This window comes from Dendrobates tinctorius, unplaced genomic scaffold, assembly GCF_039654945.1.
Source record: "Dendrobates tinctorius isolate UK_male_01 unplaced genomic scaffold, ASM3965494v1 ptg000091l, whole genome shotgun sequence".
Classification (NCBI taxonomy): Eukaryota; Metazoa; Chordata; class Amphibia; order Anura; family Dendrobatidae; genus Dendrobates; species Dendrobates tinctorius.
This window is the reverse complement of record NW_027361759.1, coordinates 6,157,727-6,229,815: the sequence shown is the minus strand read 5'-3', so window position 1 is coordinate 6,229,815 and position 72,089 is coordinate 6,157,727. Positions and strand designations below refer to the sequence as shown.

General features: G+C 47.2%; 1 protein-coding gene across 4 annotated transcripts; it reads right to left on the bottom strand.

Annotated features, from left to right (window-relative positions):
* Positions 1-12,853: 12,853 nt before the first annotated feature.
* On the bottom strand, positions 12,854-67,288 carry CEP97 (centrosomal protein 97). 4 transcript variants are annotated; one of them, XM_073586233.1, is made up of 11 exons: positions 67,269-67,288; positions 60,726-60,868; positions 58,880-59,038; positions 47,814-47,915; positions 47,604-47,717; positions 43,053-43,219; positions 42,450-42,614; positions 33,089-33,219; positions 30,642-31,323; positions 17,413-17,488; positions 12,854-16,017 (listed from the first exon to the last, which is right to left on the bottom strand). In XM_073586233.1, exons 2-11 carry the CDS (start codon positions 60,819-60,821, stop codon positions 15,382-15,384), a joined length of 2,328 nt encoding a protein of 775 aa, XP_073442334.1. In that variant the 5' UTR covers positions 60,822-60,868; positions 67,269-67,288; the 3' UTR covers positions 12,854-15,381. The 4 variants fall into 4 exon arrangements, with proteins under 4 accessions (XP_073442334.1, XP_073442332.1, XP_073442331.1 ...); XM_073586231.1 differs by lacking the exon at positions 67,269-67,288 and adding an exon at positions 64,157-64,298; XM_073586230.1 differs by lacking the exon at positions 67,269-67,288 and adding an exon at positions 64,040-64,196.
* Positions 67,289-72,089: the final 4,801 nt, after the last annotated feature.

The window sequence follows — 72,089 nt, the reverse complement described above, 5'->3', positions numbered from 1 at the left end:
TTCGTAAGAAGCATTTCAAGGTCCTGGAGTGGCCTAGCCAGTCTCCAGATCTCAACCCTATAGAAAACCTTTGGAGGGAGTTGAAAGTCCGTGTTGCCAAGCGAAAAGCCAAAAACATCACTGCTCTAGAGGAGATCTGCATGGAGGAATGGGCCAACATACCAACAACAGTGTGTGGCAACCTTGTGAAGACTTACAGAAAACGTTTGACCTCTGTCATTGCCAACAAAGGATATATCACAAAGTATTGAGATGAAATTTTGTTTCTGACCAAATACTTATTTTCCACCATAATATGCAAATAAAATGAAAAAAAAACAGACAATGTGATTTTCTGGATTTTTTTTTCTCAGTTTGTCTCCCATAGTTGAGGTCTACCTATGATGTAAATTACAGACGCCTCTCATCTTTTTAAGTGGTGGAACTTGCACTATTGCTGACTGACTAAATACTTTTTTTCCCCACTGTATGATGCACAAAATACTTCATAAGTAACATTTTCCACATGTCTACTTTACATCAGTGCAATTTTGGAACCAAAATTTTTTTTGTTAGGAAGTTATAAGTATAAGGGTTAAAAGTTGACCAGCGATTTCTCATTTTTACACCACCATTTTTTTTTTTTAGGGACCACATCACATTTGAAGTCACTTTCAGGGTCTATATGGTAGAAAATACCCAATAGTGACACCATTCTAAAAACTGCACCTCTGAAAGTACTCAAAACCACATTTAAGAACTTTATTAACCCTTCAGGTGCTTCACAAATTTTTGGAATGGTTAAAAAAACAAAAACATTTAACTTTGTTTCACAAAAATTTACTTCAGATCCATTTTTTTTTTATTTTACCAAGGGTAAAAGGAAAAATTGGGCCAGAAAAGTTGATGTGCAATTTGAGTACGCTGATACCCCTATGTGGGGGTAAACCACTGTTTGGGCGCACAGCAGATTTTGGAAGGGAAGGAGCGCCCTTTCACTTTTTCAACGCAAAATTGGCTGGAATTAAAATCGGACACCATGTCGCGTTTGGAGAGCCCCTGATGTGCCTAAACAATGCAAACCCCCACAAGTGACACCATTATGGAAACTAGACCCCCTAAGGAACTTATCTAGATGTGTGGTGGGCACTTTGAACCCCCAAGTGCTTCACAGAAGTTTATAACATAGAGCCATAAAAAAAAAAATCTTTTCACTCCCAATTTTTTATTTTCCCAAGGGTAACAGGAGAAATTGGACAAGAGTTGTGCAATTTGTCCTGAGTACAATGATACCCCATATGTGGGGGTAAACCACTGTTTGGGCACATGGCAGAGCTCGGATGGGAAGGATCACCGTTTTACTTTTTCAACGCAAAATTGGCTAGAATTAAGATAGGACGCCATGTCGCATTCGGAGAGCCCCTGATGTGCCTAAACAGTGAAAACCCCCCACAGGTGACACCATTATGGAAACTAGACCCCCTTAAGGAACTTATCTAGATGTGTGGTGAGCACTATGAGCCCCCAAGTGCTTCACAGACGTTTATAACGTAGATCCGTAAAAATAAAAAATATTTTTTCCACAAAAATTAACTTTTCCCCCCTATTTTTTATTTTCCCAAGGGTAACAGAAGAAATTGGACCCCAAGAGTTATTGTGCAATTTGTCCTGAGTACACTGATATTCCATGTATGGGGGTAAACTACTGTTTGGTCACACATGGCAGAGCTCAGAAGGGAAGGAGCTCAAGATTTTACTGTTATGGTTTGCAGGTGAGATGACCCACTGGGAGAGCCCATGAGGTGCCAAAACAGCAGATCCCCCTCCATAAGTGACCCCATTTTACGAACTATACCTCAATGAATTCATCTAGGGGTGCAGTGATCATATTCACACCATGGGTGTGTCACAGAATTTTATACCATTGGACAGCCATGCGGAGAGACTCGGGAGGAACAGAGGGCTATTTGCCTCTTCAAGTGAATGGATCTGTGCACGTCAGTGTTTTTCCAATGACCGTGTGTCAACAACAAAGTTTGTTGTTCCCATTATTAAACAGTGGGTCATCTATACTGTTATTGCGTATGCAGTGTTTGGTAGGGCTGCCAAAAATTTGGATGCACCCCAATACCCTTTGACGAGACGTACAGGAGGGCCTCATGAAAAAATGTTCCCATTATTAGGAAGTGGGTCTCCCATACTGTTTGCCTATGCAGTGAGTGGCAGGGCTGCCCAAAATTTGGACGCACCCCAATATCCCTTTGAAGAGATGTACAGGAGGGCCTCCTGAAAACAAATGTTCCCATTATTAAGAAGTGAGTCTCCCATACTGTTTGCCTATGCAGTGAATGCAAGGGCTGACAAAAATTTGGACGCACCCCAATACCCCTTTGACGAGACGTTCAGGAGGGTATTATGAAAAAATGTTCCCATTATTAGGAAGTGGGCCTCCCATAGTGTTTGCCTATGCAGTGAATGCAAGGGCTGCCAAAAATTTGGAGGCACTCCAATGCCCCTTTGAAGAGAAGTAGAGGAGGGCCTCATAAAAAATGTTACCATTAAAAAGGAGCGGGTCTCCTATACTTGTAATGCCCATGCTCTAAGTATATGGGCTGACAAACATTTACCCCTGGGGGGTATACATGAACATACTGTATAACAGTTTTATTTTTTGTTTACGGGCATCATAAACACCCTTTAAAAAAATGTGGGTGTTGCATCACGGACCACAGTCACCCTGGTGATATGGTGGTGGAAGATGAGGAGAAGGAGGCGGACAACAGAAAATAGCCAAAATCAGGACGCGTATACCCATGTGTGGGTGTGAAGAGGTGTATGGGGATAGACTTCCCAAAAAAAAAGACACTGGATTTGAGTTTGTTACGCTGCTATCGTTCGGTGGTGTTGAGAAGTCAGGCCCAATCCAGCCCTTGTTCATTTTTATAAGAGTCAGCCTGTCAGCATTTTCAGTTGACAGGCGGATGCGCTTATCAGTTATAATTCCACCAGCGGCACTAAAAATCCACTCTGACAAAACACTAGCGGCAGGCCAGGGCCTCCAAGGCGTAGAGAGCCATTTCATGCCACGTGTCCAGCTTTGATACCCAATAATTAAAAGGTACAGAAGATTCACAGAAGATGTTGGTACGGTCAGCAAGGTGTACTCCCTCAGCATCTTCCCAAACTGCACTCTTTGTGAGTACCCAGCGCCTCAGGGCCTGTGTGATGGGAGGGTCTGAGAAAACTCTCCCAGAACTTTGCCAGTGTTCCCTGTTATGAATGGGAAACCGAGGAGGAAAAAAAGACAACAAGCCAAGTCTCAGAAAACCAGAGAAGTTGGTAACTATGCAGATTGCAGATCCCTGAACTTATCCGCACAACTAGCAGCAGTCATGGAGCGTTCCTACGTTGGTCCTAGATGCCTCATCACAACCGGAGAACTACATAAGCCTAAAGCAGGAAAAGAGGAAAACTAACTACCCCAGAGCAGACCCCAAAGGAAAGACAGCCCCCCACATGTATTGACGGTAAAACAAGATGAAAATACAAACAAAGGCAGGAAAATAGGCTGAGCAAACGATGGGGCCCGGCTAACTAAAAAGGACAGAAAAGGAAAGACACTGTCTGCAATCTGCCAAAAAAACCATACAAAAATATTGTCCAACACTTCTGATAGCAAAATTAACCCTGAAGTCACTAGACTTCTAAACCTATATCAGCACTCTGAAATATTCTGAGACAGAGCAAAAAAGAGGCCAATCTAATAAGGGACAAAAAGCAGATTGGCAAATACTGATTAATAGGAGTGGAATTTCAGCATAGCCCCAGCAGGTGCATGCTGATTACACAAAAAACTGAATTGACCAACAAGCGCAAGTGTGAACATTAGCAAAAAACAAACTTAACTTGAGAAGACTGGAAGAGAGCTGAAGTCCAGGACCTGAGAAGCAGACTGAATCACCAGCACCCAGATAGGGCGTCGGCTGTCTTATATCCAGTCTGATACTCCAGAGATCCAATCGTTATCTTCCTCATCAGGTGGCAGATCACTACCACTTAAACCAACCGCACTACCTCCTGTCACGACCAGAGGGAGAACGGAAGGGGAACTCTCAACTGGTGGAGCAGAAAATGAGTTCATGACAGTAACCCCCCCTTGAGGAGGGGTCACCGAACCCTCATCCATGCCACCAGGCCGATCAGGATGGGCCCGGTGAAAAGCACGAACCAATTTATTGGCATGAATATCAGAGGCAGAGACCCAAGAATTATCCTCCTGGCCATAACCCTTCCATTTGACCAAATACTAGAGTCTCCATCTAACCAAGCGAGAATCCAATATTTTCTCTACTTCATATTCCACATTGCCTTTAACCAATACAGGATCAGGAGGTGCCGCCACAAGAACTACTGGCTCAACAAACCTCTTCAACAGTGACTTGTGAAATACGTTATGGATTTTGAACGTAACTGGAAGAGCCAATCGAAAAGAAACAGGATTAAGAATCTCCAAAATCTTATAAGGTCCAATAAATCTTGGCTTAAATTTTGGAGATGCAACCTTCATAGGAATATTCTTAGACGACAGCCAAACCATATCACCCACTTTAAACCGGGGACCAATGGTCCTACGCCAGTTGGAAAAACGCTGGGCCTTTTCCTGAGAGAGTGACAACTTATCCACCACTTGGTCCCATATCTGCTGCATTCTCACAACCACAGTGTCCACACCTGGGCAGGACGAAGATTCCACTTGCCCTAAAGAGAATCGAGGATGAAACCCAAAATTACAGAAAAAGGGTGACATCAGAGTGGCAGAACTAGCTCTATTGTTCAGCGCAAATTCGGCCAAGGGCAAAAATGAGACCCAATCATCTTGATCAGCAGATATAAAACATCTTAAATAAGACTCCAGGGTCTGGTTTGTTCTCTCAGTCTGCCCATTGTTCTGGGGATGAAACGCGGAGGAGGATAACTGAATTCCCAGATTGGAACAAAAGGCTTTCCAGAATCTGGAAACAAACTGGACCCCTCTATCGGACACAATGATCTCAGGAATCCCGTGTAACCGAACCACCTGTTGTAAAAACAAGGGCACCAACTCAGCGGAAGATGGCAACTTTGGGAGTGGTACAAGATGGTCCATCTTCGAAAATCTATCACAAATCACCCAGATAAGTCATTCTCTGAGAGACAGGAAGATCAGAAATAAAATCCATTGAGATATGGGTCCATGGCCTCTTGGGCACCGGCAGGGGCATCAGCAACCCAGTAGAACAAGAACAGGGTTTAGACCGAGAACAAGTCCCACTGGACTGTACAAAATTCCTGACATCACGAGATAAGGCAGGCCACCAAAACGACCGACTCACCAAATCCCTGGTACCAAAAATACCCGGATGACCAGCCAATGCGGAGCAATGGACTTCAGACATCTCTCTCTCCACTGGTCAGGAACATACAATCTTCCCACAGGGCAACGCTCAGGTTTATCCTCCTGAAATTCCTCCAGGGCGGGTCTCAAATCGGGAGAAATGGCAGAAAGAACTACCCCCTCACCTAGGATAGTAGTAGGCTCGGTCACATTAAGAGAATCAGCAAAGAAACTCCTAGAAAGGGCATCTGCCTTAACATTCTTAGTGCCCGGAAGAAAAGAGACCACAAAATTAAAATGTGTGAAAAACAAGGCCCATCTAGCCTGTCTAGGATTCAAGCGTTTGGCCGACTCCAGATAAATCAGATTCTTGTGATCGGTGATGACCACAAATTGATGTCTAGCTCCCTCCAACCAATGTCTCCACTCCTCAAATGCCCATTTCATGGCCAACAATTCCCGATTCCCCACGTCATAGTTGCGTTCAGATGGGGAAAACTTTTGAGAAAAGAAGGCACAGGGATTCATCTTAGAAGTCACAGGATCTTTTTGGGACAACACAGCTCCTGCACCAATCTCAGAAGCGTCCACCTCCACTTGAAATGGAAGTAAGACGTCAGGTTGCCGTAAAACTGGAGCTGAAGTAAATCTCCGCTTAAGCTCCTGAAATGCTGAGACAGCCTCAGGAGACCAATTCAGCACATCAGCTCCCTTCTTGGTCAGATCAGTCAGTGGTTTGACAATACTAGAAAAATTACCTATAAATTTACGATAGAAATTAGAAACAGCCAAAAACTTCTGGAGAGCCTTCAAAGAAGTAGGCTGAACCCAATCATAAATGGCCTGTACCTTGGCCGGGTCCATTTCAATAGTCGATGGAGACAAGATAAATCCCAAAAATGAAATCCTCTGTACACCAAAGAGACACTTCGATCCCTTAACAAACAGGGAATTCTCCCTCAAAATCCGGAACACAGTCCGGACATGTTCCACATGGGAATCCCAATCACAAGAAAAGATCAAAATATCATCCAGATAGATGATCAAAAACTTATCCACAAAGTCTCAGAAAATATAATTCATAAAGGATTGGAAGACAGAAGGGGCATTAGAGAGCCCAAAAGGCATCACCAGGTATTCAAAATGTCCCTCCGGAGTATTAAACGCAATCTTCCAATCATCCCCGTGCTTGATGCGAATAAGATTTTACGCTCCCCTGAGGTCAAGCTTAGTATACCAGCAGGCACTCTTAACTCTGGAGAATAAATCAGACATCAGAGGTAACGGGTACTGATATTTAACCGTCATCTTGTTAAGGGAACGATAATCAATACACGGTCTTAATGAACCATCTTTCTTGGCCACAAAAAAAACCACCTAACGGTGACGAGGATGGTCTAATATGACCCTTCTCCAACGACTCCTAATATAGGATCGCATAGCATCATGTTCGGGTACAGATAAGTTGAAAAGCCGACCCTTGGGAAATTTACACGCAGGCATCAACTCAATTGCACAGTCATAACTCCTATGAGGAGGCAAAGACGCAGACTTACTCTCACTAAAAACATCAGAGAAATCGGCCAGATAATCAGGAAAATCATGAGACTGAGGGGAGGTGGAGAAAACAGGAGCGTCCCTAAGAACACACTGACAACCCCAACTCACCACAGACACAGATTTCCAATCCAAAACTGGGTTATGAGTTTGCAACCAGGGGAACCCCAGAACAATAGTATCATGAAAATTATGCAGCACCAAAAGTTTACAATTTTCTTGGTGGTCTGGGGCAACTCGCATTATCACCTGGGTCCAAAACTGAGGTTTATTCTCCGCCAAAGGAGTGGCATCAATACCCCTCAAAGGAATGGGCGTCTGCAGAGGCGTCATGGACAAACCACAACGTTTAGCAAAGTCCAAATCCATCAGATTCAGAGCTGCTCCTGAATCCACAAAAGCCTTAGTGGAAAATGTGGACAAGGAGCAGATCAGAGTAATTGCCAAAAGGAACTTAGGTTGTATACTGCCCACAGCAAATGTGTGTGCAAAACGTTTCTCTCCTTTAGGGCAGACAGAAATAGTATGAGAGGCGTCTCCACAGAAAAAACACAGCTTATTACGCTTTCTAAACTCCCGACGTTGCGCCCTAGACAAAACCCCATCACATTGCAGAGGTTCAGACATTTGTTCAAAAGGTGGTAGCTCCTCCTGTGTAGTTTTACGTTCACGTAAACGCTGATCAACTTGAATGGCTAATGACAGAGCCATCCAGACCAGAGGGAACAAGAAATCCCACCATAACATCTTTTACGGTCTCTGCTCTAGAATCACTGCGTTGAGAAACATGTGATGGCGTCTCCGAAGTGTTGGATGTTGATCTCCATGAGTTCATTCATCCTCATTTTTCACAGTCGTTTACTAGGCATTGCTCCTACTAGCCAGATTCCTACTCCACACTGATGAGGGGCAATACCCCGAAACAGCTGTCTGTGGATGGATACCATGTTTTGGCATAGGTGGTTTCCTTCTTTGGAGACTGCCCTTCCCGTGGTTGTTCCTTCCCGGGGAAAGACCTGGCTAGTCATTGCTTGCGTTGAGAAACATGTGATGGTGTCTCTGCGGCTTGTGTTTTGCATGTTTTTGCATATTTCCCATAAGGGATGGGGGCATTGCTCTAGAATCACTGCGTTGAGAAACGTGATGGTGTCTCCGCAGTGTTGGATGTTGATCTCCATGAGTTCATTCATTCTCATTTTTCACGGTACATAGGAATGGACATGATGTCAGACATAAGGTCTTATGTGTGGAGTCTGTACTGAATACCGACGGCTTTGTTGATGCTGGTAGTCAACAACTGCCCTCTTCTGCTCACAAATCCTTTCCAACATCTGCAGTGTAGAGTACCAACACGTGGGGACATCACACACCAGTCTGTTGTGAATTCACTTTCTGGCCTACCTCTGGTTGCTAGTGAAGGTAGTAGAGCTGGTTGTATTGACAGAGTGGTCGCGAGTTCTCTTTCCAGGCTCCCTCTGGTGGTTACAGGAGGTAATGGAGCTGATCTAATTAACAGAGGCCTGCCACCTGATAATGATGAGGACGATTGGACATCTGGAGTTTTTGACTGGATTTAAGACAGCCGACTCCCTCTATCCCTGCTGGTGATTCTTTCCTGCCTCCTGAGGTCTTAGTTTCCAGTTCAGTCCCTGCATGCTCAAGCTAAGTGTTCTTTGCTATTGTTCACATTTGATTTGGTTTTGTCTATTCAGTTTTGTGTGGTCAGCCAGCCCCGGCTGGGGCTGTGCTGAATTTCCATCCTTATGTTGCTGCTTGTGCCAGTTTGTTTTTGTCCCTTATTGGATTGGCCTCTTTTTGCTCTGCTTTCAGAATATGCCAGAGTGCTGTTATAGTGGGCGAAGTCTAGTGACTTCAGTATTTAGCAACCAGAATCCCATAAATACAAGATGGTGAGGAGACAAGGGACAACCCAGCTCCAACACCTTAAGCGCCAGCTCAAAACAGATATTGAAACGGAGAGAAAAAAAGAGCACGCAGTCAATCAATTATAGAAAAATACACTCCCTCTCCCTCCCCGGTAAGTTTTTATACGGGTCTTTATCTACAGCTTTAGGGTCAATTAACATTGGGCACATTGCTATCTCTATCATTATTTGGCACTTGCTTTATTATATTTTGTGACCGCTGCTGCAGTGATTCACCCTTTAGGTGCTAGTGTTGCACCTTGTTAGGATTAAGATATGTTTCCCAGTATTGATGCTTGCCTGGTTCTCCATCTGGGGGAGTGTGAGAGGGTGTTCCATGGGATTTATTGTCCACATTTATTCATGAACATTTCTTTGTTACCTGCTTTTTTGTAATTCAGTAATAAATAAAAAAATTTTTTTGTATTTTTCTATAATTGATTGACTGCGTGCTCTTTTTTTCTCTCCGTTTCAATGACTTCAGTATTTGTCTATCAGACGTGTTGGACATTTTTTGCAGGGTTTTTTGTGTGATTGCAGACTGTCTCCTTTCCTGTCCTGTCTAGTTAGTGTGGGCCCCATCGTTTGCTCAGCCTATTTTCCTGCCTGCGTTTGTTTTCATCTTGTCTCACAGACAATATATGTTTGGGGGCTATCTATTCCTTTGGGGGTCTGCTCTGGGGCAGTTATTTCCCCTTTCTTGCTTTGGTCTTATTTAGTTCTCCGGCTGTGTCGAGGCATCTAAAATCATCGTGGGTACGCTCCACGGCTACTGCTAGTTGTGTGGATAGGATCAGGGGTCTGCAATCTGCTTAGTTACCAACCTCTCTGGTTTTCTGTGGCTTAGCTTGGTCTTGTTTTCCTCCTCGGTGACCCAATCATAACAGAATCACCAGCCTAAACCGCAGATTCTAGGATACTCAAAAGCAGGAGTCAGAATTTTTTTATATATATATTTTTTTCTCTGGGGCTGTAAGAGGATTTTTTCTTTAATGGAGATTAAGCAATTGTCTGATCATGTTGAGCAGCTCGCTGCTGAAGTGCGGGGAATTTCTGCCCATCTCGCTCAATCACCTGCTGTTGAACCAAAAATCCCTATTCCTGATGGGTTTTCTGGGGATCGGTATAAATTTTTGAAATTCAAGAATAATTGTAAACTATTTCTTACCTTGAAGCCTAACTCATCCGGGAGCTCTGTGCAGTAGGTAAAAAATTATCATCTGCTTGCTGCGCGGTGATCCCCAGGATTGGGCTTTTTCTCTGACACCTGAAAATCCTATTCTGACTAATGTGGATGCATTTTTTCCAGGCCTTGGGGTTGTTGTATGATGAACCTAATGCCGTTGATCAAGCTGAGAGAACCCTGTTGGGATTAAACCAGGGTCAGGATTCTAGAGTTATACTGTCAAAAATTCCGAAAGTGGGCGGTCCTTACTACATGGAATGACGGTGCCTTAGCAGCTCTCTTTCGGAAGGTTTTATCAGAAACCGTAAGAGATGTTGTGGTGGGATTTCCTGTTCCCTCTGGTCTTGATGATTCTATGTCATTAGCCATACAAGTTGATCGGCGTTTACGTGAACGTAAAACTACACGAGAGGCGTTGCCGCCTTTTGAACAAACGTCTGAACCCATGCAATGTGATAGGGTTTGTCTAGGGCGCAATGTCAGGAGTTTAGAAGGCGTAATAAGCTGTGTTTTTTCTGTGGAGATGCCTCTCATACTATTTCTGTCTGCCCTAAACGAGAGAAACGTTTTGCGCATACATTTGATGTGGGCAGTGTACAACCTAAGTTCCTTTTGGCAATTACTCTGATCTGCTCCTTATCCACATTTTCCGCTAAGGCTTTTGTAGATTCAGGAGCAGCTTTGAATCTGATGGATTTGGACTTTGCTAAACGTTGTGGTTTTCCCATGATACCCCTGCAGACTCCTATCCCTTTGAGGGGTATTGATGCTACTCCATTGGCGGAGAATAAACCCCAGTTTTGGACCCAGGTGATAATGCGGGTCGCCCCGGACCACCAAGAAAATTGTACATTTTTGGTGCTGCACAATTTGCATGATACTATTGTTCTGGGTTTTCCCTGGTTGCAAACTCATAACCCTGTTTTGGATTGGAAATCTGTGTCTGTGGTGAGTTGGGGTTGTCAGTGTGTCCTTAGTGACACTCCCGTTTTCTCCACCTCTCCCCAGTCTCATGATATTCCTGATTATTTGGCTGATTTTTCTGATGTATTTAGTGAGAGTAAGTCTGCGTCTTTGCCTCCTCATAGGAGTTATGACTGTGCAATTGAGTTAATGCCCGGATGTAAATTTCCCAAGGGTCGGCTTTTCAACTTATCTGTACCCGAACATGATGCTATGCGATCTTATATCAAGGAGTCGTTGGAGAAGGGTCATATTAGACCATCCTCTTCACCCTTAGGTGCTGGGGGGGTTTTTTGTGACCAAGAAAGATGGTTCATTAAGGCCTTGTATTGACTATTGTTCCCTTAACAAAATCACGGTTAAATATCAGTACCCGTTACCCCTGATTTCTGATTTATTTTCCAGAGTTAAAAGTGCCTGCTGGTTTACTTAAGGGGGGTGTATAATCTTATTCGCATCAAGCACGTGGATGAATGGAAGACGGCGTTTAATACGGAGGGACATTTTGAGTACCTGGTGATGCCTTTTGGGCTCACTAATGCCCCTTCTGTCTTACAATCCTTTATGAATGATATTTTCCGGGACTTTGTGGATAAGTTTTTGATCATCTATCTGGATGACATTTTGATCTTTTCCAGTGATTGGGATTCTCATGTGGAACATGTCCGGACTGTGTTCCGGATTTTGAGGGAAAATTCCCTGTATGTTAAGGGATCGAAATGCCTCTTTGGTGTACAGAGGATTTCATTTTTGGAATTTTGTCTCCGTCGGCTATTGAAATGGACCCGGCCAAGGTACAGGCCATTTATGATTGGGTTCAGCCCACTTCTTTGAAGGCTCTCCAGAAGTTTTTGGGTTTTGCTAATTTCTTTTGTAAATTTATAGGTAATTTTTCTGGTATTGTCAAATCACTGACTGATCTGACCAAGAAGGGCGCTGATATGGTGAATTGGTCTTCAGAGGCAGTCTTGGCATTTCAGGAGCTTAAGCGGAGATTCACTTCTGCTCCGGTTCTACGGCAACGTGATGTCTCACTTCCATTTCAGGTGGAGGTAGATGCTTCTGAGATTGGTGCAGGAGCTGTTTTGTCCCCAGAAGATCCAGAGACTTCTAAAATGAATCCCTGTGCCTTCTTTTCTCGAAAATTCTCCCCATCTGAACGTAACTGGTGTCAATAAAATAACTTTGCTAACACACTGCAACAAAATTTAAAGGGAGGGCAGAAATGGCAGAATTTTGAGCGCACTTTTTATTTCTGATCCGTGTGAAGGACAAACCAGTTAGAACTAGCTATCCTGTAAAAAAATTATTCCTGGCCCCCGATACCTGGGGCTATGTCTACAAATATCTGTAAGAGCAGCAGCGGTAGACAGAACTGGAATGGACCCTCTTGCTATATGCACTGCAGTCTGCCACATACACTGCCTGCCTGGCACTGATATCTATGCAGCTGGTTTAGTCCTCAGAAGGACTGTTAGTTGAGATGGATATGTGTATTATATACGGTACACCCACACTAAGTAAGAACCAAGCAAATCTCTCCCTAGCTCTGCAGCAACTCTCCCTACACTGCTTGATTCCGGAGCAGACTATGACGAGCATGGCTGTGCCAGGTCTGATATAGACTTGATGACACTCTAATGCCACAACCAACATGGCTGCGGCATTACAGTGTGTGGCAGACAATCCTTGCATGTTCATTGGCTCTCTAAAGAGCACCAAACATGCAGAACGGGGACTGAGCTCCCCCGGAAATACTCGGCGAGCTCCGAGCAGTGGCGACCATGCTCGCTCACCACTAGAGATCATGTTATCATATATGAATTTCAAACAGAGAGGGGAAAAAATGAATAAAAGATGAGAAAATGGTCATATTATAAAAATAACCTTTAATTCTTCGCCTGTTGTCAGAAGCTTTATTCACCGCTCAAATTGAAAAACAAAATTTGCACGCAAAAAAAAATACACAATATATGATAAAATAAGGGGTTAAGTAATTCATGCACTCAATTCACACTTGTTCATACAAAATATATTTTTTTTTTTATAACCGAATGCATTAATTATTCTGCAAGCGTTCCTTTCCCAACAATATATATTCTAAGTAGCCCATTCCCTATTTAGGTTCTATTCACACGTGGCTTCCTTTTTAAAGGACAATTCCACATAATCATTGACTTTATGGTGCACAATTCTAATGTGCAAAGGTGATGGAAACCTTAACTGAACCCCAAAGTCGCTCGTAATACAAGCGTGAGCAGAGCCTAAAATTTACCAGGAATATAAAGTCTCATATTTCTGCGTGGTATGATTGGGGATCAATGAGTTGTACATTTAGGTTTGAATGCAGTGTAGACCAGTGGTAAAGGTGCCCATACACACAAGATAGAGGCTGACTGATGGCTTGTTCCACTGACAGCCGGCCCTGCCAACTCCCCAATATACATGAATGCTCAGATGATAGAAGGGATAGAAGATAAAGCTGCTGTCAGTCAGCTGTGGCAGCGGCTAATCTACCCTGAATGCATAAGGATCTGCCAGATGCTTCTGCAAGGGAACTGGAGGAAGATCCCATATACATGAGATGGGCAAGTGATCCCATCAAAATCAGAGGGTGCAGACAATTTTACCTGCCGGCATAATGGTCCTACCATAATGAGAATTAAATGTATAGGATGTTAAACACCTTATTGGAATAAAAGATATCGGCACCCTTACCAGTATAGTAGCAGTTGGGAACAGTCATTGGACCGGTCAGCTTCCCTTAAATCTAATGTGTATGAGGCATTTAGGAACGTCTACATCCTAGCTTCATGTCCTGACAACAAGCATGCTGGGTGATACAGCTTTACCACTAGTGTACACTATCGTAAGCCCATAAACAAATACACATACAAAATAACATGGAGAAAGACAACCAAGAGATCACTCAGAAATACATTAATATAAATATGTGCTATAAAATAAGCATAGAAATCATTATACATGTACAATGTGACACTGATCGCTATGGCACAGGCATAGACAGGCAAGATCTCAAGCAATGGGGACAAACTACAGCAGGTTGTGGTGGTCCATACACCCAAATTGTGCCTTCATGTATTTTACCTATGTAATGTAATAAAAGCTCTGGGCAAATGAAGGCAGATATTAAGTTGGACTGATTCCTGAAATCACCGCTGTGTTCACCAGGTTCATGTTGGCTACAAGGAGAAGTACTCGATGTCAATGAGACAAGTCAGCGTTTCCGACAGAACAACATTGCCAATATAACAAGGGTGGAAGCCGTCTAATTCATGGAAGGCGGCTCAGGTGACCATGAGGAGGGCATCCAACCAGCTGCCATATAATCAGGGCAATCACTGCACCAGGCCAGCTGCAGGGTAACCCAAGAATTTAACTGAAGATATATCATGGTAAAGAAAACCTATAAGACAGCTAGTGGGAGCTGCAGAAAAATAAGTCCTGTGCGATTTTCAGACTCTTACCTCTCCATGTGTTCAGATATCAACTGCTGAAGACAGAACTCCAAACTAATGACAATGTGGCAAGGCAGGCTATCAAAGGAGTCTTATTAATGCCCTAACGAGGCTCAATGCATACCTCCAAACCAACAGCTCTTGTTCTGGAGGACTCGGGCGCCCTTTATATTACATGGACCACCATTCATCTACATGGCCAGCAGGTAATACTTGTACCAGGGTGGCCCTTGCCTTTTGCTGTGGCCAGGTCATTCAGATGGTCATTGGTGATCATTTTGGGTGCTAGAAGGATTGTTCCCCTGTAGCTCCAGCTGTACCTCTATTTTAGAGGCTTTTGACTGGTTTCCAGCATGACTGTGTTTCTGGTTGGCACAGTACATGGAAACAAGCGCTTATTCACTCTGAAGGTTTACATTTCCATTCTGTGTCAATTAAAAAGGTTTCTGCTACAGTCACATCTGTTGGCCAAAAAGCAACTTTAAGAGAAATTAACGGCAATGGTAATTTGCATCTATTACTGCTACGATATGTGGAATAGGTATTGAGAAACATGACAGAAGACTAGCAACAAAAGACAAATCCGTTCTGATGTAGAAACAGGACGTAGCCCTATCTGGAGCCGGTAATAATACGGTCTGTACCTTCAATGGTGCTACACAGTCCATGCACCAACAAAATGTACACTGGAAAGCAACTGTACTGCATGGGACAAATCAGACAACTTACTGTGACCTTTTCTACTCTGAGACCTAAAGCCTTGACACGTATGATGAATATTTAATGTAGGAGTGCCCCAGTTGTATTTCCGCCTCCATCTCATGGAATGGAACATTTACAGAAAGGCCCATAGTGATAGTTATTTAATCCTACTACAATACATAGTCAGTGCCGAGGACGCGGCAGGCCAGCCTCTCCTTACTGCATTACTTCTGGTGCCTCAGTGCAAGTGTCCTGTGATGTCGTCAAGCTTTGTGCATCATCAGAGGTCTCACAAACGTCTTCATGTGCTTCCAGCCCTTCCGTCTTCCCATTCTCACAATCATGACTGAAGCTGCTGGAGAGGAGCTGAGAATTTACGGAGCTGTTGCTCATTTCAGGCCTACTTTCTTCGGTCACATCACTTGTATTGTCCTCCGTTTGCTCAAGTTGTTGCACTTTTTCCAGATATTGCTGCAGGAGACTGCTATCTTGGTCCATACTGGAGTCATCCTTGCTACTGTCACTGTGATCTTGAGGTTTGGTCGCCTGAACCCCTATGAGATCAGATAATGGCGGTTGACAGTGTTTCACAGTCTCCATGGATTGCTCAGAAGATACGCTTCCCTCCATGGAGCTCTTTTCAGAACTGCTCATTTCCTGATGAGAAGTCTGTATTATAGAGTGGAAACCCGAGTCTGGGATGTCAGGGCTTGTTTTCCTACTTGTGGTTTCAGGGGCAGATTCCGCTGAAAATGACTGCTTTCCCAACCCCTCAGGAGGATGGACGTCAGACTCTGGAATACCATCTATCTGACCACTTACTTTGTTTTGCCATTCTTGAATAGACCGGACCTGAGAAGACACAAAATTCCCAGATACATGGTAAGTTTGTGCTTCTCTACAGTGAACTTACCAATGAAAATAATTACTCAAACACAAGGAAATCACACAACACGGCAACATTTCACAGGAAATTATTAAATCTGACTCCGAAATGTAAGACACGGTACAAGCACACCACAATTATTAGTGTCCTTGTAAGCTGCGTCCTATCTCCTGCCTGCCATTACTACTGTACTCCTGCTGTGATCCACTGTGTGCTGGAAATGACTCAAAAATAGAACCTCTAATTAATGGTTTAAATATTCCAGAAGATGAATATAATTAATCTCTATAGCAGAACAAATTGTAAATTGACTTGCAAACAGATTTATCTACAGACTACGCTGACGTGTAAAAGCAGCATAGTATGGCGACTCCCTGATGAGGCAGCAGTGAAACGCGAGTTGGAGTGGTCTGAGGAGGCTGTGGCTTGCCCTCCATGCTTAGTATCTGATATACAGTACTACCTCATTATTTTGGACTTTTCTATTTGGCACTGTGCAATAAACATTGATTTATAGCTGGATCTATTATATTTGTCCTCTTTGGTCACTAGACCTTTACATGTATTTTCGCTTATCATTTATCAATATTAGTTATTTTTATACTTAATTTCTTGATATTACTTAATTATTTGCATTAATTTATTTACTTGCACATTCACTCTGACATTTGTTATTTATAATACTGTATATGATCCAGCTTTGTGATTTGCCATCATGACATGCCCCTCCTCTCGCCTTTTTATACATTTTGAATCAGGTCTTTTGTTTCATGTTTTTTTTTCGCTCTATTGTTCGCATATAATTAAGTCAATAAAGTCATTTATTTATCAATTTTGCCTCCTTTTTAAATACAGTGTCTTAGGTTATATACGCTGTGATATTTTTGGGCTGTAATTATACCTTTTGAACGTTCATGCATAACGTGCAATATATCATGTTCAGATTCTAATGACATATGACCCCTACAAAGGTTCTTTTCCTTCCAAGCAATTGTACATAGATTGTGTAGGATCCTTGGAGAACGGCAGCTCTACTACACTTAGGCCGGGATCACACATGAGAGGAATATGGCCGAGTCTCGTACGTTAATACCCGGCACTGCCTCCGGCACTCAGAGCGGAGCATGCGGCTGCATAGCAATACATGTAGCCGCACGCTCCACTCCTGAGTGCCAGCGGCAGTGCCGGGTATTAATATGCGAGACTCGGCCTTAATCCTCACATGTGTGATCCCGGCCTTATTGAGAGCCACACTATTTTCTCTGGCTGTTCGGCAGGATGTCCTTCTTGATGCCAAGTGTCAATCACAATTTTTAGAGTTAGGTTTACCCATCTCACACAATGGTCTTTAATAAAACTACCTGGTCCCATAAGTATCGGAGAGCGTCTTCTTGTACAAGTCTCTGCACCCGCTCCTCGTCTCTTTCTTTCTTCAACCTAGAGCGTAAAAGAAAAGGTTACCATTATTGTGGGTTTTTTTAACAATGCACCTAATTTGTCTGGATTATTTGATAAAAAAAACAACCTAGAATACTTACAATTACAAGCATGCAAACAATAGATTGACTAGTTACACAAGGAGTAAGGCAATTTCCATGTACAGCGGGACCTTACCGGGCTATTAAGTCAGTACACATTGGTCCTAGCACGATAATTCTACTATGCTTATTGTTATTGTTCCTTTTTTATTTTTGAGAGAAAAAAATCTGTTAATAGCCATAAAGCATGCTATCGGCTGTAAACATTGGACACAAGATGCTATAATGGACGTGGCCGGTGTAATCTCCGATCTAGAACTCATGAATGCCTCATACTTATTAATGCAAGGACATCCAAAAGCTGGTGTAGTGCTGCGTCCCCTTTTTGGTGGCTACATACTCCCCCTGCCTCCGAGTTGTTGGGCGCACCGCCGTGACAAAATAGGGAAAAATTACCATAGATATGGAGACCACACTACACCAGCGCTGCATTTCCTTCATTCCCATGATGGATGGGGGTCCCAAATGTCAGACCCTCATAATAAGAACACTATGACTTATCCAAGCTGGGAAATAGTTTTTAGGAAAAACGAGGAGTTTTTTGTAGTGCTACTGTTGACTTTTTTGGGAAGTGGTAAAGGCAAAATATCCACTATGTCTGTGGTGTTTCTCGTGTGAAACTTTCTTCGACCATTTCTCAATTTTGTGTCACAGGCACCTTCATTCCCAAGCACGACATGCTGTAGGTTTGACATTGTTTAGATATTTTATTATATGTTTTAAGGCATAAAGGGGTCAGGTATGTACTAAGGGCTGAATACGCATATAGTTTTGACAATGAACTTCTTAACTTCAAAACTAAATTCTAAAAGAAGGGTAAGGAATTAATGGTCCTCACGACCCCTTCACACATGCCATTAGTGGGGATACAATGTCCTGATGACCGGCTCTCTAGAACAAGTGTGCACTTCTCCAATCTGAGATCATCTCAAGCAGTTTTACGACAGAATTCTGGTGAAAACTGATGAATCGGGCCCTAGTGCTTTTAGCTGCCAAAGATTTTGCATTCTATAGACAGACTACATACTATACAAAAAAGGAGGATTCAATTCCTTCCTGTCATAGGATGACAGATGACATCAGTGGCGCAACGGAATCCGTGTAGTCACACACTGCACCCTAGTGGTACATGCAGGCACAGCAGCTGTATTTTCATTTCCTTAGGCTGGTTTCACACTTGCGTTTTTTAGCGCTGCGCATTGCTCCCCTATCTTTAACATGGGTGCGCATGCTCGCGTTCGTATGCATTTTCGTGCGCATGCATTTTTTTGTAGTTTGCGCCTAGGCGCGCTGGACGCAACCTGTTGCATTTTTGGTCCGTCCGACCTGTCTCAAAAAAATGCATGCGCACGTTAGTGCACGGAATGCCCAAAAAACAGCATTACAGTCTATGGGAACGCACGGGTGCACTAGGACATGCGCACGCATGCGTTTAAAATCGCATGCGTTTTTGGAGTTAACATGGTGCCAAACTGGTTAAATCGCATGCGCAAAAAAACAGCATGATGCGGTTTTTGCATGTGTTTGGTATGTGCACCGCAAAAAAACGCTAGTGTGAAACTAGACTAATATACAGCTTATGAGCACATACTACAGGTTTAGTATAAAATAATGTACCTTGCCATGGTTCTATTAATTCAAAGATCATATAGTAAATTTAATTGTATATTGTTCTGCATTTCAATTAGATTTCACCTTAATGAATGTATAAACACCAAGAATGAATGATTTTATCTAGCATCTGAGGTTACAGAGGTGGTCCTCTTATATAAGGTCAAGGCATGTTGGTAACACGTGTCACAACATTAAGGTTGGAGTGGGTCTTATCTAGACAACATTCGGTGTAGGGGGTCCTGCTGACATCTCAAAGCGCATAGGATCAAGCTCGACCACTGTTAGGTGCTCGGGTAAAACAGTAAGACAATACAAAAGATCTAACCCCGGCACACTCCAAAAATATGAAGAGAGAACTTGTTGCTTAGAGTTTTATTAGTTTGTCTTGTGCAAAAAAGAGTGGTTTCCAAACAACGTTTCGGCTCAGGGACGAGCCTTCATCAGGAAACAATCTTCTGGTAGTTATATCATGTAGATTCTGGATTTTCAGATTGTCCTATGAAGTCTGTCAAAAAGTGGTCTTGCAAAGATGGTGAAATGCACATAAAGTGTTATTAAGAGGTAGTTCAGAACACAATGAGCCAATGGTTGCAGCTGGCATGTGGCTCCTACCTGTGTCCTTGATTGTGATCGCTTCAGTGTGGAGGCAGGGAGCTACACATGATAGAACTACCAGGAGATTGGCCTCCTGACGAAGGCTCATGCCTGAGCCGAAACGCTGTAGATCTTTTATATTATCTTCTGACATCTCAGGCATGGTGGAGTTACTGGCACATTGGGGCGTTGTTATAGTTCCCAGCACAGAAGGCGACGGGGAGCATGACAGTGCAAGGAAAATTAGTGAAGAGGCTCCAACCTGCATATCAAGGTTTGGGGGGCTCATGTCACTGGAACCAGAGAACTTATTGTTCTGCCACTTGTCATCCTTATGGTATTAAATAGCATTATACAGACACAAAGGAGAGATCCACAGTAAGAAACCTAGAGAGATCACTATAGATCCAAGCTATTTCCAGCACCATGTGAAACACATCTGACAGCAAGGATGGAACTTTTCAATAAGTGACTAATGGCAACGAAAAGCTAAAATTAGGTAATAAACAACCCTGTTGTGTACATTCCATTTCTATATATAGGATGTGTACTAAAGATAGATAGCCTGAACAGTTTCCTGCCTTTCAGGTCGAGCAGGATTCTTCTTTGTAGAGATCATATTTGTCCAACAAGAGGAACTAATAAACCATCTCACCGAAAAAAGATGAGCTGAAGAGAGAAGCGACGTGAGCATTTTTCGGGCGGCTTCTGCTCAGAAGTTGCAGACTCTCTATACTTCACAATATGGAGTAAAAGCCACTACCGAAAGAAAGGGAAGCAACCGCCGGCGTCCGCCTGACGTGGCTTCACCTGGGAAAACTTAAGACACTAGCGCAGCCGTAAAAGACGCCTTATGCACATGACATCTTTCTCAGGTGGATTCCGCCTAGGACACCTCTGAAAAAAGCGTTAAAAAACACCAAAAAGAGTGAACATATGCACTGCAATGTCAAAACTACTTGCTGTGTATTGGTTTAACACACACATGGAACACAACCATAGAGGTTTACCACAAGTGCCCAAGGAAAGTGTGGCAATTATATTCACCAAAGTGTCAAGACACCTGTTGTATAGGAAGGAATGGAAGACCATTAGAAAATTAGTATGAACCCAAAGAAAAAAGCCCAAACACAAGGTCTAATATTAATAGAATAAGAGATTTGATATGAATAAAATACCTTTATTAATAATGGTAAATAGTACTATACACACATAAGATGCCCGCCCAGATAATATATAAAAAAAAAAAATAATAATTATAATGACACATATATTCATATAAAAACCATGTCACCAGGAAAAAATACTAATATGGATAAACAAGGATTTTTGTGAGTACTCACCGTAAAATCCTTTTCTCCGAGACGCTCATTGGGGGACACAGAGACTGTGGGTGTGTGCTTCTGCCGTCTGGAGGCCGACACTAAGTGTACAAAAAAAGAGTTAGCTCCTCCTCCGCCGCATACACCCTCGCCCCTAGGCCGGGCGTAACTCAGTTTAGTGCATAAGCAGTAGGAGAACGCGCCTTAAACTCAGGCAAGAAACTATATGTCTGAAAAAGGGGGACACCCTAAACCTTGTACAAGGATTTGTATAACTCAAAATAAGTAAATGCCAACTGGCTGATAGGGTGGGTGCTGTGTCCCCCAATGAGCGTCTCGGAGAAAAGGATTTTACGGTGAGTACTCACAAAAATCCATGTTTCTCCTTCGTCTCATTGGGGGACACAGAGACTGTGGGACGTTCTAAAGCAGTCCTCTGGGCGGGATCTTAGCTCACCCAATCCATGCTAATTTGCGCCCCTGATTAGAGGTGCGCAACTGCTGCCTGGAGAATCTTTCTTCCCAGGCTTGCATCCGAGGATGCCTGGGTATGTACGTTATAATGTTTGACAAACGTATGCAAACTGGACCAGGTAGCTGCTTTGCATACCTGCTCCGCTGAAGCCTGGTGTCGCAGTGCCCATGAGGCACCCACTGCCCGTGCCGAGTGAGCCTTGATCCCTGCCGGAACCGGCGTGCCACTGATTTGATAAGCTTCTTGGACCGTCAGGCGAACCCATCTGGCCAAAGTCGCTCTGGACGCAGCGAGCCCCTTCCGCCGCCCCTCTGGAACCACGAATAGAGAGTCCGTCTGGCGGAATGGCGCTGTCCTTGTCACATACCTTCTAAGAGCTCTTACCAGATCCAGGGTGTGCAAAGCCTTCTCTACCCTGTGCACCGGTGCCGGGCAAAACGAGGGTAAGACAATGTCTTCGTTGATATGAAATGCAGACACAACCTTTGGCAAGAAGGGAGGAGCTGGCCTTAAAACTACCTTATCTTTATAAAAGGTCAGGAACGGCGGTTTACAAGATAAGGCCGCCAATTCCGAAACCCGCCTAATAGACGTTATAGCTACTAGAAAAACGACCTTTCTGGACAGGTAAGGCAAGGAGACCTCTTGCAATGGTTCGAAAGGAGCCTCCTGAAGGGCCCTGAGCACCAAGTTCAGGTCCCATGATTCCGTCGGCGCCTTATAGGGGGGTACTAAATGTGCGACCCCTTGCATAAACGTCCTAACCTGCCAGACGGAAGCGACTTTTCGTTGGAAAAGCACCGACAGGGCCGAGATTTGCGTTCTGAGCGAACTCGGAGCCAACCCTGCGTCCAGCCCTGCCTGTAGAAAAGCCAGTACGTTGGGGATCGAAAAAACCAGAGGAGCCACTTCACGATCCCTACACCAATGGAAAAAAACTTCCCAAGTTCGATGATATACTCTCGCCGAGGAAGGCTTTCGGGCACTCACCATCGTGGCCGCCACATCGCGCCTGAATCCTGCCTGTGTTAACAGCCAAGATTCAATGGCCACGCCATCAAACACAGGGCCCCTAAGTTCGGATGGCAGATCGGCCCCTGGGACAGTAAGTCCGGCCGATCTGGAAGACGCCAGGGTACGTCCACCACTAGTTGGACCAGATCTGCATACCAGGCCCGCCGGGGCCAGCAGAATTGCTGGAACCTTCTCTCTCCTTATTTTCCTGATAACTCTTGGAAGCAGCGGCAGCGGGGGGAACAAGTACGGGAGACGAAACTGGCTCCACGGGAGCACCAGAGCGTCTGCTGCGATTGCCTGCGGATCGAGGGATCGAGCGACAAACCTTTGTACTTTGGCATTCTCTCTGGATGCCATAAGGTCCACGTCTGGTGTCCCCCACCGTTGGCAGATCTGCTGAAAGATCTCGGGGTGCAGGGACCATTCCCCTGCCGCGACCCCCTGTCGGCTGAGAAAATCTGCCGCCCAGTTTTCGACTCCTGGAATGTGCACCGCTGAAATTACCACGCGGTTTTTCTCTGCCCAACGCAGTACCAGTCCGACCTCGCGCATGGCTGCCTGGCTGCGCGTGCCCCCTTGATGGTTGACATATGCTACTGCTGTAGCATTGTCCGACTGGATGCGCACCGGCCGGTGTCTCAGGAAACACTGGAAATGTTGCAGGGCCAATCGTATTGCCCGTATCTCCAGAATGTTGATCGGGAGAACTATCTCCTGAACGGACCACCGCCCCTGGGCTATGTGACTCTGGAAAACTGCTCCCCAACCTTGCAGGCTTGCATCGGTCGTCACCACCAACCATTGTTCCGGGGGAAAGGGTTTCCCCTGGACCAGAGACGAGTCGCGAGTCCACCACCGGAGTGAACCTCGTACCAGCGGAGACAACTTGCACCGATGACTGAGAGACAGCAGCCTCCGGTCCCATGCTGTCAAGAGTGCATGCTGAAGCGGACGGAGATGGAACTGGGCAAACGGGATTGCTTCCATCGCCGCCACCATTCTGCCCAACACACTCATGCCGTACCGGATGGATCTGGTGCCCGGCTGTAGAAGGTTCCGTACCCCTTGCTTGATTTTTTGCGCCTTGTCCTGAGGGAGGATCACCAGCCCCCGGGAGGTGTCGAAAATCATGCCTAGGAACACGATTCTTTGGGCTGGAACCAAGGACGACTTGCTCCGATTGATCAACCAGCCCAGACGGGCCAGGGTATCCAGAGTGATACTGACATTGTCCTGGCACTCCTGAAACGACGGCCCCTTTACCAAAAGGTCGTCCAGGTAAGGTAACACCGTTACGCCCCGTGCATGCAGGATGGCCATAACCACCGCCATTATCTTTGTAAAGACTCTGGGGGCAGTGGCTAAGCCGAAGGGCAGAGCCACAAATTGGAAATGACGTCCTCCGATCGCAAATCGCAGGAACCTCTGGTGTGGGGGAAATATCGGAATATGCAGATATGCATCCTGCACATCGATCGAGGCCAGGAATTCCCCTGGATCCATGGCTGCAATGACCGAGCGGAGGGACTCCATCCGGAATCGCCTGACCCTGATGAATCTGTTCAGGATCTTTAGATCCAGTACTGGCCTCACAGTCCCGTCTTTTTTGGGGACCGAAAACAGATTGGAGTAAAACCCCTGCGACTCTTCGCCCTGCGGCACTGGGGCGATGACCCCTTTGCGCTGTAGCGTCATTATAGCCTGTAACAAACTTTCCGCCTGCGAATCTGTCTTGGAAAGTCGGGAACGGAAGAATCGCTGTGGTGGCCGTCCGACAAACTATCTTGTACCCGGACGATATTAGTTCTGCCACCCAAGTGTCGCGTGTCACTGCGACCCAAACGTGGCTGAACCCTAGTAGGCGTCCGCCCACTCTGTCGTCCGTAGGTACGGAGCGCCTCCAGTCATTTAGCTGGAGGTTTTTGGGACCTGGCCCCCCTCGCTCTGGGCAAACGGCCTCGGCCTCTACCCAGCGGATTGGCCCTGTAAGAGGCTTGCTTTTCCCTACTCTGGCCATCGTTTGCGGAGGAGTATGCCCTGGCCGAAGTCCCCCCCCAGGGGCTACGAAAGGGTCGAAAACGCCTCTGCGTTTGCCTGAATGCCGGGCAACTTCTCTGCTGCGGGAGGAAACTACTTCTCCCCCCTGTGGCTTCTGAGATAAGCCTATCCAGCTTCTCACCGAACAGCCGATTGCCCTGAAAAGGCAATGAGGTTAAGGATTTTTTAGAGATAGAATCCGCTTTCCACAGCCTCAGCCATAATGCACGCCTAATGGCGATCGCATTCGCTGCCGCCACAGCCGAACACTCGGCCGCGTCCAGTGAGGCGCTGACAAGATAATCACTCGCTCCTGATATCTGATTTGCCACCTCCAAGACCTCCGCGGGCAGATCCCTGTCTTGGAGGGCCTTATACAGAGCGTCCCCCCACGAAACCATGGCTTTAGCCACCCAAGTTGCCGCAAAGGAGGGGGCCAGAGCCGACCCTGCTGCCTCATATACCGAGCGGGCAAGCCCGTCCATGAGGCGATCAGTTGGGTCCTTTATAGAAGAAACACTGGGTATCGACAATAGCGATCTTGATGCTAAACGTGATACCGGTGGGTCCACTACTGGCGACTCTACCCAACCCTTATGGAGCTCAGGAGGAAACGGATACTTTGCTTGCAGCGCTTTTTGCATTGCAAAACGCTTATCCGGGTGTTCTCTATGTTTCTGGACTAGCTCCTCAAACTCCGGATGCGTGGCAAACCTTCTATGTGGTCGCCTGGATTTCTTGAAAGAGACCTTGTGACCTGAGGCTGTGGGCACATCGTCCTCGATCTCTAATGTCTGGTTGACTGCCTCAATGAGACTGTCCACCGAGTCCTGGAACCCCAGGCTTTCTAGATTCCAGGCCTCCTCCTCCTCTCCTTCATCCTGATCGCTCCCTGAGCTCAGCGACGGGGAACGGGATGCCCTAATACCCGCCGCCGAAGCCCCGGAGGGCCCGGCCGACGGGGAACGAGCCCTTTTGATATGAGCTTGCCTGGTACTGGAGCGACCTCTAATGGTTGGAGGGTCCTGAGACGAGGACGAGCTCTCTTCCGCTGGCAGACCACCATCCTTGTTCCTGCCCGGGCCTTGAAGGGATTCAATTGCCCTTGTAAGGGACAGCATAGAATGCGATAAGGACACCGCCCATTCCGGGGGGTCCTGACCCCTGGGTTCAGAAACAGTGGGGGGCTCCTGGGCGCGCTCCGACTCGCAGGCTTCACAATATTTACCCGCCTGTGCCTTTGGCAGCCTGACCCCACAGGACACGCAAACCGCGTAAAGGAAAGAGTGAGCTTTCCCTTTGGCAGACATACTTGCACAGGCTGAAGGCAGGGTAGAAGGAGGAGGAGGGTAACCCCTTCCCTGACAACCAGTGCGGTTCTCCAAACGGAGTTACACTCACCCACCGGCAGGGTCCCACTCCTGTTTGAAGTACCCCGGGAAGCTCCGGATGCGTGGACGCGAGGTGGTAGGGCGGAAGTCTCCTCTCCGGGACCTGTGCGCCCGCCGTTTTCCACCCCTTGACCTCCAGGCCTCCTGCTCCTATACAGCGTGTCTCCCCGACGTCAGTGGGCGGGACTTCCGGCTACCACCGGAAGTCGGCGCGCGGCCTCGCGCGATACTCACGGACCTCCTCCTGCAGCGGGGCCGCGGCCGCCGGCGGGCTTCCGGCCGCACTCCGGTACACGCGGTGTGCGGCGTCCGGGTGCAACGCCACTCTGGCTACCGTTACTCACCGGGGCAAACTTGCGGTGCGCTCCAGGAGCGGATCCCCCAAATATTAAAGGTGAGCAGGGCCATCCGCCGTGGGCTCCATCCCCGGCGGGGGGGGGGGGGGGGACTTCTGGTACCGGTTTCTTCCCCCTGTACTCGCCACGTCCACAAACTAGATCGGCTCACCTGCGCCTCCAATTCAGCCCCTGGACTCACTACCAAGGGGTGGAAGGGGCCTCCATACATTGTTGTTGTAGGAGAGGAACAACGTGGAGGCTGACCCCTGGTTCTGCTCACACGTGCTCGCCTGATGAAGTTATGGGGAAACCGAATCCTCTTATCAGGACGCGTTGCCCCTCTTTTAAAAAATAGTTGTCTGGCAAAAAGTCCCAGATGTGTCCCTCGGTGCGGGAGAGGACACGTGGAGGGTTACTCACACGTGGTCGCCCGTTGATGATTTGGGGAGATCGGATCCTCTCTATAGGATCCGTCGCCCCTGTCTTATCTTCATAGAAAAAAAGGGAAAAAAAAAAAAAAAAAATCTAGTCTGGAGCTCCAGACTGCGTGTGCCTCCATCAGACACTAAGCAAAAACTGAGTTACGCCCGGCCTAGGGGCGAGGGTGTATGCGGCGGAGGAGGAGCTAACTCTTTTTTTGTACACTTAGTGTCGGCCTCCAGACGGCAGAAGCACACACCCACAGTCTCTGTGTCCCCCAATGAGACGAAGGAGAAAAAAGGGGGAAGTCCCAGAATACACCTGCCTAGTAAATCAGCAAGGATTATATGATGTGACAGCTAGATGACTAAAAAGGTAGTGAAAAAACAAGATGTGTCAACCAAGTATGCAATATAATATAAAATGGTAAAATATATTAAAATATCATAAAGGATGGAGTGACAACCTCAAAAGAATGTGACAATGTAAAGTGCTAAGTGGAATTGCAACAACTGATACCAAAATGTAATCACATGAGTAACATAAAAATAAGTGGGGTAAAGACTTATATGACAAGTGCATATAAAGATGTCAATCATATAGGCAGGGTCCTACAAGTTTTAGAAGGGTCAATTACCTGGGTATCGGTGGTGATATAGTGTGGCACGCGCCCCGACGCGCGTTTTGGAAGTTGATGTGCATTAGTTTCATCTTTTTTTTTTTTCCTCTTCATTTTTTTTTTCTTTAACAGCTCCAGGCTTTGAAAGCCAGGAAATGGCTAGCATATGTTGCCTGACCATTGTTTGAGCCGTCACTATGAAATAACAATAATGCCAGCTTTGCCGCAAAACTGATGCAGAAGACATCAAAGGCGACTCTTCAGGGAAACTACAGCTGGCTTTTTCCTTCTACTTTAAAAAACGAAGCAGGGACACAGGGGTCTAAAAGGTGTTGTGTACACATACTCCGAGGACTCATTCACACGTCTGATTATTTCACGCATGAGAAAACCAGACCAGATATTCTGACCAGTTTTTGATCAGAGTGTGGTTCGAGTGTCATCTGTTTTTTCCGTATGTGGAGAAATTTAAAGGGAACCTGTCAGAAGGTTTGTGCACAGTAACCTACAGACAGTGTCAGGTCGGCGCCATTATACTGCTTAAAATGATACCTTGGTTTGTCCCCTTGAGAAAGCGCCCGGTTTGAGCGTGAAATGCGCATCTGGGGTCGCCCTCTGGTCCTGGGTACCTGTGCACCATTTGGTAAGCTGCTCCACATGACGTCACCTGTATTATTTATGGACACAGGTTACCGCCATTGCTATTTACTGCCTTATTTCAGTCTGGCATATCTGCCCCTATGTATTATTCTCAGGCCCATTATGGCCTTACTAATTAATATGGGCATTTAGCTTTGCCATTGTTGATATTCGTGCATTTTATATGCTGCTTCTGCTCTGGATATTGGTGCATTTGGTCCTTTTATTTCCCCTTCCTAGTCTGTCCTGATTTTTGGGTCTACTTTTTACTGCAATTTTGCTATTTATAAATATTGTCTGTGCTTTTGATAATAAAGATTGTAACTTTTTCTATACTATCTGGATCCATTACTCCCATTTTTTCTCCTTGTTTCATATGTTTATGGAGTGGAATCATTTATTATTATGGCAGTTTATGGCCATAGGTTACTGCCTTTTCTCTTGTATAAAGTGTTGGGCTTTTGTTTGCATCTATTGCTAGTACATGTATGTGAAATCCACGGATAGCACACATACGCGAAAATCAGACATGTGACTGAGCCCTAATAGTGAGAGGTGAAGCCTTCCACCATGTGTCAACATAAGTCACCGGAACCAAGGCCAAGAACACAGGGAAACTACCTCAGCGCCATCTACTGGTCACTAGCAGAGAAAAGGGAAGCAAACCGTGCTTTCAGGTGTCTCTATGAGAACAATACTCCACAATTAAACAGACTGGCCTGCAATGACACACAATTATGAGGGTGAAATATTCAGAGTGAAAATAATTCAAAAATGTATTACACAGAAAAAACAAATGTAATGATAATATGTGTAATACAGTCACTGCTGTCCCCCATCAGTGATCACATGGACTGCACCTAGGTTACGGGGGTCTTGTTAGAAAGGCAGGGTGAGCACTTGTAACCCACACAATACAGAACTAATGAATGGGACCTCCATGTACAGCTTGGACCGCTTGGGTCTCCGGTAAGAGCTGCTCTTTGTAGGCACCCTCCATTCTGGCTAATAAGAGAGATTTGTGTATTTAGGACCCCCCCTCTATTTCAGAGAATTCTCCAATACAGCATTTTATGATAAGCCCCTAAAGGAGAAGGGTGATTTTTCACTGCTTGTTTTTAGTGGGGAAAGCAAAATTGAGAGAGGGATTAGAGCCCTGAAGCTCAGTCTGTAGCTGGGCCTCACAGGAGTACCTGGTGGTGGTGGGGTCAGTAGGCCCCTGCCTGCTACGGTAAGCCACCAGTGTTGCGGGGGGGAGGGGGAGCCCACCAGAGACAGCTTCATTTACATGCCGCTGTCCTCTAAATGTTAACAGCCATGTCGGTGCTCAACTCCAGCCACAGCTCTTAGGCCTTGTTCACACATTCAGAATTTTACCTCAGTATTTATAAGCCAAAACCAGGAGAGGAACAGTCAGAGGAAAAGTATAATATAAACGTGTCACCACTTCTGTATTGATCACCCACTCCTGGTGTTGGCTACCAGATACGGAGGTAAAATACTGACCAAGTGCTGAGCCTGGTCTTAGATGGCATTTTCAGTGTGTGCTTACTCCACACACCCACTACACGACAGGTTTATCAGTCATGGGGCATTTAGCGCTTTGACAGATGCCATTATTCCTCACATTCAGCAAATTTATACAATTAAACACAGGGAAAAATGGATACGGATATATACAGCAGAGCTCCCAGGGCAACTTTTAACAGAAGGTATGAAGCCGGCAGATTAATATTACAGGTGGCTCAGTGGTTAGCACTGTAGCTTTGCAGCCCTGGGGTCCTGAGTTATAATCTGACCCAGGACCACATCTGCATGAAGCTTGTATGTTCTCCTCCATGTTTGTCCTGGCTTCCCCTGGAGACTCCAATGTCAGTGACAGGGGAGCCCCACAAAGAATGATGATAATGTCTGGAAGGTGCGGCAGAATACGCTGGTGCTATATAAGAAATGAGACTTCCCAGTGTAACCTTTACAGAGATGCCATGGGTGTGAGACTTGTTTCCTTCAATAATTGCACTTAATACTTCTACTAATAATAACACACTATTGTAGTTATGTTGGATGATTATATGTCATATCCCTAATATCAGATCAGAGAAGATCCTAAACCCGACACCCCACTGATCAGGTGTTTCCAAGTGCCGCACCAGTCAGATGTACACTGCATTTAGGGGCACAACAGCACAGCTCCATTCACAGTAATGACAGCTGAGCTTCATCACCCAGGAACAGCCAATACGTTGTGAACAGAGCTGTGCTGCTGCGTCATTCAAATACTGCAAACAGGCAATTGGTGGGAATGGTCGGACACCCAACAATCTGACACTAAGAACTATGCTAAGAATAAGCCATCAATATCAAAATCCTGGACAACCAAATCAATTTTCTAAACTCTACGAAGGGGTCATATACAGAGCAGCATGAGAGGAGTGTGATGGAGAATGCAGCAAGTCCAGTAACATGGGTCCTCCACCTCTATGTAAAACCCTTTACAGCTCCCATAGTTTCCATTAATACCAGATGCAGAGTTCACCCGTGAGTAAACTGAACAGTGTCAGTGAGTGAATAATCAGTGGGACATACCTGGAGACTTGTTGGCTGAGGAAGATGATGTGCTCCTGCATTCTGCTTAGTCTGATTTCATACTGGACTTCTTTGACTTTGGGGTTATGTTTTCTAGCATAAAAGCCTTTCCAGCAAGACTGTAGTTGTGTTGCTGCTTTGTTCTTCCTATTCAGGTGGTCGGTGTCTTTTTCCTGTAACACTTTGCTGTCCACAGCATCACTGTAAGAAGAGGAAGCAGTGGACGGCTGGGTGTGCTCCATCACAGAGTCATAAGAGGACTGAGAACTGTCGTTACATTGTGTTAGATGCTCAGCAGATCTTCCCGAAATGATGGCGCTAACTGTTGGGCCAACTACATCTTCTTTTCCTTTTTCCTGCGATACTAAATTCTCAGAACTACCTCCGTTCATCTCCGTCAGGGAGTTCTCTGCACTTAGATCATCTGTTATGCCAGGTACCCTGTGCTCTACACCAGGAGACATGGGGGATAAACCTGGAGCAACGGGCATGAACGTGGACTCAGAGGAAAGAAGGCTACTGTTCAGCTTATCCTCATCAGTCTGGATGTCTTCAAGATAAAGGTCACTGTAATGTGATGGTCCAGACTGAGCCGAGCTGGAGGAAACATTTCTGGATGTGGAGGAACAATGGTCTTCAGAATTACTTGTGCCAAGCCAAGTGTTGACCATGATGGTTGGACCTAGGAAGGTCAAATTAGCAACTTATTAATAAAAAATAAGTGTCACCACATTGCAAAGTGCTTGTAAATACTATTTTAAGAAAAAAGCAAAAATGGCCTGTCACATCATGGGTAAGTAGAAGTCTTCAAGCTTGGGACAAAGCAAAACCCACCATGGTAGTGAGTAAGCACAGGCTGCCACTCTGACGCCCTTATCCGTGGTGTCGCTGGGTATTATAGGATATCCTATCTAAAGGTTGCACTACCAATCGAACGGAACAAGAAATGTACAAAAGGCTGGAAATCACTGGAAAATGAAGAAGACATTAACACACAAGCATGGTATCACCTCTATAATTCCAGCCTTTTGGCATTTTGATTTCCAATCTAATAATCCAAAAGGCTTCTCATAGAAGGAGCTTTTTTTGCCAATCCCCTCCCTCCCCTAACTGGTAGATTAACCCACTCAATGCCAAAAAAAGGAAAAAACAAACAAACATCCGTTTCCTCATTGTGTGCATCCAAAAAAGTCACCTTTGACACTCCATATAGTTTACAGTAGAAACAAAAATATATAAAACAGCTAAATCTCTCAGCATGTACCAGAAACAAAGCAATAATTACACCTGGTTATCGGTTAAAGGTTTTTGTTTTTTTTAAATGTTCCGGTAACAAACTCAACATGACATGTGCACCATTAATTCATTTACCAATTGTAGCATGCAATATGTTATCTACTGCATTTCATGTAATATGAAATACACGGGATGTACTAGCTGTAAGTTTAAGAAAAAGAAATTCAGAACACATACAAAGCATTGAATGGAGAAATGGATTTTTTTTTCTTTTCTTGGCATAGAGAGGGTTAATCCACCAGTTAGGAGAAGAGACTGGCAAAAAATCTCCTAAGAAACATGGATTTTTGTGATAACTCACCGTAAAATCCTTTTCTCCAAGACACTCATTGGGGGACACAGCGCCCACCCTATTAGCCAGTTGGCTCTTGTTTTGTTTAAATTTATATGCATTTACTAATTTGATATAAAGGTGGTGTTTTCCTTTGGACATGTTGTACCTGTATCAAGGCTGATTTTGTTGTCCTCCTACTGCTTTGGCACCAAACTGATTTCCGCCTGCAATAGGGGCGAGGGTGTATACGGCGGAGGAGGAGCGAACCTCTTTTTTTTCCCACTTAGTGTCAGCCTCCTAGCGGCAGAAGCATACACCCACAGTATCTGTGTCCCCCAATGAGGCGAAGGAGAAAAGCTTTAGATTATTAGATAGGACACCAAAATGCCAAAAGGCATGAATTATAGAGATGAGACCGGTCTATTAATGACTTCTTTATTTGACGTATATTTATCCTGCTGTTGTAATGTATTTTGAACGCTGTTTGCATTTCCAGTGATTAACAATTCACGTTACAATCGATTGCTAGTGCAACCTTTACATACAATATCTCACAGTACCCAGCCATACTACAACTAAGGGCGCCAAGGCCAGAAACACATCAGGTGGCCGCGTGTTCTTACTACCATGGTGGTTTAATATGTCCCAATAAAGCTTGAAGACTTTTAACATACTCACAGACGCAACAGTCCATATTTGCTTTTCTTCTTGGACATTTATTATTTGTCAGCGGTTATAAATTGACGCCTGCTCGTTTTGGGTATGACAGCTTACATTTGTGCATGCTGAGGCTTTTCTTTCTTTGCTTTTTAAAAACTATTTTCTTTTTGCTTAACTGCGTGAATTAAAAATGAAGAAAAACTATATGCCCAATTACCACTATTATTAGACGGATGAAGAGTTCTGGTTGGGCTCTGCTGCTCAGCTGATGTATAGGATCTTTTATTAGGAGTTGAGGAGAGATGGGCCTCGTTACGAATCTGGTGCATTAATTGTCTCTGATGTAACCTAATCAAAGACAAAAAACTGAATTAGATTGTGATCATAGTCTGAAAACATAATCTAAATGTGATACACATGTAAAGGTTTAGCTGTCAACAACTCCTCCATATGAGGATGCAGGTGCCTGAGAGGATAATGAACAAGCTTCATGAGAACTGAAGACTACACAATGGTTCAGTATAAATGCTCAGTCAGATTTATATCCTTAAACCAGTAAGGCCTGTTTCATACTTCAGTTGTTTGACATCAGTCAAAATCCGCCAATTTTAGAAAAAAACGGATCCGCCAAAAAAGGGGCGGATCCGTTTTTTCCCCCCAGAGACTTACATTAGTGGCGGATCTTGACTGACGGTCATCCGTCCCACCCATTTTTTTGACGGATCCGCCAAGATTTTAGCGTCTCCCGGGCGGATGAGACGGATCCTGCAACGTTTTTTTTTCCTTGCCGGTCTGTCAATTTTAAGTGCGCATGCCTGGAAGCTTTACTCCGGAAAGCATTTTAACCCTGAAATGCCGTTCCGGGAGCGGCGAAAAAAGGAGATTTTTGTGTACTCACCGTAAAATCTCTTTCTCTTAGCCTTTAATTGGGGGACACAGAACCTTGGGTGTTATGCTGCTGTCCACTAGGAGGCGACACTATGCATAATCTGAAAAAGATTAACTTTGGCTCCTCCTCTGCAGTATACACCCCTGGACGGCGTCAGCCTTCTCCAGTTTTGTGCCAAAGCATAAGGAGGAACGTAACCAAATAACATAACCATGCCTGTAAGAAGGCTACTATGTACGAGCTCAAAGAACAATATGAGAACTCAACAGGAAACAACGGCCCGTAAAGGCAACAGGGTGGGAGCTGTGTCCCCCAATTAAAGGCTAAGAGAAAGAGATTTTACGGTGAGTACACAAAAATCTCCTTTACTCTGTCGCCTAATTGGGGGACACAGAACCTTGGGACGTCCCAAAGCAGTCCCTGGGTGGGAAGCAGTGGACGAATATTGTGCTGACAGTCCCCTAGACTTGGGGTACTGCCGCCTGCAGAACCAGTCTACCCAGGCTCGCAGCCGCTGAGGACTGGGTATGAACACTGTAGTGTTTCGTAAACGTGTGTAGGCTAGTCCAAGTGGCCGCCTTGCACACTTGTTGTGCCGAAGCCTGATGCCGAATGGCCCAGGAGGCCCCTACTGCCCGTGTAGAGTGTGCCGTGATACCGGCCGGAAGAGGGGAACTGTTAAGTCGGTAGGCCTCATGTATGGTGGACCTGATCCACCTGGCAAGGGTAGCCTTGGAAGCCGGCAGCCCCTTGCGACTACCTTCCGGAAGAATGAAGAGGGAATCAGATTTCCGGAAAGGTGCAGTCCTGGACACGTAAATTCGCAATGCTCTGACGAGGTCAAGCGTATGCAGAGCCTTCTCCACTCTATGAACCGGAACCGGGCAAAGGGAAGGCAGTGAAATCTCTTCATTAAGGTGGAGTTGCACACAACCTTCGGAAGGAAGGATGGTACCGTGCGGAGAACCACCTTGTCCTGGTGAAAGGCTAGGAAAGGCAGTCTGCAGGAAAGTGCTGACAATTCCGACACTCTGCGTAACGAGGTGATTGCCACTAGAAAAACCACTTTCTGAGACAGAATGGAGAGTGGAACTCCTCTAAGAGGTTCGAAGGGTGAAGCTTGCAATGCTGTCAGGACCAGATTGAGGTCCCACGTATCCAGCGGACGTTTGTAGGGAGGAACCAATCGGGAAACTCCCTGGATGAAAGTCCTTACTTGCGGTTTAATAGCAATGCGCTTTTGAAAAAGGACTGAAAGCGCCGACACCTGACTCTTAAGCGAACTTAAGGATAGCTTGGCATCTAGGCCCGATTGAAGAAAACCTAGTACCTTCGGGAGGGAATAAGGGAGTGGGACTTGTCCATGAAATTCGCACCAAGAAAAGAAAGCTCTCCAGGTACGATAATAGAGCTTGGCGGAGGCAGGCTTCCTTGCCCTGATCATAGTTGTAATGACTGCCGGTGAAAAACCTGCCTGGGTTAGAATCCAGGTTTCAAGGGCCATGCCGTCAAATTGAGAGCCCCTGAATTCTGGTGGAAGAACGGACCTTGAGACAGAAGGTCGTGGCGGTCGGGTAGACGCCAGGGGGCGTCTGCCGTAAGTTGGACGATGTCGGCGTACCAAGTACGTCTGTGCCAGTCTGGCGCGATGAGGATGGTCAGAACTCCCTCTTGCTTGATCTTACTCACGACCCTGGCGATTAGGGGGAGGGGTGGAAAAATGTACAGGAGTCGGAACTGGGACCAGTCCTGGACCAGGGCATCCGCTCCGAGCGACCGCGGGTCGTGTGTCCTGGCCATGAAATTGGGAACCTTGGTATTGAGATGGGATGCCATTAGGTCCACATCCGGGGTTCCCCAGCGTTGACAGATCTGGTAAAAAATCTCGGGATGGAGAGACCACTCCCCCGAGTCCATTCCTTGCCTGCTGAGGAAGTCGGCTTCCCAGTTTTCTACACCCGGAATGTGTACCGCAGAAAGAACCGACCTTGTGTCTTCTGCCCAGCGGAGGATATGAGCCACTTCTCTCATCGCCTGGGCGCTGCGGGTCCCGCCTTGGTGGTTCACGTATGCCACAGCCGTGGCATTGTCCGACTGTATCAGTATGTGCGAGGCTGCAAGTGATGAAAGGCTCTCAGTGCCAAGAGAATGGCCCTGATTTCCAGAACATTGATGGGCAATGTCACTTCCCTCGGTGACCACTTGCCCTGTGCCCTGTGATGTAGGTGCACCGCCCCCCAGCCTGTCAGGCTTGCATCGGTAGTCAGGATCTTCCATTGTCCTGAGAGGAATGGCTTCCCTCGTGTAAGCGAGGTTGGTTTGAGCCACCAATGCAGGGATCTCCTGGTTGATGACGTCAACCTTAACTCCCTGTCGAGGGAGAAGGGGTTCCTGTCCCAAGATCTGAGTATGGCTAGTTGAAGGACCCTGAGGTGAAACTGGGCAAATGGCACTGCCTCTATTGCTGCTGCCATCCGGCCGAGGACTCTCATGGCAAACCGGAGAGATCGAGGAGGACTGCGAAGGAGTGTGCGAACTCCCAGACGGATGGCCAATGTCTTGTCCTTGGGAAGGAGCACCAGGCCCCTGGCGGTGTCGAATACCATTCCCAGGAATGTTAGAGTCCGAGTTGGGATGGTCGACGATTTCTGTAGGTTGACTAGCCATCCAAGGCGACTCAGAGTGTCTAGAGTGATTGAGACACTGACCTCGCAGTCTTTGAAAGTGGGAGACTTGACGAGGAGGTCGTCCAGGTACGGGACGACTAGGATGCCTCTTGAGTGCAGGACGTCCATGGTGGCCGCCATGACTTTGGTGAACGTTCTTGGAGCCGTGGCGAGTCCGAACGGAAGGGCGACAAACTGGTAGTGGTGTTGGTTGACCGCGAACCTGAGAAACCTTTGGTGGGCGGGAGCAATTGGTATGTGGAGATACGCATCCTGTATGTCTATGGAGGCGAGGTATTCTCCCTGCTCCATGGATGCAATGATGGACCGGAGGGACTCCATGCGGAAATGACGGACCCGTACGTAATTGTTGAGCTGTTTTAGGTCCAGTATGGGTCGGACGCCGCCTCCTTTCTTGGGGACTACGAACAAATTTGAGTAGAATCCTCGGAATCTCTCGTTCGCCGGAACCGGCACCACAACTCCTGATTGAAGGAGAGAGGAAACCGCTTGGTGGAAAACACGAGCCTTTTCTGGTGGTGTTGGAGGAACAGAAAGGAAGAACCGATTCGGTGGAACGGAAGTGAACTCTATCTTGTATCCGGAAGACACTATTTCCCTGACCCACCTGTCTTCTGTAATAGGCAGCCAGACTTGCTGAAAGAGTAAAAGTCGGCCGCCTACTGGTGGGGTGTCTTCCGGAGGTGTCGAGTCATGATGAAGTGAAGTTCTGAGGTTTTCCTCCCTTGGGTTTCGCTTGGCCTGCTTTCGACTGCCAAGCCCTGTCCGGTCGCTGCTGCGTCCGTGGGTTGTCTCTGCGTGGAGAACGGTTGCGGTTTTGCACTGGGCGCGAAACGGACCAGCCTGAGGAATTCCGAAAGGATCGGAATCGCGTCTGATTTCTTCGTTTAAACGTGCGTTTCGGTTTTAGTTGAGGGAGAGAGGTACTCTTACCCCCAGTGGCATTGGCTATCATGGTGTCCAACTTTTCGCCGAAAAGTCTTCCAGTAAAATACGGAAGTCGCGTGAGGGACTTTTTTGAGGCCGCATCCGCTTTCCATTCTCGCAGCCAGAGGATGCGTCGGATCGTGATGGCGTTAGATGCTATTCCCGCTACACCTCTGGCGGAATCCAGGGCTGCATGAATCATGTAGTCTGCTACCACTGCCATCTGGACCGCTTGGTCCGAGAGTTCAGGATTTGAAGCCTGAAGACCCTCCTGTAGTTTTTTGGCCCAAGCCAGGATGGCCTTGGATGCCCAAACTGAAGCAAATGCAGGGCCCAGAGAGGCGCCTGCCGCTTCGAAAATAGAAAGAGCCATGCGTTCTACTTGCCGGTCTGCTGCGTCCCTGAGGGTTGAACTATCTGGCAGAGAGAGTAAAGTCTGCGCTGCTAGCCTAGAAACCGGAGGGTCCACTTCAGGTGGATCTGTCCATTGTTTGGTGTCTTTCTGTGGGAAGGGGTACTTCGCTTCCAAATATTTGGCGAATTTTTTGTCAGGCTGCGCAAACTGTTTGGTAAGTATTTTCTCAAACTCATCGTGATTAGGGAAGACCTTAGGTGGTTTTTGAACACTTTCGAAGAAAATCCTATGTTCTGGGACTTCCGGGGGCGACTCTGGAATTTTTAGCACCCGATGAATGGCAGAAATTATGTCCTCAACTAGCGCTGTATTGCTAGGGGGGAGAAGGTACCACGGACCTGACCTTTTCATTATCTGAGTCGGAGTCACAAATGCCCTCCGAATCCTGTGCCTCGCTAAGGTGGTCCCTGGAGGGCGACCTGGGGCGGGGGTCTTCTGTGGTGGGGGATCCCTGTGGTAAATTGCACTGTCTGTCTGTGGCAGGGGACTGCCCAGGAGACCTGGAATGACGCTGTCTCTCCCTAGAGGGGGACGACCTTGTGCTATAGTGCGACTTAGGTGATCGAGACCTGTGGGTCCGCTTACGTCTGTGAGAGTCGGAAGCAGCATGTTCCTGAGACAAGCTGTCCGTTTGCTGTGTACCGTCCATAGCCGGGGCCCGACTCTGCAGGGCGTGGCCTGTGACACTGAAGCGTCAGTAGGGACTCCCAGGGGTTCTGACCCAGAGTTCTGGATGCAGTCCCGGCAGTGCGGATACGTGCTGCCACTAGGGAGCGTGGCTTTGCAGGCTGTACAGAATGCATAGAAACATTCCTGCCTGGTTCTCTTCCTTGAGCCCGGCATAGTGCACAGAGGCTGGCTATAAGGGATCGTACAGGGGTGGCTACGCAGAGGGAACCCACAGAAAGCCTTATAGGTGCAGTAATGTAGCAGTTAGGTTGTCTATGGACTGTGACATAGACTGAGACATCTGAGTTGCCCATTCCGCTGAAAAGGGCGTGCTGGGCTGTGTAAAAACGCGCCCTTTCTGCCTCAATCCGCCCCTTCTATGACACTCCAGCGTGTCATTTTGGTCATCCGGGGGGCGGGCCGGGGGGCGGGGAAAAGGCGGCGGCTTCAGCTAGGCCGAAGCCGCGGCCTAAATTAGAAGCCTGATGCCCAGGAGGGCTCCAGAGGGGCGCGGTAGTCCGGGGGGGGGGCGGATTTGTACCAGGCCCCCCCAGAATGGTCGACTGGATAGCGGTGGGGGTAGCAGGGGCAGCGGTTTTTGTATGGGGTGCCCCTGAAGCGCTATGGAGCCGCTGCTGTTGCAGAGACAGGGACGCAGAAAAACCCTGTCTCTGCTGTGCCATCCAGTCCGCACCCTCCCCCGGCCCCAACAGGATCCCTCAGCCGGCCTGGGGTCCCTGGAAGCTGCAGAATGCTGCCTGATCTCCGACCCTACCTGAGGCGTCTCAACCTAATACCCCCTGCGGGGGATTAGGGAGGGTGCGTCTGTCACCGTCAGGGGGTCTTCATCCTCGCCTCAACCTCAACCCAGACCCCTTAAAGGGGTTGGGGAAGGAGGGGGGTCTCAACCTCGAACCAGGACACGAGGGACTGGGGAGGGAGCGACATGGGGAAAGACCACCTCAACCTCAACCGGGTACCCCTAATAGGGGACCGAGGAGGGAGCCATGCCGGGAGTCTCGCTGGAGACCCACTTTTCTTCATCTGTATTTCCGTGAAAAAAACGGAAGAAAAAAGGTGTGCCTCCTTGCGACACTAAGCAAAAACTGGAGAAGGCTGACGCCGTCCAGGGGTGTATACTGCAGAGGAGGAGCCAAAGTTAATCTTTTTCAGATTATGCATAGTGTTGCCTCCTAGTGGACAGCAGCATAACACCCAAGGTTCTGTGTCCCCCAATTAGGCGACAGAGTAATCTCTCTCTCTCCAGACCACGGTCGCTTTAAATTTTTCATCTTCGGCGGATCCGTCCGTATTAGCGTATGCTGACATCCGTATGTCACAACGGAGGCGGAGCCGTTAATTTTCGTTTTTGGCGGATGTCAACTGTCCGCCATCAACGGAAGTGTGAAACAGGCCTTAGTCTCACTGTATGAAATAATTAAGAAATAACATTTCCCATATGTCTACTTTACATCTGCACAATTTTTTAAAAGTCATTTTGTCAGGATTTTACAAGGGTTAAACGTTTAGTAGCAATTTCATTTTTTCAAGAAATTTACAAATCTTGTTTCTTTACGGACCTATTCCGATTTCAATGGACTTTGAGGGTCTACACATTGAAAACTCCCCAAAAGTGACACCATTTTAAAAACTGCACCCCTCAAACACTCCAAATCTGCTGTCAAATTTTTTAATGCTTCAGGTGTTACACAGGAATTACTACCAAGCTGAATAGAAAAAATAATAATAAATTGTCATTTTTACTCTGAAATGTTGCTTTAGCCCCCATTTTTTTACAATTACAAGTAATATTGGAACAAAAAAAATTACTGAAGTGACAAAAATTCTTTTAAAATATTGAAATGTATTAATTCATAGCTAAATGTTTTTTTTTTTTTTTTTTAGAAAACAGGAAAAAATAGTACTGCAAAAAATTGACGGTTGAGAGTAAAGTCCACAAATGACTTGTTATGACAACTTATCGCTCAAGAAACTCAATTTAAGGTAGATAATAACAAAATAAAAAAAACAAAAAACAAAGCTTTATCTCAGTCCAAAATGTAGATATCAATAAAGTGCTCATGTGCAACAATTTTTTTTTTCCAATCTATGGAATCTGAAAATGAAAATTATGTTTTCTTCTGCTAGAATGTAGTTTTAGCCCCAAATTAATCATTTTCACAATGGATAATAAGAAAAACAAACCTCGTGATTTGTTACGCAATTTCTTCTGAACACAGAGATGTGGTCAAAACTGCTGTTTATTAGGTACATGGCAGGGCTGGGAAAGGAAAGAGCGCTCTTTAGTTTTTGGAGCGTATATTAGTCTGGAAGAGATTGTCAATGCCATGTTGAATTTTCAGAGCCCCTGCAAAACAGCAGAAACCCCCCACAAGGTATCCCATGTTGGAAACTAGACCCCTCAAGTAATTCGTTTCAGGGATCCCATTTTATTGATCGGGTGTTTATTTTTGTTTTAAAGCAAGTGCTCCAATTTTAGTTGCGAAACGACTTTTTGTGATTTGTATGCTCTGGTTTTTTTGTACACCTTAGTAAATTTTTTTTTACTTTTTCACTTAGTCCCACTGTGGAACATGTATATTTTTCATTTTGATCTCTGATCTCAGACATTGCAGTGCGTGAAACCTGTCGGTGAGTCACTGACACAGCCTGTGAGACCCAGATTATAGCTGGATCTCACAGTCCCCCGTGCCCTGGGGTCATCAGATGACCTCCGAATACTATAGCAATGATCGCCATCTGTGATTATTATTGCGTGGAGGGGGGTTTGATCCTGCCATAGGGGATCTTTTTTCCCGCTTTAAAGGTACTGTCTCACTTAGCGATGCACCAGCGATCCCGACCAGCGATATGACGCGGTCAGGATCGCTGGTGCATCGCTAAGTGGTCGCTAGTGAGCTGCCACACAGGCAGATCTCACCAGCGACATCGAAGGGTTCGGGGGTGGCTACTTACCTGTCACACTAGGCGATCCTGACGTCTTCCCGCCCGGCTCCACGCTCGTCTCTCCACAGGAAGCGCCGCAGGAAGCTGACGACGAGAAACGGTCCAGGACGTTCTCGCGCGATCAGCGATAACCAGCGGGGGAGCGGGTCGTAGGTAAGTATCAGACATAGCGATATCGCTAGCAATATCGCTATAACGTCACAAGTTATAGTGATATTGCTAAGTGTGACAGGCCCTTTAACCACTTAGATACAGCCGTCGTGTTTGACAGTGGTATTTGAGTAGTTAAACAACCTTGATCAGTTCCAAAACCAGCCAGGGCCCATACCACAGGGAGTCAGCTGTCATGTACAGCTGACACCCGTAGGAATTTCTCCCACGGCGGGGCGCGGTACACTTGTTGCTGACCATCAGTGAGGAATGAGGTCTCTTAATGGCAGCCGTTTTAATGCGTACTGGGATTCGTTAAGCAGTTAAAGGAAGTCTCACTCCCAAAATGCATTTTAAATGGACTGTACAGTATTGTTAAGGACTTAGCCCGCACTATACTATAATTTCTAATTCATATGCAAATGCAGAAAATTTTGATGCACCCTTGGAGGTGGCACACACCAGCCGGGAAGCAAGCACTGTCAATTAGAAGCAAGAGAAGCGCCCCAATATGCAAATGAGGCGGCATAGTGATGCAAGCTCTTGGCCACACCGAGGGTGCACTGAAGCCTCCGGATCTGCATATAAATTTAAAGTTATTTTCTCAGGCACTGTGCCAAAACAGACACAGTGCTAGTATGGTTATTATAGGGGACAAGATCCCGACAACACTGTATAACCCATTTAAAATGCATTTGGGGGTGACCGACTCTCTTAAAGGTAAGATAAGAAATAAGTGTGCTGCTACCTCCCAGTAGTGACTTGTGCTCAATATCTGATCCCCAGCAATTGATATTTTTACCACTAACTGGGGAAATAAAGGAGTCAAAGAAAGGTGTCATGCCATTTTTAGATGATTCCACAAGACACGTACCTTTGCTTACTTAAAATTTTATCCAACTTGGCATCCTCCTCCGTCTGAAGACCATGTGCGGACGTCAGCGGACATACGGATGCCAGGTACTGCACCAGTGGAACATGCTGACCTGGCCGGTACGATCTTCCCTTGCCTTGGCTGTAAAGCCATTCTGCTTTCAAGCTGTGATAGCAAAAGAAGAAGTTAACAGCGCATCAAAATCTCTCTAAAATTCACCATAAAACAAACACAGGAGGAGTTATTCTGAAAGGCTCAATGCCAGCAGCATCTTTACGTAGTAAGAATAGAAAAAAATATTAGAAAAATCATATAAACACTCTTGGTCAGGGATTGTCAGGTATCTTCAAGAATAGTCAAAAAGTCTACGTATATCCCAAACATTTACACCTGGGGTGTCCAAGCATGCAAGTACCTTTATGTATCAATAATGAAGAAACTAATTGTCAGAAATATACCTTCTTTACACATGTAATACATTCACAAATGTTCATAAATATGTTCTAATATGCAACAATTACATCTGATAGGCAACAGCTTTATCCCTATTAACCTGTGTGTTAAGTGATGGAGGTCAGCTCAATAACGCCAGAAGTATTTTACCTTTCTTTTTGAGAAACTATATATCCATCTAAAACCTTTAGGTTCAAGCACCAGCTCACAATATAAGGTCTGTAGTCAAAACCAGGTATAGACGGAGTGGCCATGACACAAGGATTGTTCATGATTGACAACTGCTCCAGATCAGAGAGGCCTGCAAGAAAGGACACCTGGAAGAAAGCAGAACCGTATAACCATCTCCTCCATCCGAATCTATAAGGCAATGTACAGTCCTAAACATTGAAATTGCGACACCGAGAGGGAAAAGTCGTGGAGTTATGGAAGTCACAGGATTGAGAGACATGTTAATGATGTGCAAATGACAGAACATTGTGATTTATTCAGTATTAAGCATGAGTGCCATGCACAGAAATAAACGCCTTGACATGATATCAATGAGCTTATTAAAGGATGTCTGAGGAATGCTCTGCCAAAATGAAACCACTTGGATATGAAAATTATCAAGATCCGCTGCTGCCAGCTTCTTTTGCAGTTGCCGGCCAATGATGTCCTAGTTGTGCTCTCATACAAGTCAATAGACGTTGCAGTCCATGGTAACGTGTTTAGACCACGTAGGCTGCTCACAGTAGCACTTTAAACATGCAGTCTGGCATTGTTATTTTTAAAAATAGAATTAAAGGCAATATGTTTTCCCTATGTAATCTGACAGCAGCATCATGATGGAACAGAGACTTTCATTCCTGGGATGTATTACATAGTTTACTGGGTGTAGCAGTTTTGATAAAAATCACAGTTTTCCTTGTTGCAGATTTAGCAGAGCTCAGAATGTTGTAACCTTGCCCACTGCACATGTTTCTGTGAACATTGTATAGCGCCAGAGAGGTGCTAATAAATGGTGGCGTGGTTGGAATAGGAAGCACAAGAGCAGCTTGTCCTATAGGGATAATTTCCTGTTGATAAAATACTGAAATTGAAACAGCAAAACACAGCCCAGGAAGGGATATATCATTGAAATCAGGCTCCTTCCCCTACATCATGGTGCTAAATCTGGTAAACTAGAGGGATCCGGCTACCGTACATTATGCCACGTACACCATAATCAAAGGTGTAGGATCGGTGAGATGTTCCCTTGTAGAGATTGCGTCATGGCATTATCCATATGGTCTTGACAGAATAGCGAGTAGTGATCCATTCTGCACAGCAAGTGAAATAAGACATCCCATACCAAGCCTAAAAAAGTCAGTGTCTACACAAGCCATCTGAAGGTGTTTGCATGATATTGGGCTACGAGCCAGATATCCAGCTACAGGTGTTCCATTGCCCTCACCTCAATGCTCCCAAAGACTATTATGGTGCAGAGTAAGACGGCAATGGAGGTCTATCCTCTTCAGCATTGAGTCCATCAATACCCACAGACCACGTGGGCAATGCCACAAAGAGGCTTCATGTGGGAGCATCACACGGGTCTTATTTACAGGATTCTGGCATGGGGTGGCTTAATATAAATTATCAATCAATCAAATTTATTATCGCCAAGTACATATTACATATATACAAGGAATTCTTTGTGGCAAAGAGGCAACATAATATATAACAACAGATACAACCAGTAACATCTAACAAGACAGATACAGTATATAGTCTACACATGACGATTTAATTGTTGAACAGAGAGTGGATAGAAGCTGTTCATATGGCGGTTGGTGCTGCATTTGGGGACTCTGAAGCGACGTCCTGAAGGGAGTAGTTGGAATGAGGAGTGTCCCGGGTGAGAGGGATCGGATGAAATTTTCAATGCGTGGGATCGAATACTCTTATCATAAAGATCCTGGATTTTAGGCAGGGGGGAACCTATAATTCTCTCTGCTGTTCTGAAAGTCCTTTGTAAGCGGAGTTTGTCATGCGCAGTGGCTCCCCCATACCAGACTATCAGAGAGGAACAAATTACAGATCTGATGACAGCATTAAAGAATAAGATCAGCAGATTCTTAGACAAACCATATCTTTTCAGCTGACGCAGGAAGAACATCCTCTGTTGTGCTTTTCTTATAACAGCATATAATTTGCATATAATTATCAGGACCTCTGTAGTCCTCATTCCAGGTACTGTAACAGCTCGGCCCTACATTGATTTGGTTGTAGAACTAGTAGTATGTCAATTTCTCCAAAGTGACCCAGCAGCCATTTTTCAACACAAAAGTGCCAGGCCGCATGCTGCTTGTGCTACTATGAGCAGCCTGCATGGCCTAAACATGCTACCATGGCCTGCAGGGTCTCTGGATTTGTCTCCTACCCCCAGCACATCAGGGAAGTCATTGATCGACAATTGCAAAGTGAGCTGCCAGCAGTGGATCTTTACGATTTGCGTTCCCAACTGCATTCAATGTGGCAGAACATCTCTCAGACAACCATTAATAACCTCACTGATAATATGACAAGATGTGTAAGTGCTGGGATTTCTGTGCGTGTCGCAATACATCGAGATGTTTTGAAAATGTTCTTTTAAATGTTTTCATCATTTGCATATCATCAACATGTCTATTGATCCCATGATTTCCATAATTCCCTGACATTTCCTTCTTGGTATTGGGGTTTAAGGGGTCACTTTTCTCCTTGTGGAGAGTGACAAGCCAAGCCTTGCCAGAGTGAGGAGACTTATAAGCCATGCATGCTCCTCTGGGAAATTATATATGCAAATTGTCTCTTCAGAGAGGGGAACTACAACTCTAGTGCAATCTATTGACTCTTTGACGAGCCTTGCAATATGACTTAGGATTTTAAAGTTGAGGAGTGTATATTTTGCAGGAAGGTTAGGCTTTAGTTTATAAACTGTAGTTCATGGGATTAAAATTCTCAATAAGATTATGAGCTCTGGTACATGCACAACCCATGGAGTAAAGAGGCATGGCAAAGTTCATGGGTCAGGGATTGGCATGCAAACAGGAAATACCAATTGCAAAATATGCTAACAACTTTCCTTCAATAGGTAGCTATGTTTGTGACAATTGTTATGCTACATAAATTATGTTCCAGTAAAACCAGTTCTGGTCGCAATCTAGATTAGTAATGTTAAAAATAATACTGTATGAATGGAAACAAAGAGAATTTGATACGGAGGTACACCTGCCCCAAACTAAGAATAGTGGCCATTGTCCAGTGCATTCCGCAATCCAGCACAATCTGTGACAACAGCATTGACACGGTGCCCCCGTATCTGTCAGGGAGCACACAGTGGTTAGTTCAGCAGCACCTTTACAATGCTGGCATCATATTCATTGATGAAGGGGAAACGTCCACTGTTCTTGAGCAGAAGCACTCAGCATGACTACTGCACAATGCACCTCCATCACTTTTTTCTTTAAAGGGAACCTGTCACCAGGTTTGTCCCATACAACCTATGGCCACCACCTTTCAGCTCTGTGTTACAACATTCTAATATGCTGTATACATGACTCCACATCGCCCTGTAAGGCAAAAAAAATAAAAACACCATTATACTCCAATTACACGGTAATGCGCACGAACTGGTGCTCTTCAGCCATGCGCATCACAGCGCTTTGCTCTGCCGTCGGCAGGGCAACAAAGAGTGCGCCTGCGCAGGAGCGCAAAGGGGAACACTGTGTGGATGAGGTAGGTTTCGTCATTCACATAAAGCCGAGAAGGACAACAGTGATGGCAAGAGTGTAGGCGTTGGACCTAGACCTGCAGCTCCCGTCGGACAGGACTGCCCTGTAGTGGAGTAGAATAAAAGGTCTTATTCGTTTTGCAGGGCGGCTTGGAGACTTATATACAGCATTTCAGACTTCTGCAACACAGGGCTGAAAGGCGGTGGCCGTAGGTTATATGGCAAAAACCTGGTGACAGGTCCCTTTAGAGCAAGCCATCAAAGCTGAAATAGTACAAAAAGGGTCACTCTTATATTGACCCCCCACTAACAAAAGGCAATTAATGGACACTAAAGGCCCTTTTACATTTAGCGATGCACCAGCGATCCAACCTGGTCAGGATCGCTGGTGCGCTGTCACACAGGCAGACCTCACAGCGATGTAGCAGCGACGCAGCGCACGATACTCACCTTTCACACACAGCGATCCTGACGTCCTCCCGCCCGCGTCCAGCATCACTCGTCGTCACAGCAGGAAGCTGACGAAAAATGGAGCTGGACATTCTCGCGCGATCAGCGATGGACAGCGGGGGAGCCTGTCGTAGGTATCACACATAGCAATATCGCTATAACGTCACAAAATCGGTGATATTATAGCGATATCGCTATGTGTAAAACCCCCTTTATGAGCTTGCTATGTTGTTCACATCCGAAACAGCTCTGCTCCAATTTTTCTACAAAAGGTGATAATAAAAAATACCATCCAGGAACACTAACAAAACATGTGTTCTTTGTAAATGCAACCAGAAAAAGTAATAGGAAATTATGAAAGAAAATGAAAAGATGAGAGTAAAAACAAAACACATTTTATGCTTCGGCAAAATTAGAAATAGAATTGGCCCTGTGCCACATTTCAAATGTGTATGTTAGCCATAATGTGGGCTCCCTAGATTTCCTACCCCTGTTAGGCCCAATTTACGCAGACTTACCTCATTTAGGTCTCGAATTTCATTCTCTGCCAGTGACAAGATGGATAAATTCTGCGGAAGGCTGGTGGAAGCCGTACGTAAGGAGGCGATATTGTTTCCGTGCAGGAGAAAGGTCTGTAGAAGAATGAAGACATTGGAAAAAATGTTCTATGTTCTGACTATAAACCCCATTTCAGCATTTTGTGCTAAGAAACCTCTTGATGACCGTACCTTGAGACACAATAACTTTGAGAGATCACCAATCTGAGATATGTTATTGTCAGATAAATCCAGATGCTGCAGGGACGTGCAATTGTTTATCTGGTCGATAACCTTGAGGAAAATAATAGGACACGTCAGGATATAGAATTCATTACCCCATGTCGAGGAATCAGTACGTCGTCGGCACAGAGATCTGTCTACCAAGGAGCAGCTGATAATGTGCTACCAGGTTTTTCCATAATGATGAAAGTTTCAGATACCGTATCAATATTACACAGCTTTCCATTACATGTATACTCCTCAATACAAAACACAATTTTATATAAACAAGGCAAGCACAAAGTATTAGTACCATCTTGAAGAAGTGCTTACGCTTACCTTTTAAAACACCTGCCACCCCCATGACCGCTGCAAGCAATCATTGGCTGCAGCAAGAGTACCACGGAGGCCAATGAATGTCTGTCTCTGCTTACTTGGCCGCAGCCAAAGAAGAATTTTTGGTACTCACCACAAAATCTCTTTCTTGGAGCCTAATTGGGGGGCACAGATAACCATGGGTGTATGCTGCTGTCGCTAGTAGGCTGACACTAGGCAAAAAGAAGAAAATAGCTCCTCCCCAGCAGTATACACCTACTGACAAGCACAAAGTACCTCAGTTAGCGTTAAAGCAGTAGGAGAAGCAACAAAAAACTCAACATATGTACAAGATCAACAAACAAGGCACGTAGGCCAAAAAGCAATACAAACAGTTAGGGAGGGTGCTGTGTCCCCCAACGAAGACTCCAAGAAAGATTTTACGGTGAGTACCAAAAATCCCTCTTTCTTAACGCTTCACTGGGGGACACAGGTAACTATGGGACGTCCCAAAGCAATCCCAAGGGTGGGAAACAGAGTATGCAAAGAAAAACAAACTTAGGTCGGCCGATGCATAACCGCCGCCTTCAGCATCTTCCTTCTCAGGCCTGCATCAGATGAGCCATGAGTATAAACCCTGTAAAACCTCGTGAAGGTGTGCAAAGATGACCAGGTCGAGGCTTTACAAATCTGTAAAGCCAAAGCCTGGTGACGAATTGCCCAGGAAGTACCCACCGCCCGGGTGGAGTAAGCCTTTACTCCCGGAGGCCGTTTGTCCTGAACGCGGTATGCCTCCAATAACTGGAATGTAACGGTTCAGGCGCTTGTGGTCCAAAATCGGAAGAAGCGATCCATCTTTCTTCGGGAATACGAAGAGCTTGGAGTAGAACCCTGAAAATCCTTTGTGTAGTAGGGAAGAGGTGGCCTGAAGAATCCCTTGGGCCTGAGATGGGAGTCCTGGCGGGCGAGACAGAAAGAAACGTCTTACTGGGGTGGAAGAAAAGGAGATTTTTGTGTACTCACCGTAAAATCTCTTTCTCTTTTTAGCCTCTAATTGGGGGACACAGAACCATGGGTGTTATGCTGCTGTCCACTAGGAGGCGACACTATGCATAATCTGAAAAAGAGTAACTATGGCTCCTCCTCTGCAGTATACACCCCTGGACGGCGTTAGCCTTCTCCAGTTTTGTGCAAAAGCATTAGGAGGAATATAACAGAAAGCATAACCATGCCTGTAAGAAGGCCACAATGTAAGAACTCAAAGGACAATATGAGAACTCAACCGTAACAACTGCCCGTAAGGGCAACAGGGTGGGAGCTGTGTCGCCCAATTAGAGGCTAAGAGAAAGAGATTTTACGGTGAGTACACAAAAATCTCCTTTACTGTCGCCTCATTGGGGGACACAGAACCATGGGACGTCCCAAAGCAGTCCCTGGGTGGGAAGCAATGGACGAATATTGTGCAGACAGGATCCTAAACTTGGGGCACCGCCACCTGCAGAACCAGTCTACCCAGGCCCGCGTCCGCTGAGGACTGGGTATGAACTCTGTAGTGTTTGGTAAACGTGCGTAGGCTAGTCCAAGTGGCCGCCTTACACACTTGTTGAGCCGAAGCCTGGTGCCGAATGGTCCAGGAGGCCCCTACCGCCCGTGTAGAATGTGCCATAATACCGGCCGGAAGAGGAGAATTTTTAAGGCGGTATTTGATTTGATCCACCTGGAGAGGGTAGCCTTGGAAGCCGGCAGACCCTGGCGGACGCCTTCCGGAAGAAGGAAAAGGGAATCAGACTTCCGGAAGGGCGCAGTCCTAGACACATATATACGCAATGCTCTGATGAGGTGAAGAGTATGCAGAGCCTTCTCCAGTCTATGAACCGGAACCGGGCAAAGGGATGGCAGTGAAATTTCCTCATTGAGGTGGAAGTTGGACACAACCTTCGGAAGGAAGGATGGAACCGTACGGAGAACTACCTTGTCCTGGTGAAAAGCCAGGAAGGGCCGTCTGCAGGAGAGTGCCGACAGTTCAGACACCCTGCGTGGCGAGGTGATTGCCACCAGAAAGACCACCTTCTGGGATAGAAGACGAAGTGGGACTTCCCTAAGGGGTTCAAAGGGAGGTCCCTGCAATGCTGTCAGGACCAGGTTGAGGTCCCACGTTTCTAGTGGCCGTCTGTAGGGGGAAACCAATCGGGAAACCCACTGAAGAAAAGTCCTAACTTGCGGCTTGTTAGCAATGCGTCTTTGAAAAAGAACTGAGAGCGCTGACACCTGGCTCTTAAGCGAGCCCAAGGACAGTCTGGCCTCCAGACCCGATTGGAGAAAACCAAGCACTTTGGGGAGAGAATAAGGGAGTGGCATCTGGTCGAGAGATTCGCACCAGGTAAAGAATGCTCTCCAGAAGATCGGGACGGTCGGGGAGACACCAGGGGGCGTCTGCAGAAAGTTGTACGATGTCGGAGTACCATGTACGTCTGGGCCAGTCTGGCGCTATTAGGATGGTTGGAACTCCTTCTTGTTTGATCTTCCTCACCACTCTGGATATCAGGGGGAGAGGTGGAAAAATGTACAGAAGCTGGAACTGGGTCCAGTCCTGAACCAGGGCATCCGCTCCAAGCGACCGCGGATCGTGTGTTCTGGCCATGAAGTTGGAGACCTTGGCATTGAAATGGGATGCCATTAGGTCCACGTCCGGGGTCCCCCAGCGATGGCAGATCTGGCGAAAAATTTCGGGATGGACAGACCACTCTCCCGTGTCCACTCCTTGTCTGCTGAGGAAGTCGGCTTCCCAGTTGTCCACACCCGGAATGTGGACCGCAGAGAGTACCGACCCCGTGTCTTCCGCCCAGTGGAGGATGTGTGTCACTTCTCTCATCGCCTGGGTACTGCGTGTCCCGCCTTGGTGGTTCACATATGCCACAGCCGTGTCCGACTGTACTCTGATGAGACTGCCAGTAAGTGACGAAAGGCTCTCAACGCCAGGAGGATGGCACGAATTTCCAGGAAGTTGATGGGCATGTTCGCCTCCACTGGTGACCACTTGCCCTGTGATGTAAGTGCACCGCACCCCAACCAGTCAGACTTGCGTCGTGGTCAGGACCTTCCATTGACCTGTGAGAAAGGATTTCCCCTTCGCGAGTGAGGTTGGCTTGAGCCACCAGAGCAGGGACCTCCTGGTTGACGATGTTAGCTGGAACTCCCTGTCAAGGGAAAAAGGATTCCTGTCCCAGGACTTGAGAATGGCTAGTTGAAGAGGCCTGAGGTGAAACTGGGCAAATGGGACGGCTTCCATTGCTGCCGCCATCCTGCCGAGGACTCTCATGGCAAACCGGAGAGATCGGGGGGGGGGGCTACAAAGGAGGATGCGGACTCCTAGACGGAGAGCCAGTGCCTTGTTCTTGGGAAGGAGCACCAGGCCCCTGGAGGTGTCGAATAGCATCCCTAAGAAGGACAGAGACTGACTCGTAGTAGTCGATGACTTTTGTAGGTTGACTATCCAGCCCAGGCGACTCAGAGTGTCCATTGTGATTGAGACGCTGAGCTCACAGTCCTTGAAGGTGGAAGCCTGGATGAGATCGTCCAGGTATGGAACGACTACTATGCCTCTGGAGTGTAGAACGTCCATGGTGGCTGCCATGATCTTGGTAAACGTTCTGGGAGCCGTGGCGAGTCCGAACGGGAGAGCCACGAACCGGTAGTGGTCCTTGTTGATTGCGAACCTGAGAAATCTCTGATGGGCGGGAGCAATCGGTATATGCAGGTATGCGTCTTGTATGTCTATGAAGGCGAGATATTCTCCCTGCTCCATGGACGCAATGATGGACCGAAGGGACTCCATGCGAAAATGACGAACCCGTACATATTTGTTGAGTTGTTTTAGGTCCAATATGGGCCGTACGCTGCCTCCTTTCTTGGGGACTACGAACAGATTGGAGTAGAACCCTCGGAAGCGCTCGGTCGCGGGAACCAGTACTATGACTCCTGCTTGAAGAAGGGAGGAAACCGCTTGGTGGAAGACACGAGACTTGGCTGGCGGTTTTGGGGGAACAGAGAGGAAGAACCGGTTCGGTGGGTTGGAAGTGAACTCTATCTTGTATCCGGAAGACACTATTTCCCTGACCCACCTGTCTTCTTTAATAGGCAGCCAGACTTGCTGAAAGAGCAAAAGTCGTCCGCCTACGGGTCGGGTGTCTTCCGGAGTTCATGAGTCATAAGGAGGAGAAAGTCTGAGGTTTTTCTCCTTTGGGCTTTGACTGGCCTGCTTTTGGCTACCAGGTCTTGTCCGGCCTTTGCGTCGACCGTGAGTTGTCCCTGCGTGGGGAACGGTTACGATTTTCTGCTGGGCTCGAGACGGACCAGCCCGAAGAATTCCGAAAGGATCGGAATCGTGTTTGGTTACGCTTTTTGTAAGTGCGTTTAGGCTTTAGTTGAGGGAGAGAGGTACACTTACCCTCGGTGGCGTTGGATATCATTGTGTCCAACTTTTCACCGAAAAGCCGCCCACTGAGGTACGGGAGGTGCGTGAGGGACTTCTTTGAGGCCGCGTCCACTTTCCATTCCCGCAGCCAGAGGATACGCCGAATCGTAAAGGCGTTTGATGCTATCCCCGCTACTCCCCTTGCTTAATCCAGAGCTGCATGAAGCATGTAATCTGCTACAACTGCCATTTGAACCGCTTGGTCCGACAGCTCAGGGGTTGGTGCTTGGAGGCCATCTTGTAATTTTTTGGCCCAAGCCAGAATGGCTTTGGCAGCCCAAACTGAAGCAAAGGAGGGAGCCAGGGAGGCCCCTGCAGCCTCAAAAATTTAACGAGCCATGCGTTCTACCTGCCGGTCTGCTGCGTTCCTGAGGGTTGAGCTATCTGGCAGTGAGAGGAGGGTCTGTGTTGCTAGTCTAGAGACTGGGAGGTCCACTTCGGGTAGATCTGTCCATTCCTTGGTGTCCTTCTGCGGGAAGGGGTACCTTGCCTACAAATATTTGCGATTGGAGAATTTCTTCTCAGGCTGTGAGAACTGCTTGTTAAGGATCGCCTTAAATGCTGGGTGATTAGAGAAGACCTTAGGCGGTTTTAGAACACCTTCAAACGAAATCTTGTGCTCTGGAGCCTCCGGCTGCGGATCAGAAATATCCAGCACCCGATGGATGGAAGAGATTACGTCTTCAACTAGCACTGTATTGCTAGGGGGAATTGGGATCAGGGACCCCTACGTTTCGTTGTCTGAGGCGGAGTCACAGATGCCTTCCGAATCTTGTGTATCGCTGAGGCGTCCCCTGGTGGGTGAACTGGGGCGGAGGTTTTCTGTGGTCGGGGATCGCTGTGGAGATCTGCATTGTCTGTCTCTGGTAGGGGACGGTCTAGGTGACCTGGAACTACGATGTCTCGCCCTAGAGGGGGATGACCGTGTGCTATGGGATGACGCAGATGAACGCGACCTGTGGGTCCGCTTACATCTGGATGTGACCGGGACGTCATGTCCCTGAGTCGAGCTCTCCCTTTGCTGGGTAATGTTCATAGCCGAGGCATGACCCTGCAGAGCCTGAAACAGTGTGGAGGTTAGGTTATCTATAGACTGCATCATAAATTGCGACATCTGAGTAGCCCATTCCTGCGTGGTAGCAGACACCAAAGCATTGGTAGGGGCTTTTTGGGGTTCTGACCCAGTGATACAGTCCCGGCAGTGCGGGTACGTGCTGCCACTGGGGAGAGTGGCTTTGCAGGCTGTGCAGAATGCATAAAAGCAGTCCTGCCTGGTTCTCTTGGACCTTGAGTCCGGCATAGTGCACAGAGTGCAGAAGGGCTGGCTATGCAGAGGACCTACAGGGGTGGCTATGCAGAGGAACCTATAGGGGAGCCTTATAGGGAATATGGATTCACAGCCGAGTAAAAAATCCAGCTGTAATCTTACCCCACCAGTGTGCCCCTAGGTCCAGCGCCGAAGATCCGCAGTCCTGTGCCCCCCGGAGACTGGCTGGCCTGGTCCTGCTGATGTCCTGCAGCAGAAATGGCTGCCGAGAAGACGAGGAAGGGGAAGAAGGGGGCGGAGAGCTGAAAAAGCGCGGCAGAGCTGTGAAAAAACGCGCCCTTTCTGTCTCGATCCGCCCCCTCTATGACACTGTAGAGTGTCATATTTGTCATCCGGGGGGGGCGGGCCGGGGGCAGAGAGGAGGCGGCGGCTTCAGCTAGGCTGAATCCGTGGCCTAAATTAGATGCCTGATGCCCAGAAAGGCTCCAGGCCGGCGCGAAAGTCGGGGAGGGGGTTGGATCTGAACCGGACTCCCCCGGATTTAAAGGCAGGATAGCGGTGGGGCTATAAGCGGAAGGGGGGCCCTGTGAGGGGTCCCTCTGAGGCACGATAGAGCTGGTGCTGCCGCAGAGACAGGGGCGCAGGGAGCCCTGTTGTCTCTATTGTACCATGCCTGCCTGCACTCCCCCCGGCCCCGACAGGAGCCTGCAGCTGGGCTGGGGTCCCTGGATGTAGCCGCTGTGTGCTGGCCTATGCTGCTGGGAGCCGCAGAGCGCTACCTGTACAGACCCTACCTGAGGCGTCTCAACCTAATGCCCACAGAGGGGGATTAGGGAGGGTGCTGCTGTCACCATCAGGGGGCATTATCCTCGCCTCATCCTCAACCCGGAAACCAAAAGGAATTCGGGAAGGAGGGGGGTCTCGACTTCGAAACCAGCACCCGAAGGACTGGGGAAGGAGCGACATGGGGAATAGCCATCTCGACTTCAACTGGGCACCCCGTAATAAGGGACCGAGGAAGTAGTCATGCCGGGAGTCTCACAAGAGACCTACTTTTCTTCATCTGTAATCCCGTCGGGAAAAAAAAAAAAAAATTAGGTATGCCTCCTATGCGGCACTAAGCAAAAACTGGAGAAGGCTAACGCCGTCCAGGGGTGTATACTGCAGAGGAGGAGCCATAGTTAATCTTTTTCAGATTATGCATAGTGTCGCCTCCTAGTGGACAGCAGCATAACACCCATGGTTCTGTGTCCCCCAATGAGGCAACAGAGTAAAGTCGATTTTGTAACTGGACGTAACTATCTCTCTGACATAGGCATCGTCGACCACCACCAACCATGCGTTCCGGAAGAGAAGAAGCCGGCTTCCCACGCTGGAGAGATTCCCGGGTGGGGGTGATCCGACATGTTGAGGAAAATCTGTTGGTGCGGGACCCAGAGGGCTTGGAGGAGCGACCCTTTGGCCGCTAGTGAGATGCAGATTTGAAGGACAGCTTCTTCCTATCCCCTTGGGCGTAAGAACAGCCCTGCTGGGAGGAAGTCCCTGAAGAGAAGGACCGAAAGGAACGAAAATGAAGCAACCTCTTCCTATTGAAAGGACGTATAGGCCTGGACTGCGGCAGAGAGGTGCTTTTCCCGCCGGTAGCATCCAAAATTATCTGATCCAGTTTGGACCCGAAAAGCCTAGAGAGCCTTGAAAGGAAAGGTTAGTGAGAGACTTTGAGGGTGGGTCTACATTCCACGCTTTTAACCAGAGGATGCGGCGTATAGCAATGATGTTGCTGATTGACCTGGCAGAACAACTGGCCGCATCCAAAGAGGCGGTCAGAAGATATTTGCTGGCATGGGCAATCTGGTCTGCCAAATGTGCCATATCATCAGGAGGAACTGCCACTAGGATGCCATGGCGAAGCATTCTTGCCCAGGCAGACAAGGACTTTGCCACCCAGGTGGAGGCAAAGATTGGAGAGAGGGTGGTGCCACCCTCTTCAAAGGCTGATTTAGCCAGAGACTCAATCTGCCTATCCTTAGCGTCTTTAAGTGACGCACCTTTCAGCAGAGACAAGACTGTCATGGAAGACAGACGAGAAACCGGTGATTCCACATTAGGGGACTCTGCCCATCTACCAACGAGATCTGGGCTAAAGGGATAAAGAATGTCTAGCTGCTTCCTTCCCGGGAAGCGCTTTTCAGGATGTTCCCAGTGTTTAGCCATAATCCCTTCAAATTCCCGGTGATTGGGAAGAGTCTGGGAAGAACGTTTCACTGGCTTGAAGGAAACGGAGTGCTCCTGAGCAGGCGCCTCTTCCTCCTTTAGATTCAGGGTTTGGGTAATTGCCAAGATAAGGCTATTGACCATATCCTACATTTTTGAGACCTGCTCCGAATCAGACTGACTGTGAATCCGCATCTGACCCAAAATCCGCCTCCGGCTTGGGGAGGGGGCATGGGGAGAGGAGGGAATCCTAGAGGGTGCAGAGGGACCTGGGGAATTGGAAGAGGAACTGGAAAGGGCTCACTTCCTTTGCACCTGATCTCTCCCTGCGAAGGTCGTGGTCAGGTGTGTGTGAATCACCGTGAGAGGTGTTCGGAGCACTGGTGGCGGCAGACAAATGTGGAAGATTCTCCAGAACCTGGACCAGGGATTGTGATACTTTTGTCAGGTCAGAAACCGACTGTGACATGGCAACAGCCTACTCCGGAGGGAGGGATGTGCTCTCATCCTGGGCGTTAAGAGTGCTCCTGTGGGGCAGTCATGGTGGAAGGGCTGCAGGACAGGCAGGAAGGGGAAGGCTGACCTGAGCACCACTTTCTTTTGCAGAGGGAACAGGCGTAATGAACCACCGTTGGCTTAGAGGGGCAACGAGAAACCTCTCTAGGGTTGGGCATAAGTCAAGCCTTGGTAAGACTGCTGGGAAGGACTATTTGGGATAGGAAGAGGGAAGGTAGGGCCTACCCGATACAGCGATAATCAGCAGAGAGTGTGTGTCCTCCTGTGTCCCCCTGTAGCCGGCGTGGAGAGGTTCCGATGAGCAGAGAACTGCAGAGGCTATCCTGTCTGCTGAGGCACAAGATGAAATAGAGCATCAGCTGTGCGGAGTCCCAGCAAGCGCGATGCTGCAGTGGGCATGCCTGAAATGATGGCCTGTGAGGGAAGTGAAAGCACCCCTCCGATTGTCCGAATCGCCGGGGGCGTGTACCAGCAGGGAGAGGAAGCTCCAATATAGAAGCAAAAGCGCGCCGGGAAGACATGCGCTGTGGAGCGGGGGGCGTAGCCAAGTCTGCAACCAAGGCAAGCCCTTCTCTTGGGCTGAAAAGGGAGTGCGATTCAAATGCGCAGTGGTGAATGGCCAGAGGAAGCCAGGAGGAGGCATGGCCAGGATGTGTGTGCGTGGGGGGGGAGTGGGCCACAGACTGAGGCCGGCCAGGAAGAAATGGCTGCCGCTATGCAGGGCTATACAGAATTGTAGCCATTACAAAATTATAGCTGCCCTGCTACCTGGACCTGTCGCGCTACGGGGGGGGGGGGGGGAAATCATACATACCTGCAAGATGAACCCAGGTCCTCTTCACTGATGAGATGTCATCAGCAGCCCCTGGTTGGATGGGGGTCACTGGAATAGTAAATCCTCCTTCCCACACAGTCTCCAGGCGGTGCAGAAGACGGCGTCAACCCCTTACAAGAAGGGGGAAGGCCACCGCTGGTGACCACAGTCTTCCTCCCAGCCCTCTGTAAGGAGAAGGGTGGGGAGGGGAAAAGGCTGGGGCCGGCCACCGGGAATCACTCTGAAACACCCACGAAGGGGTCAGGGGATTAGGACCTGCCAGCGGGTCTGAGTGGGCGATGTGGGTGACACCACACTGCTCTCTTGGTCACATAGGTACAGGAAAACAGGGTGAGAAATTACACCCTGTTACCCTAGGGAAGAAGAACCTGAAAGACCAAGAGAAAAGATTAATAAACACACAGCAAGAAACCTGAAAAGGAAAATGCGGACCTGGGATCAGATCCAGGTCCGCCTCCTACAGACACTAAGCTTAAACTGGGCTACATTGTGCTTGTCAGTGGGGTATACTGTTGGTGAAGAGCTATTTTCCTTTTTTTGCCTAGTGTCAGCCTCCTAGCAATAGCAGCATACACTCATGGTTACCTGTGTCCCCCAATGAAGCGACAAAGAAAGAGCATTGGAGCTATGGGTAATTTCACAGGTGAGTAAAGCTGGAGGAAACCGATTTGCAGGATCCAGTGTGGCGGCCAGGCACGTATCCAGTGGCCTTCAGATGGAAGTAATGCCAACCACCTCTTACCTGATAGCATCCACAGCTCTTGATGATGCCAACATTGCGCAGCGATACAGTCGTGATGTTGCACCAAACCAGCTAATCAAAAGAAGAATTGCCGATGCTGGGTTGTCCGAGGCAGTTCTCAGGTCTCCCATCTGACGGCCTCAGAATACCGACCTAGTTGCTGGACTGAGTCCTATGAATCAATTCACATTGACTTTATAGGTAAGTATAGGCTCATTATTTTCTATATATTCTCCCTTTGGATCTCAGAAAATCCTTTTAACCCATTGAGGAATGGTGCATTTATAAATGTACATTATACACAAGTTTTTTGCTCATTTACCGGGTGTTTACAGAGGCCAACAAACAATGACTGCTGATACAATCGTTCCGTCCTCAAGCAATATCCTATTAGCAGCTTATCCCCCGACTACACAAGGCGATATGTCCTGCCGAGAACACTGATATTTTGGCATAAAAGATATAATCATCTGATGATCATATTGTGATCGCCAGCACGTGTACACCGAATATTAGAATCAAGCGTTTGTATGATTGCTTGTCAGCCGATTATCTGTTCTTGCACCATAGCACCAGTTCAGTACACATGACATCTATGTATCAGTACTAGTAGGCCATTTGTTTTCTTACTAAAATGCTATCAGCATCTTGTAACCTAATTTTACAGACAAACCTTCAAATTGTTTCCGGCAAGGTTAAGCCACTCCAAATGCACCAGATCTTTAAGTCCTTCCACATATCCTATACTGTTGTGAGGAAGATTCAGGACTCGTAAATGGACCAGCTTTGAAACCCCCATCATCCGAACAAGACGGTTGTTGGCTACAGAGAGCTGAAATAAGGTGGACACAAAAGACAGATGACTGAGCAGAAGTCTGACTGCATGCGGAAGACACAGTAAAATAATCGGCTGATGCTTTATGCTGCAATTTTGCTGCAGCTTTTGCTTGCTACATTACAAAGTGTGAAATCTGTGAAAATATACAACATTTCTACAACAGATTCTGCAGATTTAAAAATTTGCAGTCTGCTCTAAACTCAAATTCCTAAATTCCAAAATGGATTATGGTGCCAGAGCAGACCTGAGCAATGTGCGGGTTGCGGGGTACATGCAGCCAGAGGGCTGGATACAGTGGTGGCCTGCACCATGAGGCTGCCCCCTGCCTGGCATCTCACTGTCACCGAAGGTTTGCATCATCATACTGTGTGCGGGGCTTGGTGGGGACATCATACTGGTAGGCAGACCTGGGGTCACATGCTGCCCTCTGGCTGTTCCAGTGCAGGGCGGGGACCTCATACAGCATGGGGGGCTCCGTGGTTACACACTGTATGAGAGGCTTTGGGGGACATCATACAGTATAGGGGGCTTTATGAGGACATGCTGTATGGGGATGTCATACTGCGTGGGGGCTCTGTGTGACTTACTGTGTGGGAGGGCTCAGAGGTGACATCATACGATGTGGAAAGTAATACTGTTTAGGGGGTCTGTGGTGACAAACTGAGTGAGGGAATGTGTGGGGACATCATAATATGTGGGTAGGCATCATAAGGACGCCATACTGAGTGAGGGGACGCCATACTGCGTGAGGGGACGCCATACTGCGTGAAGGGACGTCACACTGCGTGAAGGGACGCCACACTGCGAGAAGGGACGCCACACTGCGTGAGGGGACGCCACACTGCGTGAGGGGACGCCACACTGCGTGAGGGGACGCCATACTGCGTGAGGGGACGCCACACTGCGTGAGGGGACGTCACACTGCGTGAGGGGACGTCACACTGCGTGAGGGGACGCCACACTGCGTGAAGGGACGCCACACTGCGTGAAGGGACGCCACACTGCGTGAGGGAACGCCATACTGCGTGAGGGGACGCCATACTGCGTGAGGGGACGCCATACTGCGTGAAGGAACGCCATACTGCGTGAGGGAACGCCATACTGCGTGAGGGGACGTCATACTGCGTGAGGGGACGCCATACTGCGTGAGGGGACGCCATACTGCGTGAGGGGACGCCATACTGAGTGAGGGGACGCCATACTGAGTGAGGGGACGCCATACTGAGTGAGGGGACGCCATACTGAGTGAGGGGACGCCATACTGAGTGAGGGGACGCCATACTGCGTGAGGGGACATCATACTGTGTAAATCGATTTCAATAAAGAAGGAACGTTATTATAATTATACTGGGGACTGGAGCAGCAACTCTACGTACGAATATGGGATAAAGTTGCCAATGGAAACTGATAAAAATTTGAAGCAATGATAACGATGAGCAATCTACCTACATTATGTGCCTTATAAAGCAGTGATGTGCACAATTACATTCGTCTGGTTGATTCTGCCCTACGCAATAGTCAGGCTATCATGTGGCCCTTGTGAAAATTAATTGCCCAGCCCCAGCACTATAGTACTGTTCTAGACATACCGTCATGTCTTACATTTATTAAGCTCTGTAACACATTTACATTAGATTCTGAACGCTTCTATAAACTATATTGCAGCATCTCATTTACTAACCTGTGTAAGATTTTTGCATTTCTCTAGATGTTCTAATTTGATGATCTGGTTCTTGTCCAAAACGAGCGTTCGAGTGTCAGCACTACATGGTAACATGGGGCTCAGCTTCTGCAGACCTTGGCCGGACAGATCCACTACAGTGACTGGAATAAAGCAGAATCGGTAACAGCCCATGTACTCAGAGGACGACCTGCCAACACTCCTCACAGGTCAGCTTTACTATCTGCTTGTATTCAAGACAAAAATATTCTAGAGCATCTTTTCTTAAAATTCTGTGTTGTGCTGATCCTCCATTATTCTTCTTTTTAATTACTGAATAGATTTACAACTGGGTGTTACTTTATCCAATGTGTATGTCCCCATATACAAGAGTATCTCACTAAATTAGAATAGCATCAAAAAGTTAATTTATTTCAGTTCAATATAAAAGGTGAAACTCATATATTATACAGTCATTACAAACAGAGTGATCCATTTCAAGTGTTTATTTCTGTTAATGATGATGATTATGGCTTACAGCCAATGAAAACCCAAAAGTCATTATCTCAGTAAAGTAGAATACTTTATAACACAGCTTGAAAAATTATTTTAAAAACTGAAATGTTGGCCTACTGAAATGTATATTCAGTAAATGCACTCAATAATTGGTCGGGGCTCCTTTGGCACCAATTACTGCATCAATGCAGTGTCGCATGGAGGCGATCAGCCTGTGGCACTGCTGAGGTGTTATGGAAGCCCAGGTTGCTTTGATAGCAGCCTTCAGCTCGTCTGCATCCTTGGCTCTGGTGTCTCTCATCTTCCTCTTGACAATACCCCATAGATTCGCAGAGGGAATCATGAAGTGCTCTAAAATTTCCTGGTAGACAGCTGTGCTGACTTCGGTCTTGATAAAACACAGTGGACCTACACCAGCAGATGACATGGCTCCCCTAACCATCACTGATTGTGGAAACTTCACACTAGACCTCATCCAGCTTGGATTGTCTGTCTCCACTCTTCCTCCAGACTCAGGGACCTTGATTTCCAAATGAAATGCAAAATCTACTTTCATCTGAAAACACCACCTTGGACCACTGAGGAACAGTCCCAGTCCTTTTTCTCCTTGGCCCAGGTAAGACGCTTCTGGCATTGTCTATTGGTCATGAGTGACTTGACACAAGGAATGCGACACTTGTAGTCCATGTCCTGGATACGTCCGTGTGTGGTGGCTCTTGAAGCAATGACTCCAGCTGCAGTCCACTCCTTGTGAATCTCCCCCAAATTTTTCTTGGCCTTTTCGTAACAATCCTTTCAAGGTTTCGGTTATCCCGGTTGCTTGTGCATCTTTTTCTACCACACTTTTTCCTTCCATTCAACCTTCCATTCATATGCTTGGATACAGCACTCTGTGAACAGCCGGCTTCTTTAGCAATGACCTTTTGTGGCTTGCCTTCCTTGTGGAGTGTGTCACTGACTGCCTTCTGGACATCTGTCAAGTCAGCAGTCTTCCCCATGATTGTGGAGCCTACTGAAACAGACTAAGGGACATTTTTAAACGCTTAGGAAGCCTTTGCGGGTGTATCTTTTTATTAATTATTCTAATTTACTGAGATAATGACTTTTGGGTTTTCATTGGCTGTAAGCCATAATCATCAACATTAACAGAAAAACACTTGAAATAGATCGCTCTGTTTGTAATGACTCTATATATGAGTTTTACGTTTTGTATTGAAGAACTGAAATAAATGATCTTTTTGATGATATTCTAATTTAGTGAGATGCACTTGTAGATTGGCAATAGCAGCACTGATCATATAGTATCATCCCCAACTGGTAAAAGCCAAAGGTCAATCAATTCATCCTATAGGACACACGGCAAATTCTGGCCCCAAGCCAAATCTGGCCCGCAATGTTTTTGCATGGCTTTTTTTCCTGTGCATTCAATGGGTCAAAGAGGCACAAAGAATTGACATGCTGCAGAAAATAAAACACTCTGCAAATACGGAAAGAAATTTACTGATCATGTGCATTGTCATTGCATTACCTTACATAAGGATTTCGTTGCGTTTTTAGACCATTTACGACCATTCAGGTGGCTTCTGCTTGGAAGTCACTACTATTTTATACTACGGTATATGTTTATATTTAAAAAAAACGCCAGCGTCTGGCAGGTGCAAAAACGACAAAAAAAAACAAAAAACTTACCAAGACCCTGTGCTCCGCTCCAGCAGGCCTAGGACTACTCCCATGTAGTGATGAGTGAGCGTGCTGGGATAAGGTGTTATCGGAGCATGCTCGGGCGCTAACAGAGTGCCTTCGGCGGGCTCGAATAATAAGTCTGACGTAGCTGTTGGACCATCCCTGCACGTGTCGATGCTGTCTAACAGCCATGAGACATGCAGCCGCGGGGACACTAACATATTATTTGAGCACGCCGAAGACACTCTGTTAGCACCCGAGCATGCTCAGATAACACCTCATCCCAGCACGTTCGCTCATCACTACTTGAGCACTGTAAATGGCAATGCCCTAACCTGAAATGCTATATAGGGGGTCACAAGAAGAACCATCTTAGCTACAAACGGAATATCTCTTCTCATGTTTATCGACCACAGGGTTAACAGCGGCCCTTAATTAGGACCCCAGATCTCCCTATACACCATGGTGCATGACATAGTATGGACGCCTTCTTTGTGGCGCTGACCCTGCTCGGCTGCCTGAAGCTACGATGGCCCCATGCCCTTATACTGGGGTCCGTCATGTCTGGTATTGGCGAGAGATGCGATATTCTCCATGATACAGGGGATGGAAGTCCGGAGCACGCGGATAAGCACTAGTGTGACCAGCGCCATAGCGGAGCGATGCAAGCATTCCCCACATACATGGCGGCCATATCACACAGCCGTGTCAGGACAGGGGAGAGTGAGGGGCAATTATTGGGGAGGTTCCCAGTGGAGAACACAATAATGGCCAGGAATTAGGAGACCCCTAGAAGTGGCTGCAGCTGGAGCAGTGACTGGTGAATAGTATGTGTATATATGGCTGCACACAGTTATATCACGATAGGTCCTAAATCGGGATATCAGCTTTGTCTCTATCAGTTTAACCGTCACTCGCCCCCCGGACTTGAATTATGGGAAACGTAGTCTTATCACGTACAACAACACTTAACAGTGGGACTGTTAAAACCACAACTCCCAGGAATCCGCGCGGTAGCTCCTAGCCCACTATTGTTACCGCGTCAAACCATTGAGTGTACGGTCAGTACCGCGATCCAACAACGTGTCTCCAGAGGACGCGACCGCCACTGACTTTTCCGAGGGCATTTCATTTACCTAATCCGTTAGTAGACTCTCCCGGAGACGGTGTCACCTCCTCCCCCGCCATGTTACACGCAGATTCTCAGCTCCCCGGCAACCGAAAACTGTCACCGCACCGCATCACTTCCTTACCAGAAATTGCGCATGCGCACTCTACTCCTGCTCCCACAGCCTACCACCTGGTGGATTCTCATGGAATTGCATAGTCGTTACATCAGTATTACACAGTACACACTGCTGATAGCTAAACCTGGACCAAGAAAGAAGCTCACTGAACAGCTCTACTGGGGGCATGGATCCAGAGTTTACATTTTTATAATATAGGGAAGACCACCAGGACATTGTCATTTTAAAGGAAACCTGCCAGCGTGATTTTACATATGGAAGTAGTGGGGCAGCTATATAGATGCTTGTTCCACAATGAAAAAAATGAACATTTTTGTAGGGATCCAACATACCAGTCATGAGAAATTAAGTGTAGAAGACATATGCAAATCAGGCTAGAAGTGCACTGGAGGCGTGCCAAATACAGCCACACCCCCAGTACCTTATTTGCATACAGCTTCTTCTACACTAGATTTCTAACACTGGCACACCAGATCTCTTAGAAAGTATCATTTATATTGGAGGCCAAGCCCCTACACAGCCATACAGGTCATCTCTGACACACGATAAGGTTATTAATACTAGACGGTGTAGGTCCGCCCCGACCACAGAGTCACCTTGTCAATGGTGGGACGGCTTTTATGCTATGCTTGATCAAATACAGTATTACTAAGAACTCTGTATAATTTAAATGCACTTTTGCTTTTTTACTTATTTAGTTACAGCAGGGTTTTTGCGCATTTTGTCTTTTGTAGGTTTTATACGTTTTGTGGCCAATGCTGCATGTGTACCAACTCAAACCAAGCTCAATTTTTGTGTTTTTTTTCTCTGTAGTTTTGCATTCTGTGCAAGCCGGGGTGTGGCCTCCCTCTCCTGAGCTGGAAATTGTATTTAAAGGCTTCCCCAGACTGGTGACCACTGGTTGGGACCTGGTCCTGTTGTCTGCCCTTATTCACACAGACATCAACATTGACACATGATAAGGTTTTTAATATTAGACAGTGTAGGACTGTCCAGATCACAGAGTCACCTTGTCAATGGTGGGACGGCTTTTATGCTATATCTGATCAAATACCATTTTACTAAGAACTCTGTATTATTTAGATTCACTTTTGCTTTTCACTTATTTAGTTACAGCAGGGTTTTTGCTCATTTTGTCTCTTGAAGGTTTTCAATGCTTTATAGCCAATGTGAACATGTGTACCAACTCAGACCAAGCTCAACTTTTTGTGTTTTTTCAGCCGTACATATATAGAACGTGCTGACGGGTACTTTACAAGTTCCTGTAAATCTGGTCCCCTGATATACCACTCATGGCAGAGACAACGTCACCCTGTCCTGATGCCAGAATCTGCCATAGGCCGGCGTCACACCAGAGAGAAATACGGACGAGTGAGAGGCGTTAAAAACACGCATTACACACGGACCAATGATTCTCTATGGGGTAGCTCCCATCAGCCGTATTTTTGTCGCGTATTTTTTATGGGCCGAGACAATTGCAGCATGCTGCGATTGTCAGCGTACTACGCCCGTAGTACGCCAATGCAAGTCTATGGATGCACAAAAAAAAACGCATTACACACGGAACACATGTGTGACTTGCGAAAAATACGCATCCGATGTCCTTTAGAAAAGCCGACAACTCAGTGCACGATACAGTAAAATCACACTGACAGGTTTAATAAAGGAACAAAAGAATAGAATATATACATACACACACATACTGTACATACATACATATACGTCATTGAGAGATTATATAATTTTTTTTTTTTTTTCATACAGTTCTACATAGCAGAATAGCCGCAAAATCAATTGCCGGCTTCTGTAAAATCATTCCCCAACCAGACATGAACTGACACATGGTTTACAATACAGTAAACCATTTCATGTTTTTTTATCTGTCTTTCACTAGTAATTAGATGAGGGTTTGTGTGTAAAATTTGGGAGGTGTAGGTGTTAATTTAAAGGGTTAATTCGTTGTCAAAAAATGTGTGGGCTCTCGTGGTAATTTGTCAACCAGAGAGGTAAAGCCAGTGAGTGAGGGCAGATTTTAATAGCCTTGAGACCATCTGGCTTGTCGGGGATAAAGCCTTTGAGCGGACTGAAGGTACGATAGAGTCTGGTGATGGGTAGATGACAAAAGGGTGTATAGCTCCCTCAAGAAGATACCGCCATTCCTCCAATGCCAACTTAATGGCCATCAACTCCCAGTCTCCGCTGGCATAGTTGCGCTCGGAAGTAGAAATTGCTTTAGAGAAAAAGCCACATGTGACTAGTCAACCAGAAGGAGATCTCAGAGAGCACTGCACCGGCCCCGTGGACGTGGCATCCACTTCGAGAAAAAAGGGCTTACTAGACTCTGGATGATTTAAAACAGGAGCTTCTGCCAATGCCTTCTTCAAGGTAAAAAAGGCATTCTTTCGCCTCTGACGACCAGGCCTTGGGATTGGGTCCTTTGCGGATAAGAAACGAGATTGGCTTGGATAGTGAAGAAAAATGAGGGATGAACTGTCAGTAGTAGTTTGCGAAGCCAAGAAAACATTGTATGCCCTTAATCCCCTGATGTTGTGGCCAATTGAGGACGATCCCCTGTAGACGATCAAAGAGCTTAGGGATGAGTGGCAGAGGGTACTTGTTCTTGATGGTAATATCATTAAGGCCTCTATAAACGATACAAGGGCGAAGGGAGCAGTCTTTCTTTTTGACAAAAAAAGAACCCGGCGCCTGCAGAAGATGACTTCCAGATAAAGCCTTTGGCCAGGTTTTCCTGGATATAATCCTGCATCGCCTGCGTCTCAGCGGGAGAGGGAGAATAAATTCTACCCCTGGGGGGAGTAGAACCAGAAATTAGCTCAATCGGGAAGTCGTAGGAACGATGCAGAGGAAGAGTCTCAGTCTCTTTTACTGAAGACATTAGCAAATGACCAATAGGCAGCTGGTAATCCGAGAGGGGCGGAAGCAGGTCGAGAATCTCCAACTGGACGGACGTTAAACAGTGGTCCTGGCAGCCCTGACCCCATCGCAGAATCTCCCCGGACCGCAATACAAGGATGGGCTCATGCGCCCTGAGCCAGGGAAGGCCGAGAAGAAGTGCGTGAGACAAATGGGGCAGCAAGTAAAATAGAATTAGACTTACCGGTAATTCAGTTAATAGGAACCTTCCACGACAGCTACATCGGAGGATGTCTTCCCCGCCCTAATAGGGGACAGGAACACAAAGAGGTTAAATACCCCTCCCCTTCCTGTAACCACCAGTGTTTTCCTGGACACCAGTATGAATAGTTACCACCAAAGTGCAGGAATCATCCGATAAGAATATCAGATAGGGAGGGAAATTAGTGCTGTCATGGAAGGTTCCTAGAAACCGAATTACCGGTAAGTCTAATTCTATGTTCTCCAGTCACCTTCCATGACAGCTACATCAGAGTAATACCAACAGCTAAATTCAATTCACTAGAGGGGGGGGGGGGGGAACACGGCCTGCAGCACTCGTCTGCCAAATGTTAAATCCTCATTGAAATTTAGCCTGTAACGCCTCGTGAACGTGTGGATGGACGACCAGGTGGCGGTTCTGCATATCCGCTCTGATGAAGCATTCCCCCTTTCTGCCCATGATGTTGCTATCGCACGGGTAGAATGTGCCCTCAGTGAGGTGGGTGGAGCCAGCTCTTGTGATGCGTAGGTCAGGCAGATAGATTGTGTGATCCAATTCGCGATCATGTTCTTTGACGCCTTCTTGCCCTTATTTCATCCTGAGAACTGGATGAATAAATTCTGGTGAATCCGCTAGGCTTCACTCTATTGTCGGTAGACAGGACCACTCTGCAAATGTCGAAAGTGTGGAAGGTCTCTTCCTTAGGGTTGGAAGAGCTTGGGCCGAATGAGGACAGTACAATGTCCTGATCCCTATGAAAGTTTGAGTAGAAAGGCTTGATGTAATCTCAAGATAATATTATCTGCAATGATTGCAAGGTAAGCTTCTTGAATTGACAGGGTCTGCAATTCTCCTATACGTCTAACCACAGTAATTGCGACTAAGAGGATGGTTAAAGGGTTAGGTTTTCATGGTCCTGACTGCGGAGTTTAGGACGAATCCTAGCTGCTGAAGCCATAAAATCGTTTGATCCAGTGGTGGCTAGCCAGGTCAAGATAAAAAAAAAAAAAAGGTGCTAAGAGCTGATATTTATACCTTTAGTCTGCTGGGGATAAGGCCCTGTTCTAGACCTTTTGTAAACGTCTAGGGTCTGTGCTGCACTGGGATGGAAGGCATCAGGGGTGCCTGGAGAGCATCAGGGCGTAAACCTTTTCCCAGACCTTGGCATAGATGGCTTTGGTTATTGGCTTTCCTGAAGGGTTTGGATTACCCTATCCGAGAGCCATTTGGCTCTTAGGAATTCGCCTCAATAATCATGCTGCCAGGTTCCATTTGCCTACGTTTGGGTGTAGCAGAGGACCTTGGTGAAGGAGGTCAACCTTTTTGGGGTAGAAGCCAGGGCCTTCCTGAGCCATGGCAAGTAGGGCACTGTACCAACTTCTTCCGGGCCACAGAGAGGCGATTAGTATTTTGGGAACTCGGTCCCTCCGGATTTCCTGAAATGTTTTTTGCCCGCATCGGTATGGGTGGGCAGGCATATGCGAGGTTGGAATCCCACCCTTGGGTGAAGGGAATCTATTCCTTGCACTCCGTCCATATGGTTGAGGGAGACAAATACCCCTGTCTTCGCAGTTTGCCTGTTGGCACTAGGTCCACCTCCGCCCCATCTGGAGACTAGGGACAAGAATACCGTCTGGTCCAGGCGCCACTCCTCCGGATGAACATCTTCTCGACTGAGGAAATCTGCCTGGGTGTTGTCTGATCCTTTCAGACGCACTGACAAGGAGAAGATCCTTGCTGCTTTTGCCTTCAGGCCGGCATACTTCGTACCCTCTTGGCTGGAGATGGACAACATGACCACAGTGGCCTGAGTAGATGCAGACGTGGCGATTTTGGATTAGCGATGATGTTTTAGCGCTTTTCCTACCGCCTTCAGTTCTCTCAGATTTGAGGTACTGGTGCTGATGCTCGGCAGCCATCGCCCCTGAAAATAGTATCTCACTATTACTGCGCCCCAGCCTCGGCTGGCATATGAGCGGAGTGTTTTCAGAGGAAGCTGAACCCGGCTGACTCCCTTCTGAAGATTTCGGTAGTTCAACCACCACCTCAGGGCCGGTTTAACCTGACCAGGGAGGGGAATCCTTCCGGACAATGGAATTTGTCGCCGCGTAGGCCAGGCGGATCCTGGAATATAAAAGCACGTGGCTTTGCAGAATTTGGGTGTGGGCCTGAGCCCAAGAAATCGCCTGGGTGCATGTGGTCAGAGATCCTAGAGCATACATTGACTCTGAGGGTCGGTGCCCGCTGGTCCCTGAACTAGGTTCTTTTGTGGACAAGGTCGACCTGACAAACCTTAGGTAGGATGTCTTTCCCCTTGAGTCCGAGAGAACTCCCAGAAGCTTCCTTCTCGTGGAGTGATAGACCAGGTTCGGTATCCAACCCAGGGATCTTAATATCCCAGGGGTCTTTCCTACGTCCATCCTCTGACATGAGATAGATGGTACAGTGAGGAGGAAGTCGTCGGATGAAAATCACGGCTTCCGCCATGATCTTGGAGAGATACATGGTCGGATGGATTGGCACATGGTAATATGCACCCTTCAGATGTACCGTTGCCATGACCCCCGATTGACTCCATTTTGAATTGCCTGTACCGGACCAAATCGTTTAATGGCTTCAGGTTTATGATGATTCGTTTTTTCTCTGATGGCTTTGTCACCAGGAAGGGACGCGCGTAATGGCCATGTCCTTCTCCTGCTTTGGCACCCACGCGCTCTACCGGAGCAGATCTCTTGGTAAAGAGCCCTGAAGGTGTGGATGCTGTAGGAAGGTTACCCCTAAGCATTCCGGGGAAGGACTCTCGAACCCAATTTTTAGTCCATCTCGTATGGTACGGTGGACCCACTGATTTGTGGAGATGGACTGCCAGGGGGTGAAAAAAAGAGCGAGACACGACCCCCAACTGTGCGTCATTGCTTATCTGGGGTCTGTTGATGGTTAGGGACAAGGATGTTCCTGCCTTTGCCCCCCCTATACTCTTCCTATGTCAACAGGACCAGGGATTCCCAGCCAGGCTCTCCTGCCGGTACTGGTCCAGCTTCAAGCTGCTCAGCGGCTGTGATCTGACGAGGGAATGCAAATTCAGCTTCGAATAGCTGTTGACAGAGGTTTGGTCATGGGAGGGATGAAAAATCAGTCTCCTAAGATTTCTATGTTCCAGAAGAGATCCTTTTTGTCCAAAGCCTTGTCCAGGATGTTACCCAGGACAGGCTTGAACACATAGTGGCCCTGGTAGGGGATGGCGCACCATTTGGAGACAAGTCGCCTCCCTTAGGATTTTAACCTGGGCACTCCTCTAGAGGAGTTAGAAAGAACGGCCGCTTTTGCGGCTACCAGACCTGACAAGAGCAGTCACGCTCAGCCTAGAAGAGCCGGTGCATTAAAGAATTACCCGAGACCTGCGAATTACAGGCTGGTCTTCAGTCCTGGTCCGGTCTTAAGTTGTTTAGCTACCGCTAGCGGAAGCATCGGCTAGGAACCTTGTTGCTTTCTGCAGTAGGGGTAGGGAGTCAGGTATCTTTTCCCCTGAGGTGCACTGAGTCTGTGCGTAATAGAGACTGGGCATGTGGAAGCTATATTAGCTTCTAGCAGATTTGTAGAAGTGTCCCAGGACTTCCTTGATAAGCTCTCAATTTTTTTTTTTTTTTTTTTTTCCTTTCTTGATCCATTGGATCTTTGAGCTGGGAGGAGTCCTCAAAGGGACAGGCTTTTTTTTTTTTTCAGGGAGGCCTTCTTCTATGGAGGATCAGATTCTGTACGTTCTCGTGTACAGGAAACCTTCTTTGGGCTTCAGCCCAACATCTCGTCCTGTACTGTGTATTTAACTTCTTCCTCCTCCACCCCTATAGTGCTCTTAACCATACTGATTAGCTCACCCATATTCTTGGAACCAAGTGATTTTTTGTTCCCTGGTTTTAGGGGTGGACGTGGAAGAGGAACTCTCAATCTCCCGAGCGTCCTCTGAATCCGAGGACTGAATTTCGCCTGAGTCAGATCCTATCGGAGCTTTCTTCCTCCTCCTAGAGGGAGGCGGCTGGGAGAAGGGAGCCATGGAGGAGTGAACCTCCTGTATTATGAGGGATTTGATGCTATACAGGAGAGAGGGCTGCTCAGCGCAAAGGACCTCTCCGTACAGGACAGGCAGAGCTTTCTCCGTATGTCGAGGGAGTCTGGCAGCACACATTTTACACTTGTGGCTGGTCCTCTTAGGGTCAGAGACCTTTTTCTCCCCATATTAGAGAGAGAGGTATGCTACGCCATTTTAGGAAATAAATGCTGGATAGCCAGGGCCGATGCCTGCTACTTACAGTAGGAGGGGGTACGCTGGGCTCCGCCGACGCAGAGAGAGAGGGCTTGTCACCGTCCATGCCGTCTACAGTGTCAGACAGGTGTCTTACCTGGTGATATGCTCACCCGGACCTTCAAAGATCGAGGGTCCAGCGTTGTTTGTGCACCGCCTCCCTTTGGCCCAATGGGGGAACCACATGAGGACGCCCCAGAATGTGACCGCCGGTCCCAGGAGTAACGCGCCCCCGGCGCGCGCTCCACCGTGGAACACATAGGGACAAACCGGAAGTGATGCGCGCCCCAATGAAATCCCAGTAACGCCCAAAGTGGAGGAACGCCACCCCTGGCCAGCGTGAGCCCCCAGGAACCGGCAGCACGGAGGAGGAGGAAGCCGGGGAGCTATCTGGAGGCCCCCAGCACGCACATCACCGCCTCGCTTTACCCCCGAAGGAGGCGCAGGAGAGGCGGGAGAGTCCCGACTTCCACTATGCAGGCGGAGACGGGAGCAGCCACCGG

Bases quoted from the DNA above. Each gene is read 5' to 3' on its own strand.
- CEP97 (XM_073586230.1), bottom strand. From the start codon at position 64,091: ATGGCGGGGGAGGAGGTGACACCGTCTCCGGGAGAGTCTACTAACGGA. The intron at 60,869-64,039 runs GTAAATGAAATG...GCTTTATTCCAG, and splicing joins AGAGTCTACTAACGGATTAG to TCACTGTAGTGGATCTGTCC. The intron at 17,489-30,641 runs GTATGTCCCACT...TTTACGCTCTAG, and splicing joins CTCAGCCAACAAGTCTCCAG to GTTGAAGAAAGAAAGAGACG.